The 72089-nt window shown below is 37.2% G+C and overlaps 1 protein-coding gene across 6 annotated transcripts; it reads right to left on the bottom strand.

The window, feature by feature from the left end:
- Positions 1-19649: 19649 nt before the first annotated feature.
- Positions 19650-66013, bottom strand: SF3B1 (splicing factor 3b subunit 1). Of its 6 annotated transcripts, XM_027865714.1 has the most exons (25): positions 65942-66013; positions 46450-46616; positions 45680-45784; positions 45289-45403; positions 43395-43474; positions 42784-42951; positions 41514-41751; positions 40494-40706; positions 40088-40209; positions 37135-37332; positions 36900-37001; positions 36140-36319; positions 34974-35060; positions 34247-34517; positions 33641-33786; positions 33388-33534; positions 33128-33253; positions 29387-29608; positions 28632-28814; positions 28419-28530; positions 26603-26723; positions 25265-25396; positions 22375-22647; positions 20503-20719; positions 19650-20135 (listed from the first exon to the last, which is right to left on the bottom strand). In XM_027865714.1, the coding sequence occupies exons 1-25, from the start codon at positions 65967-65969 to the stop codon at positions 19977-19979; spliced, it is 3912 nt and encodes a 1303-aa protein (XP_027721515.1). In that variant the 5' UTR covers positions 65970-66013; the 3' UTR covers positions 19650-19976. The 6 variants fall into 6 exon arrangements, with proteins under 6 accessions (XP_027721515.1, XP_027721516.1, XP_027721517.1 ...); XM_027865715.1 differs by lacking the exons at positions 45289-45403; positions 45680-45784; positions 46450-46616; positions 65942-66013 and adding an exon at positions 43789-44169; XM_027865716.1 differs by lacking the exons at positions 19650-20135; positions 20503-20719; positions 22375-22647; positions 25265-25396; positions 26603-26723 and adding an exon at positions 26899-27166.
- Between the last annotated feature and the right edge of the window lie 6076 nt (positions 66014-72089).

The raw sequence follows: 72089 nt of genomic DNA, 5'->3' as shown, positions 1-72089 counted from the left end.
GCTCAGGGCTTTATTAGAAATTGCTTGGTTTTCCTTGGGATTGATCTTTTTTTTTTGACATCTGTAAAGCATTTAGATTCCCACATTCTGGATCACTCTTTTTTTTTTGTCATAACCCTTTTATGGCTCATGTTACTGTCTTCCCACTTACCCCTCCCCCACCCTAATATATCCTCACTTTAATTAGCAAAAAAGCCATTTGGTTGTTTTCCTCCCTGTATCTTTTCTTTTTAATTGTTTTATTAGAAATAACATTAAATGTCATTACAAACAATTAAGCTTGCTTAGTAACTATTTACATTTAAATTAATTTCAATGCATAACATATTGCAACACTTTTTTTAATGCAATCTAAATCTTGTAAGTATCTTTGTTCATTCTATTTTTAAAAGAATGATATTATTGATAAAATAGTTTAATTGATTTTTCTTGGTTTTCATATAACTTAAATTCCTCCACATGTCTTTTGTCACCTAAATTTTCTATTCTGTTCAGTCATTCTATTTTTAAAAATAATTTTAATTGATTTTTTTTTGTTTTTATATTACCTAAATTTCTTCCGGTATTTCCCTTCTCCTTCCCAGAACCTCATTCAACAAAGTTTATTTTTTTAAGAAAAAAGAGGAAGGGGGAAAAAAATCAGCAAAACCAATCAACACATTGAAAAAGTCTAAAAATATATGCAATGTTCCATGCCCATGTTCCCCCCACCTCTGCAAAGACATGAAATGTGATAAAGGTGGCTCCTCTTTCTAGGGGCCATTTTATTCTCTAATTTTGCAGCATTCACTTTTGATGGTTTGGGGATTGGTCAACCTTTCCATTTACAGTATTGTTGTCATTGTATGTGTTGTTTCCTTAATTGTGATTATTTCACTGCCTCAGTTCATTGAAGTCTTTCCATGCTTCTCTGTATACATCATATGGGACATTTCCCACAGCACAGTAATGTTCATTATGTTCAAATACCACAACTTCTTTGGCCATTCCTTAATCAAAAGGTATGTACTTTGCTTCCTGTTATTTGCTACCACAAAAAAAGGGCAGTTACATATGATTTGGTGTTTAGGGGGTGTTTCTTCCCATCAATGACTTTTTTAAAGGTATATACCTCATAGCAGAATCTGTGGTATTATCCATTTATTCTTACTCATTTTTCCCTGTGTGAACATAGTTTATATGCCATTCTGGTATAAAATAATATTAAATTCAAACTCCCTTTTTTTTAAAATGAGAAAGGGAAAAGAAGGATATTTGGGCCCTTAGTCAATGGAATCACAAGTCCTAGCTTTCCATAAGGCAGTATCGCTGTTGTTTCCCTGCTCCAGATTTGTAGTATAAGGGAAGGAACATTGTACTGAGACATAGGATATTGGTACTAGCCCAGCTCTCACACTAACGATCTAGTGATCATGGGCAAAACACCTTCTCTCTTCCCGGCCTCAGTTTTCCCTTCTGTCAAATTAGGGGATTGGACTGGATGGTCTTCTAAGGTCCTTTCTAGCTCTGAGAGTCTATGAGTGTCCAAAATCTGTGCCCCAAACACTAACCTGATAATTGCCAAGGAATGGGTTAAGTTCCTATTTTTGGGGGGGGAAGTTACCTTCATCGCAGGAAAACAGCTTGCTTCTAATCTCTCAGCATGGAGTTAGGGGAATACTAGAACAAAATGGTGTATATATTGTCAACTGAGGTCTGCGTATTAGAACTTTTTTAAAACTTCTCTTTGGGGGTTGTGAGTTCGGGTTTTGGGATTTTCTTTAGTTTTTGGTTATACAGGAGGGTTCCGTTTAGAGGGGTTTGGGGCATGTTCAGAAATGACTATGATGTAAAAAGAGAAGTCATCAATAAAACTTATTTTTTAAAAACACACCAAATCATCTCCTTTCACTGTTGTAGGTTCTACCCTCTGTAACATCTACATGGCTCTAAACATTAATGATTGCAACTTGCTCAGTCTTCTTGGCATTTTTGGGATTAAGGCTTAGGAAGCTCTATTAAGTTATAACTTTGTCTAGAGAATCTATTTCTAAGTCTTTAGAGAGCTTTGAATTACAAAGAAATCCATATTTCTTTATTCTTCTATGATAGCTTTGAAGTGAAAGGATCACAGGATAATAGATTTAAATAAGGCAAAACCCATCTATTCCAACTCTCTGATTTTACAGGTAAGGAAATTGAGGTACCAAGAGCTTAAGTTACTTGCTCAATGGGATGCAAGTTGGAAATGGCAGACCCAGGTTTGAAATCCAGGACACAGGACCGTAGATTTAAAACTGGGAGGCCTTTGGTTCCAACCCACAGATGTGGAAAGTCAGGCACAGAAAGGTTAAGTAACTTGTCCAGTATCACAGAGCTGGTAAGTATCTGAGGCAAGATTTGAACCCAGGTCTTCCTGATTCCAAGTTTAGGCAGCTAGCTAGCTCAGTGGATAGAGCAATGGGCCTTCAATCAGAAAGACTTGAGTTCAAATCCAGATTCAGACACTTACTGCCTATGTGACCCTAGGCAAGTTACTTAACCTCTGTCTGCCTTAGTTCCCTCAACTGTAAAATGGAGATAATAATAGCACCTACCTCCTAGGGTTGTTGTAAGGATCAAATCAGATAATATTTGCTTTGCCTGGCATATTGTAGGTGCTTTCTTTCCTTCACAATCCCCTACACCAGTGGTGTCAAACTCAAGTACAAACAGGCTACTAAACAGTTTATAAAGAAACCTGCAGGCCACATACTGACTTAGAAAACCACATATTAACATTATCTATGTTCCACTGTATTTTCACTTATTTTGTTAAATATTTCCCAAATATATTTTAATCTGGTTTGGCCACACCAAACCAGGAGTGTTGGTTGCAATGTGGCCAGCATTCCTGCGTTTTGGCACCTCTGCTCTCTACCCTAAAGCTTCTTGATATGCCTTAATTAATGCCTTAATGATTTTTTTTTTACCAATGTTATTTAAAAAATGAAAAAGACAGGGGCAGCTAGGTGGTGCAGTGGATGGAGCACCGGCCCTGAAGTCAGGAGGACCTGAGTTCAAATCCGGCCTCAGACCAAACACTTGACCCGTACTAGCTGTGTGACCTTGGGCAAGTCACTTAACCCCATTGTCGCACCAAAAAAAAAAACAAAAACAAACAAAAAAAATTAAAAAGACAAAGACAACACTCGTCTTCACTTTCACGGAGAACTACTTCTGCTAATTCTGCTGATGAAATGGAATTTTGCTATCTATCCACTCAGCTATCTAGCCACATTTCATTTCCAAGTGTCTATTCTATTTTCCCTGTTCATTCTTTCTGATATATGTCGATCTACTGAGCTCTCGGGCTCAAATCCATATAGCCAGGGTAGCTCTCTGGACAGGTTCTCTCTTAATACTGTGGCAGTGGTGACTAGAGTGTGTTGAACATAGGAGGAGTCTGGGAAAGGACAGGAAAACGAGAGGCCCAACAGGACTTTCCTCCTTTCTTCTTCCTTAAAGGGATGGAGCACAAAACAAGTCTCCTCCAGGAGGATGACTGACACTTGTGTTGTCTTTGGGCAGGGTCTGCAGAACCTCAGCTGTCATCCCTTGGCTACCTCAGACCAACAGCTAGTGAAAGCAAGATCAAGTTCAGATAATTCTTCTTCCCCTCCTCCCCCTAGAAGATACCTAGGAATAATTTAGTCTGAGGCATGTGTTGTTTTATAGCTTTTTTTTTTAAACAATCTCTATCATGGCACCTTTTTATTACCTTATAATAACCCTTCAAAATGGCAGATAATTCATGTTGCCCAGCCAGCAGCCTCTGTGAACAAATACAAGTAGTAAAGAAAGGCAGGGAGTGCCTATTTTTTTTCTCATTGTAATCAACTAAGAACATTTTGCAGGAGATTTTTCTTTTTTCTTTGTCTGGGCAGCTTTAGTTGTCAAAATCCAAACCAACAGCCACATGGTTTTCATTTCCTGGCCTCCTCCTTGTGTCTCAGGAGCAACCCGTATGCTCAAAACAAAGGCACTATTCTCTGTCTGGGAACTGTGGACCCAGTCACCCTCAATCACAGTTTTCAAAATAGGGAATTTGAAATCTAGAAATGAATAACATGATATACTCCGTTATCAGCTAAAATAATAAGTGGCTAAAACAATAAGTCAGGCACCCTTTTCCCTTAATCAAGTCCTGCTAGAGACTTAAAAAGCAAAAAAATTAACCCCTGCCTTGGCAATTGTCACTTTTAGACAAAGGAACTATCTGTACACCCAGACCAAACCCCCCAGCCTTGGGCAATCTAAACCAGGTCTTCACAATGTGACCCACAAGAAGCTTGCAGCCCACTAAAGGACTTCAGGCGGCTGGTTGCCATGTGACCCATAGCCAGCAATCATCATCAGTCTGTCTCTAGTCTAACCTATCTGCACCCTAAGAAGTTTACAAGTTGTGAAGGTATGATCTAGACAAAGGATCTACCTCCACCCAAACTTGCTTGAATGGGGGGGAATTCACCTTAGATTAGATTCCCTGTAAGGCTGGGTGGGGTGTGACCACAATTGAGGAGTTCAACTTTCTGAGGTTGAGCTTTGAAATGAGGACTAGAAAACAGGGGAACTCTGGATCTCCTCAAATCATTGGTTATTAATAATCATTTCTCTCAATACCACAGGTATCATCAGCCCCACTTGAATAGGAGGAATCTGAGGCTTATAGAGGTGATAGGGCTTGCCCAAAATCAAAAGAGTGGCAGAGCCAGGATTAAAACTCGGGTCCTTTGACACCAAATCTAGTACTTTTTTTTTAATGTATATATGATATTTTATTTGTGTTCTTTTTCTTCTCCATTAGAATGTAAGCTCCTAAATGCCAGGGACTAATTCACTTTTTTTTTTTAATTTTAACATGTGTTTTTAAAACTTTGGGTTACAAATTTTCTCCCTTCCTCCCTCCCCACCCACCCTCATTGAAAAGGCAAGCATCTCAATACAGGTTATACATGTGCAGTCATACAAAACACTTCCATAGTAGTCCTGTTGTGAAAAACTAAATGTATTTCCCTTCTTCCTATCCTACCCCCCATTTACTCTATTCTCTCTTTTGACCCTGTCCTTCCTCAGAAGTGTTCGATTTTGATTATCCCCTCCCCCAATCTGCCCTCCACTCTATCAACACCCTGCTCTCTTGTACCCTTCCCCCCTTATTTTCCTGTAGGGTAAGACAGCAAATCTAGTACTTTTTCCACTAGTCCACAAGTCCTTCTCTTGATGCAAAATCACTATAGATCTGGCTCTACAGAGATCCATGCACTTTTACCGTGTCTGTTTTCTTACCTGCTATAGGGAAAAACTGATTTTTTCCCCCACACTTTTCCACTTCTTGCTCTGGGAATATTAAAAAAAAAAAATCGGGGCAGCTAGGTGGCACAGTGGATGCACAGTGGATAGAGCACCGGCCCTGAAGTCAGGAGGACCTGAGTTCAAATCCAGCCTCAGACAATTGACACTTACTAGCTGTGTGACCCTGGGCAAATCACTTAACCCCAAATTGCCCCCCCCAAAAAAATCAATACTATCTAACTACTAGACAGGGTGTGTCAACTTCCCTAGGGTTCTAGTCACCCTTTCTGTGACTTCTGAAACCATAACCCCTCCTTCCCTGTCTATCACTCCTTTATGGATATTGTCTTCCCTTATTAGAGTTAGACAAATCAACCCAAAAAGTAAACAATAAAGAAGTTAAGGACTTGAATAGAACTTTAGAAAAGTTACATATGATAGACTTCTGGTGGTTATTGAATGGGACTAGAAGAGGTATACATATTCTTTGCTGTGTATGGCACCTTTACAAAAACTGACCATATATTAAGGCATAAACATAAAAAGTTCATAAAAATGAAGAAAAGCGGAAATATTAAATACATCCTCTGCTGAACATAATATAATAAAAATTATATTCAATAAAGGGCTGCTGAACAAAGAACAACTCAGAGAAATGATAATTTCATTAAAATAAGGACAAAAATAAGTCAACATATCTAATTTTGGGGATGTAGCCAAAGTAGTTTTGAGAGGAAAATTTGTATCTCTAAACACTTTCTCATTAGAAAAAGAGAAACAGATCAATGAATTGAACATGCAATTAAAGAAACTAGAAAATCAATGAATTTTAAAACCCCAGTTATAATAACAAATAGAAATCCTGAAAGTCAAAGAAGAGATTACTAAAAGTGAATGATATGGCTAAGGACACACTTCTTTACTATCAGCATAGAACTCAGAATAGGAAGGGACCTCAGAGCAGCCTGTCCAACCCATGCCTAAGCAGGAACGTCCTCTTTAATATCCCAGGGGAATGATCTTCCAACCTCTGCTTGAACACTATTAATCACAGGGAACTAACTCAAGACAGCTTGTTACACTTATATGAGCTATTCTCCCTGAGGATAGAGAAAGTACTTGTGTTATCTCTTTGTATAGTCTTTTTTCCTCTGGACTTGTGATTTCCTCCAAGTGGAGAACTCTTGATGTGGAAGTTATCCTCACCTACATAGAGCAGCAGCTCATATCTATTAATCACCATCACAAGATGGCCTGGTATAGAAAAATACTGAATCAGGAGACCTTTGTTACAGGCCTGGATTTGTTAGGTAAAAAATGGCATAGTGGATAGAGCCCTGAATTTAGAGGCAAGATCTCAGTTCATATCTGCATGACTTAAGCAACTTTGGTGGTCCTTTATGACCTCTGGACCTCAATTCATAGGAGCATAGGCTCATTGATTTAGGGCTAAAAGACCTTAAAGACCTTTGAGTCCAAACCCCTCATTTTACAGTTGAGGAAACTGAGTCACAGAAAAGTTAAATAACTTACTCTGGGTCACACAGCTAGTGTGTCTCTAAACCAGCATTCATACCTAGGTCTTCCTGACTCAAAATGCTCTATTCACTCATACTCATTTGTAAAAAGTAAGCTAAACTGATCTTAAATGATCTTCACAGTTCCTACCAGCTCTAAATCCTATAATACTATGAATCTTAAACTGGGTAACTTCGATCAAAGCATCTCACTGAACTTCAGTTTCTTTATCTGTAAAATGGAGATACCACCACCTGTGCCTTGCCTGCTTCACAGGCTACTTGTGAGGTTGTAATGGAGTGAGGTCCATGAATGCTCTTTAAAAACTAAGCAGCAGCAACAGCCAGTACTGGAAAACATGGCCAAAGAGGCGATGTCATCAGGGTGAAGCCAGGTTTCAGTAAGAGCTGGTAGATGGAAGGAGTGGGAAAGGAATAGATTTCCGATGAAGAAAAGTTTCTTAGCGATGGAACAGGCAGTCCACAGGGCACGATGGAAGATCTGGGTACAGTTAGAATGAAACTTTTGGGTGGAAGAATTAAAGGAAATGAGAATAAGGAATTGGGTGGTAGGGGGTATGGAATGAGGTTTGAATGATGAACTCTAGGAGTTCAGAGTCACTGGAATATAAAAGATATTACACACACCTATACACATGTATGTGTGCATGTTTATGTGTGTGTGTACATATATATATGTTAATATTCACCCACATTTTATAAGTTATTTTGGCATATAATTGAGGAAACTAGTTTTTTATAGTTTCCTTTACATATGTAATTTTATGAAATAGCTTTTTCTTTTTTCTGATACAATGTTATCTTCTCTTTTAATTAAAAAAATGAACAAAGAAAAAAATTAAAAAATAAGTAGCACAGATGGAAAGTGGTATGATTACATAAAGGAGGCATGTTTCACCCAAGCAGTGAAGGCAGGGTTAAATCAGTTAGATAGCCATATGCCTTGAAGGTGAGATTGGGGCTGTATAGAGAAAGAGATGACCTTCTGCTAAAAGGTGAGAGCACTTTATAGTATCCCAAGCTTTTTTGGAACAGCCTGAGGACCTGTAGCATGAGGCAATCCAAATACTAGTAAATACTAGACTTAAAAAAAAAAAAAAGAATCCTCAGAGAACTTCAGAACCAACAGCAATCCTGTCTTCTCATCTTTGGGGAAGACAATCTGAACTATGAACCCAAATCATTGAGGCAGGCCCATGGGCAAGTCTGATGGATGCAGACCTTTCTGGCAGGTAAGCCACGTAACCCTAATGTAATACAGCCTCATCTCTCTCATTTCCTTTATATTGCTTTAAGTAAATCACAAGCAGAGGTCTATTTCTACCTCTTACATTTGGGATACCTAATAACCTTAAAAGAATTATCATTCAGTGGATTTTGCTGCCCTCTTTTGCCCATAGGAAATATTACAGGTAACAGAAGAATTTGAAAGCAAGCTATAAACAACCTATGAAATAATGGTCCAAATGATAAAAGAAATGCAAATTAAAACAGCTCCGAGCTTTCACCTCACACCCATGATTGGTAAGAATGCAAAACAAAAAAAAAAAAAAGAGTTGTCAGAAGGGCTGCAGGAGGACAAGCATACTAATGTAGTATTGTAGTAGAATTGTGTACTGATCCTGCCATTCTGGAAATCATTTTGGAATTATGTCCCAAAAATCACTAAACTTACATATACTTTGATCCAATGATACAACTATCATGCTTATTCGCCTGAGAGATCGAAGAGAAAGTAACTACAGGTACAAAAATATCTGTAATAACTTTTATTGTTGTTGTTGTGTTGAATTAAAAACAAAAACAATCCCCCCATAGATTGGGGAATAACTGAACAAACTCTGGTATACAAATGTAATGGAATACTATTTTGCTGTAAGAAATTATGAAAATGATGGATTCAGAGAAACCTAGGAGGTGCTGGATAAGTTGATTCAGAATGAAGTAAACAAAAGCAGTATAACAATGTACACAATGACTACAACATTGTAGAGGAAAGCAACTTTGAAAGCTTTACTGTTCAATAAACAATGAATGATCAAATGAAACTCTAGCGAACCAATGATAAAGCATTACCCAACTCCTTGATGGAGAGGTGATGTACTCAAATTGCCAAATGTCACATAAATTTTCAGACACGTCAGTATGGGGATGTTTTGCCTGACTATGTGTATCGCTTACAAGGTTTTAAATTTTTTGTTGTTGTTGTTTGTTTTCAGTTTGGGGAGATGGAAGAGTAAGCATAGAATTGCCAAAAAACAAAAAGAGAAAGTTTCAAATTGAAACATTTAAAATACACAAAAGAAAAAAGTATGTTCTGAAGAAAACAAATAGGACAGCTTTGAAAATAGTATCTTCAATGTATTGCATCCTATTTTTTTTTTAAAGCAAGCTATATATAATAGAGATTAGTGGCTTTACAAACAATCTTTTTCTGCTCTAGGAAATGTGTGTGTGGTTTATTGTTTTTAAAGCCATCATTTCCCACCTAGTTGTACTCCTTTGGATTTCTCCATCATCTTCCCCAGGAATCTCCTCACCAAGAACTTCGTTATCCTACAAGATTACATTAGCATTGGTGCTCACACCTTACCAGCACCCCTGTGCCTCTGATCGGAGTGTGGAGTGAGGAGAACTCCTCCAAGAACTTCCAATGAAGGAGAGTGCCTTGGCTAGCCATCTCTTAGTTTCCCACCTGACTGCTCTCCTTTGGACGTTTCCATCACACGCTGACACTGGGTACATTCCCTCCTCCCCTCCCCGTCTCCACCCCACTCTCATCACCTTTTCAAGCATCCTTTTATATTGTCTTCCCCAATTAGATTGTAAGCCCCTTGAGGCTAAGGATTGTCTTTTTTTTTTCATATTTGTATCCCTGACTTGCCTCAAAAGATTTACCCCTAGGACTTGAAGACTTCTTACTCCAGACTCACCATTCTATCCACCAAATTATGCAGTGAGTATGCTTTGGGTTTATTCAACAGCTAATATGAAACTTACTAATTTTATGGAAATGGATAAAAGTGGGACTCTGTCTCCCTGTCTATCTCTTACACACACACACATATATTTTTTTATACCCTTCAACAATTTCCATAGGCATGGCCTCTATCCTTTGACGACTCTTATGGAAGTGTTTCCTTTGTCATATCCTTCAGCCTGAGAAATCTGAGACATCCTGACTATCCAATAACCTCAAGGTTCTAACACCAGCTAGCAATTTTGAATAGAAATAGCACCTGCCTTATGCATAGGTGAAATAGGTAGCCACTTACTCGACAAGATTTGATTTGGTACTAAGAAGCTCCTCTTGTCCATGAGGGTAACCTACTCTTTTCTGCTGTAAACAATTGCATTTACAATTTACAATTACAAGGCAATTGAAGGAAATCAAGGATAAAAATAAATTAATTTAGCCATGTAATGATGAGGAGATTTGAAAACTGAACTTTAGGATCAGCAATCAGTTTAGAGTTGGAATGAACTTTAGGGGTTATCCAGTATAAAGGAATCAGGCTTAGAGCCCCAAGGTCATACAAACAACAAGCAGCAGAGTTTATCTCTGCAATGAGACTTAGAATTTAGAGCTAATTAAGTTGACAAGGCCTCAAAATGCTTTTTTGCATAGTAAACTTAATAGATATTAATTAAATATGCCAGTCTCAGGTTCTCAGATTAGTAAAAGTCAGGCAAGGAAGGATCCTTCCCAACTCCCATGTCAACCTCGAAGTAAAAGGTTTAGGGGTATGTTTTTAAAATTTTGCTTAACCACACAAGCCCAAAATCACTGACTGTATTTTTTATTCCTCTATTATTGCTCTGTTCCCACAATATGTCTTTATTTTAGTAACACAGGATATAACCCTTCCTTGTCACACACTTCTTCTTTATGCCCAATCTTTTACTCGAATTTTTCCATATTATTTTTCTCTCATCTATATTATTCTGTCAAACATTTCAAGTTTACTTGCTGTCTACACTGGGTTTTAAGCTTTCCTGGTCCCAAATGGCAGGTTATAGGGATGATTTCTTGGGCATCACCTGTCCTGAAGTTTTCAATAATGAAATAACAAAAACAACTTTCACATTAGAACATTACTGATAGGTTCGAAGGTCTCCAGAGGTGAATAGGTATTGTTAATGCCCAGACGCTCCTACAATTTTTTTCTGGCTCAGCTTTTGCTAAAAAAAAAATTTGAATGCTTTCATTCTTTTCTTCCTTCCACACCTAAGTTCTAACATTCCTTTAAAAAAAAAAAAAAAACTTCAACTATTTTTTAATTTGCTTTTTTTTTTTGCTTTCTCCTTCTTGGATCTGTGATTTCAGCAATGTGAGAAGCTCCATTATGGAAATTTTCCCACACAAATAAAGACTGACAACTCCTCTGTAATTTGTGGTCTTTCTTGCCCTTGAGCCCACCACTAGTATGTGTCAGTGGGACCCTCCAGCCACTACATTATACTTCCTCTATTAAACATTTTCTTTTCCTTTACCCTGGCAAAGGTTGACTTGTATTTTGGCACGTGAAAAGCTTCAAAGTTGTATTTTCCCTGCAAATACTATCAAAAATAATTTTTTCTGCCTTTAAAGAAAATAAGCTAAGACACAAGCAACTTAGTAGTCATTAGCTTTCACAATGAAGCCCCATTCTTAAGTAGGAGATTGGCTTCCTTGCAAGGCAAAAGACCAGAAGGGCCCAGATGTTAATAAAGCCAGGATGTGGTGAATAGATGTTTATAGTTGGTTTACTGTACATATCTTCACTGATTGACAGATATGCATATCACACACACAGGATAGATATATACATACATGTATGTATATCTATCTCTATGTAATGTTTTGAGAACCCTGTCTTCTCAGAAATGGAGCTGTACCCTAAACCAAGCTGCATCATCTCTTTACCCCTTAAGGGTATAGCTGATTGACATGCACTTATCTTAGAAAGGGCAAATGTACTTTTACTCTAAATAGCCACAAGCTATAAAAATTGCCCACCAAGAATCAAGCTGGAAAAATTCCTTAAGCATTTCCTAGGGACTAAGGAAAGAAAAACGGAATCCAGAAGGAATATGCTGCCAGACATTTAGCCAGTAAGAAACCTAGTCTTTGAGAATGCAGACTGTTGCATTTATATCCTCAGGTTTCAATATGCTAGGAGCACATAAAAAACAGCAAATCCTATTCATGAGCCAACACCTCACCTCCCTATGATCAAGAAATGCTACCAAGATTCCAAATCTAATCCAAGCGTGGAAAACAAGCTACTGACAAAGTTTGGCTAGTCTGATTCTTGGTTCTGGGATAGATAACACTATTCTTTGAGAAGGTTGGGGATGTATAGAAAATATCTCAAAACATTTGTGAGCTAGTTTCTTATCGGGGATTGCTCTAAATGATCTTGAAAGCCTATCCATTTACAACACCCTATATTTCAGTTAGCTGATAACAGCATTTCATTTTTATTGCCAAACCTAATCTTAGGAAGGTAGAGGTATCTGGAATGTCTTAAGTCATCATCTCAATAACTTTGAACTGAAGATGTTTAAAATTTAAACATACTTGTGTTTGGATAATCCAGTCTCTATTTAGAAGGTATAGAGGAGGGCTAGAAGGCAATGGGAAAGGGAACTTGAAGTGACATGAAGCTTGCAACTGACATGAGGCAGAAGGTAGCTTTTAAAATTAGGTTTACATACATACAACAAAACATACATATGCCACAAGCACTACATGATCAAATATCCCATGAAATACTGCTAAAGACATCACCAAAGGTCACTGTACAGATTGAAAGATAACAGTCGACATGTCATACATAGATGTCTTCAAGATATCAGCAGAGGGGAACCAAGATGGCGGAGTAAGAAGTAAGTTGCTCTTACCCTCCATTGTTAGCCTCTGAAAGCCCAGAAAATATCACCCCAGGAAAAACCCTGGAACAGCTGAACCAGAAGAAAGATGGGGTGCAACAGGCCAGTAGCCCAGGTAGCTTGAGGGATTAACAGGAAAGGCCCCTCTTGCCCTGGGGGAAGGAGAGCAGTTCAGAACAGGAGGCTCCCAACAAGCTAGCTGAAAGCACCACCTCAGCATACCAGGAGGAGATCGTGCAACACAGGTGGTAGAGCGGGCAAACACCAACACCTGGACCCCTGAGTGCCTCAGTGAGGGCGGGGGAACCGGTGGAAAACAGCCTGGAAAACCACCAGGTGCCTTAGCAACCAAGTCTCCCAGTGCCTCAGCAAAACTAAGGGAAGCAATGCTCCAATGGGCCCCAGGCAGATAAACATCCTGCAACACCCATCTGAAAGCAGCTGAAGAAAGTGAAAGGAAAGGAAAAGCAGACAACCTCCAGAGGCCAGACTACCCAATCCTACACCTAGAGTTCCAGTTGCTGATTCCAGCCCAACACCAGGTAAGCTGCCAGAACCCTACAGCCTCCAACTGCCAGCACTGGAGGTCCCAGCACACAATGCCAGTGACCAGGCCCTAGGCTCCCAACACAAGAAGCTTGGATCAACGCCCTCTGCTCCCCGGTAAGAGAACTCAATCTCTTTAAAGGAAATATGCAAACACCATGAGCAAAAAGAAACGTACGACAGATTCTTATTATGGGAAGAGTGAAGATCAAGGCAGAAATTCTGAAGAGGACAACATTGTCAACAAATCCACATCTGGAACCTCAAAAGGTAATATGAACTGGTCTGAAGCCCAAAAAGCCTTCTTAAAAGAGCTCAATTTGGAGAGTAATTTGGAACTATGCCCAAAGGGCTATAAAAATGTGCATACCCTTTGACCCAGCAATAGCATTTCTAGGGCTATATCCCAAAGAGATCATACAAACAGGAAAAGGACCCACATGTACAAAAATATTTATAGCAGCTCTTTTTGTGGTAGCAAAGAATTAGAAATCGAGAGGATGCCCATCAATTGGGGAATGGCTGAATAAGTTGTGGTATATGAATGTAATGGAATACTATTGTGTTATAAGAAATGATGAACAGGCTGACTTCAGAAAAACCTGGAAAGACTTGCATGGTCTGATGCTGAGTGAAGTGAGCAGAACCAAGAGAACTTGTACACAATAACAGTCACGATGTGTGATGACTAATATTGATAAACTTAACCCTTCCCAGCAATACAAGGATCCAAGATTTTCTCCAAAGGTCTCGTGATGGAACATGCTATCCACATCCAAAGAAAGAACTATGGGATTTGAATGCAGATTGAAGCATACTATTTGCTATTTTTTTCTCTTGAGTTTTGTTTACTCTTTCTGGTGGTTCCTCCTATTGGTTCTAATTTTTACTTACAACACTAATCTGAAAATATGTTTAATAATAATGTATATATATATATATATAAACTAATAAAAAAAAAAGAAGAGCTCAAGAAGGATTTTAAAAGTCAAATGAGAGAGGTAGAAGAAAAAATGGGAAAAGAAATGAGAGCTATGCAGGAGAGAGTCAATAGCTTGGAAAAAGGCCAAAAATTAACTATAGAAAACAAGTCCTTAAAAAATACAATTGGCCAACTGGAAAGAAAGCACACTGAAGAAAACAAGTCTCTAAAAAATACAACTGGCCAACTGGAAAAAGTACACTTAAGAAAACAAGAACCTAAAAAGTATGATTGGCCAAATGGGGAAGGAGGTACAAAATCTAATAGAAGAAAACAATTTGTTAAAAATTAGAATTGGGCAAATGGAAGCTAATGACTCTATGAGAGAGCAAGAATCAGTCAAATGAAAACAAAAGAATGAAAAAATAGATGAAAATGTAAAATACCTCATTGGTAAAACAACTGACCTGGAAAATAGATTCAGGAGAGACAATTTAAAAATTATTGGTCTACCTGAAAACCATGATGAAAAAAAAAGCCTGGACAGCATCTTTCAGGAAATCATAAAGGAAAACTGCCCGAGTTCCTAGAACCTGAGAGTAAAATAGCCATAGAAAGAATCCACTGATCACCTCCTGAAAGAGATCCCACATTGAAAACGCCAAGGACTATAGTAGCCAAATTCCAAAATTACCAGGTCAAAGAGAAAATACTGCAAGCAGCCAGAAAAAAAAAACAATTTAAATATCATGGAACCACAGTCAGGATTACACAAGACCTTGCAGTTTCTACATTAAAAGAGTGTAGGGCGTAGAATATGATATTCCGTAAGGCAAAGGAGCTTGGATTACAACCAATGATCAACTACTCAGCAAAAATGAGCATGATCTTTCAGGGGAGGAGATGGATATTCAGCGAAATAGAGGACTTCCAAACCTTTCTGATAAAAAGACCAGAGCTCAACAGAAAATTTCACCTTCAAATACAAGACTCGAGAGACATAAAAAGGTAATTGGGACAGAAACAAACATGTTATTAATAAGGGTAAATTGTTTACATCCCTACAAGGGAAGATGACACTTGTAACTCTTGAGAACTGTATTGTTATTACACCATGTTAAAGGGGTATACAGAAAGGGGGTGGGTATAATTTACTTTGATGTAATGATAAAAAAAAAATCTAATCAAGTGAGTTAAATGGATCCAAGTAAGTGGATTAATATGATCTAACTAAGAAAATGTACTGAGAGAAAAAAAAGGAGACAGACAAGGGTAAATTACATTACAGGAAAAGACACAAAAACCTATTAGAGCAGAGGTAAAGAAGGGAGGGGGATGAGCATTGTTTGAACCTTACTCTCAACAGATTTGGCTCAAGAAGGGAATAACATTATCAGTTAGGTATAGTAATCTAACATGCCCTATAGGCAGTAGGAGGGAAAAGGGGAAAGACAATGGAGGAGGAACAGAAGGGAGGTAAGAAGTAGTAAGGGTAAAGGGGAAGAAAAGGGAGGGAGCCAATAAAGGGGAGATGGGACTGAGGGAGATGGTGGTCAAAAGCAAAACACTAGTGAGGAGGGGAAAGGAGAAAGGACAAAGAAAAGCATAAACAGAGGGGAAAAAGTATGGAAAGACACAGATGGTAATCATAACTGTGAATGTGATATATGAATGTTATGGAATTTGCTATAAGAAATGATGAACAGGCAGACTTCAGAAAAACCTGGAAAGACTTGTATGGTCTGAAGCTGAGTGAAGTGAGCAGAACCAGAACGTTATACACAGTAACAGCCATGTTGTGTGCAACTTTGATAGACTTAGCCCTTGTCAGCAACGCAAGGATCTCCAAATGTCTCATGTTGAAAAATGCTATTCATATCCAGAGAAAGAACTATGGAGTTTGAATGCAGATTGAAGCATACTATTTGCTTTTTTTTCCTTCTGTTGTGTTCTGTTTCCTCTTTCTGGTGGTTCCTCCTATTGGTTCTAATTCTTACTTACAACATCACTAATGTGAAAATATGTTTAATAGGAATGTATATGTATAGCCTTTATGAGATTGTGTGCCATCTTGGAGAGGGAGGCAGGGAGGGGGAGAAAAATTTAAAACTCAAAAGCTTATGGAAGTGATTGTTGATAAATCAAAGTAAATTAATAATTAAAAAATGGAAAAAAATGAAAAAAAAGGAGAAAAAAAAGATATCAGCAGAACTCAAACAAAGTGCCCTGGTATTTTGGGTTGACCCACTGAGGCAAGATTTTCTCAAGTTGTATTTAGAGAACACCCACTTGGTTGAGAATACAGATCCCTTGGAAAATATGTAAATACATAGTCACACAGGCACATAAAGGAGACTATCTTTTAACTGGAGGTACTCCTTCTACCGAACAGATCACAACCTTTCTGTTGCTTAGTAGTCTTCCAGAGAGCTACCATGACCAAAAAAAAAAAGTTCATCACCGTAAGGCCAACCTAAAGTGCTTGAGTATAGCTAGGCTGGACCTTGGACAAGAAATACAGCCTATCACCAGGCCCTATTTAAAACTTTCCAGCTTGTACTCTAATGGCCTTTAAGAATCCAGTCATCTCCATACGAGGATGAGGATTTAAAATAGGATTATGTTGGAGTCTGTACATATACTTAGCCAGTGTTATGTCCCACCAAGCTCTTAGGGTAATTAAGGTGTGTGAATGGGTCAACTTAAGACACCTGAGATTTAAAAAAAATCTAAACACTTGCTAATTAGATTATGAAAACAACTCTCTCTCCTGGTACATGAACATCAACTTTCTTTTTATGAATAACAGACTGACCAGAGTACTTTGGTATTAGTTCCTAAATTCAAACCTTCCCAACAAACACTGCAACCAGGTCAAGGAAGCTAAAGGATGTCTACCTACACCTTGTTAATACTCCAATTTTCCTTTAGTGGAATTTATTGAGCAGCAAATCAGTTAACAACAAATCTAAGGCTGCTACTAAAAACACCAGAATTTTTGCTGGCTGACTTAACATCTAGATTATGTAAGAACTATATTATAGGTATAAAGAAAAAAATTTATCTGAAAAGGAGTTTTCTACAATTGTTTTACTCTCAAAAGAAACTTTTCTCCCAGCACTTTCTTTAGTAAGGAATAAACTCAAAGGTATGAATCTTAAGATAACAGGCCTCTGAACAACTTCTATCCTAGTTCCGACACTTCTAGTTTCCTCAAAAATTTTCCCCCTTCTAATTATTTTGCTTTTCTGACTCCACAGTGATACTAACAAACTTGAAAGCTGTTTGCAGTGTTAGAAATTTAACCAAAAAAGACCCTTTTGTGGCTGTAATGATTTTCAATTTGCTTTACCTGAGAAAGTTTTTTGGTTCTTCAGAAATTTCCTTAACCAGAACATTCTCAGTTCAAAGATCTCATATAATAATTAATCTTAAAGTGGCAGAATCAAGACAGCGTACAGTGTGATATCAATATGTTCAAACTAGCCGATTAAAAATTGGTCTACTAAATCTTTAGATATAATAAGTTTTATTTATCTGGTGGTGCCTGATGGTCACAGGGTACTGTACAACAAATCTTTAAAATACAATAAGAAAAATTTGAACAGCCAAAGAGATCAATTGAGAGGGCAAAGGCCCACAAAGGAACCAACAAAAGTGCAGAAAAGAACCCACCCACTTTCCCATTACATTAATTTCTGCCCTTGTTTAAGTTTGGCTTTAGGAACATCAAAACAAAGTGTTCAGGAAGTTTGGAAATAAGAGAATTTAACTTCACATAGCGTCTTTCACTTTCACAAAATGCTTTTCTTATTCAATAATAAGCATACAAAACGATAGTAACTAAGGAGCTCTTGAGCCTCCGTTTGGTCCAGATGTTTAAGACTGCATCCTTTAGGACTTCCCCTGTCTCTGTGCCCACAAATTCTCTGCGTTTATAAAGTCACTTATGGTGTAATAGTCTCCTGTGCTCTATTTTGCCACAACAAATGCATAGATACTTTCACGTGTGTAGCAAGGTGCTCGGCACATAGTAGGTACATGAGGAGTACTTGAATTCTATTTTCAAATTTCGCCAAGGTTGAAAAGAACATATTGCACAAAAAACCTGGCATATTCCAATTTGGCTCTAAAATCTTTCTTCAAGTCTCATGATCAGTTTTGAAGCTAACTTAACACCAGCTACTGTTAATAGCATGATTTTAATATTTATGTCACTTTTATTTACTATTATCAAAATCTGCTTTAAGAAATTATGTGAAAATGATTTTGGAACATATATAACTGAGTGTGGGGATGGAGGAGGAAGGGGAAGGAGAGCCACATAACATATTAATGAGTCACTGCTAGAAAGGTATTCCATGCACAACAGAGTTCAAATTTTACCGTCCAAATATCAATTCTTTAAAAGTAAATTGAATACTATTGCCATACTTTTCTCATCTACAGCTAACAAAAACATATTCCAAAAAGCCAGGATACTAAGTGGCCAGTATTAGACAAAGTGGGAAAAGATACTGCCTTACAGTGCCATGACCATTTTCTCTCCCACTCTATCTCATACTTACTTAAATACTAACAAAAGGGCTAAAAAAGCTGTGAGCAAAGCCAAAGCCTTAAATGAGGGATGCTGGACCATAAAAACACAAGAGCAGAGAAGCTGCAGGGGGAGGTAGAGAACAACCTTTTCTAAAATATTGCTTATTAGAGAATGGCACTTAATTAGTGCTGGTCCCTCCAAAAATGGTATATTTCAGTCCAGGCTTGAAATCTGAAAATTCATTCATTAGCTAAGTGCCTAATGCAAAACAAATGTGAAGCAGACAAAAAGTGTTAAGCTGGTATCTATTTATAATATTGAATAAAGGATAATCAAACAGACATTTGATCATGTCATGCTTGGGAGAGTTAAAACTTTCTCTTTTATTATTACTGTTATTTGAAGATTGTCTCCCTCAAAACAGATAAAAATATTTTGCAGTAGAAGATATCTTTAAAAATTTAGTCAGGTGTTCCTACAGTAAATCTGTTATTTGCTATCAAAAGTTGGATACAACTTTCAACATTTGTTTTTAACAATGCTTGTCTATAAAGCATTTTGAGATCATAAGAGATGAAAGGCGCTATGTAAGTGCAAAATACTATTCAAGACAAATCAGTAAAGGTGCTCTTTCTGTGGTGACAAAGAATGAACCTTCATGGTCGAATGATCACGCTATTTTCAAAGTCAGAATAACTCCCAAAGCACTCTCACCCTGAAATAAGAAGGAACAATGGGATTATATCACTTTTGACAAACATCTGTCACCAGTTAAGAGAATGTGCATTCTTTTTGCCTTTTTTTAAAATAAAATCTAGGTGACAAAAGTTAAATTATGCCACTCAGTCTACACAAACCAACACTTTATCGAAGTTCCTCATTTTACAAGTCTCCATGTTCAAAAAACACACACAAATTAGCATTTTGTACACAAATGTTTATTTTTCAAATAAACATCCCCTTTAAACACAAGGAATGAAATCTAAATCTTCATAAAGATGAATTCAAAATGAAATCCCTCCAGTATATTGTGTGTAATCACTGTGTCCTTGGTCACTACTGGCATTTACTGTTTAACATCAAAAACAAAGACAGGTTATTTAAAAATCATGCTACTGGATTTCTAGCTCTTTTTCTATGACCAGTTCTATACTGATCTGCAATGTTTAAAATTTTACATCACCGAATTGAAGCAAGTTTAAGGTGTGGAACAGCTGTGCATTAAACACAAAAACAAATAAATTTATAAGATATAGTCAAGTTCATAACGAATATAGGTGTTTTTTTCATCATTGTAGATTCTTGGATAATGTGCTATGAGTGCATCCTGTGAACCAATGTAGATAGAATTGTAAATCTTCCAGTAAACATCTCTGACTTTTCTGGCTGGGTGAAACAAACCCTAAAAACAAAATATAAATTAAGAATAAAATTACTTTAGTTTTTCAAGCAACATACTGATGTAATTTGCTTTTCAGAAGCCTATTTCAAATATAAAATGTCATCCAGCAGTCTGGGCATTTTTTCTTCTCAAAGGATAAATCAAATTTCTAAAGTTTAGAATCTAAACTGTTAAGCAGACAAGATCCAATTCTTTGTCATTTTCCTTAATGAAGTAACTGCTTTGTCCATATACAGTATCCTATGGATAATTAAGAACATTACCTTATTAATTTGGTAAATGACTTTCACCAAACTAATTCCATCATGATGAAAACTGATTTAAATAAGTTAAACCACAAATAAATTATTTTTCGATTTTAACATACCTGCAAACAGTACTGCAACATTCTACATGGTCCAATAGCAACTCTTAGGCCTTCCAGGGCTCCCATAACTGCTTGAATAACATGGGGAGATGTCTCAAAAACATTAGGCCATACGTAATTCAACAAATGATTAAGAGAATCTTCACAACCAAATCCATAAACACCAAGAGACATGTGCTGCACCACTGCACTGGCAGTCTGTCTGTGTACAAGATCTCTGTAACAAAACAAAATTCAGTTTTAATTTTATAGAAAACATCTAACTGCTTATTAGGAGTTTCCTTAATTCATAACACTAACAGCAGAAAATACTCCATGTATTCAACATTTATTTTAGGACAACCAAAGCATTCTGACTATCTGGAAATTTTTGTTTCATGAGAACTATTATCATTAGAACTGAATTCACCTCAAAAGCACAACTTGAAAACTGTTTGTTTCTCCCGCCAAACTTAAAATATTTCATTACAAGTCAGAAAAATGAATATCAGAAACTATTTTTCAAATCTACTAATAAAAGAGCAGGAATAATACACATAGCATGATGACTGAAATAACATACACTGAAACTTCATTAAATTTGAACTTCACAAATTTAGAACCTGAGATGATTAAAACATTATATGCTTCTGATAGACTTTCAAAAGTCAACAGCTTTCCCAAGCCAAGGGAATAAAAATTTCTTGTGTATTCATTGAATAGTTTCATATCATTAAGTTATAAAATTACCATTAATTATAATTTGTTTCAATCAAAACAAAATCTAATTTACATGGAATCTTAAGAGGAAAATGAAGTATTCCATGTAACTGCGTTTTCTATATATCAGGTTTATTATTGCAAATTTTGCATCTTGGCCATTTTTATTGTTGTTGTTCAGTCGTTTCAGTTGTGTCAGATTCTTTGAGACCCCATTTTAGGCTTTTCTTAGCAAAGATACTGAAGTGGTTTGCCATTTCCTTCTCCAGCTTATTTGAAAAATGGGGAAACAGGCAAACAAGGTTAAGTGACTTGTCCAGGGTCACACAGCTAATAAGTGTCTGAGGCTGAATTGGAACTCAGGTCTTTCTGACTCCAGGCCAAAGATCTATCCACTGCGTCACCTAACCATTTTTAGTAATACTGTAAAATCGAGGTAACAGTAGCTACCTTTCAGGGTTGTTGGAAGAATCAAATGAAATAATATTTGTAAAGCACTCAGCACAGTGCCTGAGACATATTATATGCTTAATAAACACTTATTCTCATCCTCTATTTGGATGGAATTATAGAATCTTATACTACCAAATATAGGAAACATTAATTTAACCTTCTCTTGATGACAAAGGACCACAATGATGACCATCAAATATTCTCAAAGACGCTTTTTGGGACTATCAAGGTACAAAGGGATACTCCTCTGCTAAACAATCCCAGACTATTAACTTTTTACAGACAATGACTTTCAAATTATCACCTCCTTTATCAACTATTGGCCCAGACCCCTAATCCAGCTTCCCAACACTTATTAAACTAGTAACTTCAACATTACAACTGGCTGGACGTTAGCTCCACACCCCTTCTGACAAAGGGGGAAAAAAAAAACCAAAACACTAGGACTTTTTGGTGATAAGCTTTTCTTACTGCTCAAAGGTTTTTTCTTTTACTTCTGTAAAAGTAAGTCTCCCTAATGGATGTATGTGTATAAATAAACACACAACATCTGAAAAGAAATTATCTATTAACCAATTTCACTCTCAGACTAAACTGAGGAGATGGTTATGCAGCAAGTCATATATAATTTTTATGTTTCTAACAGCAATAAAGAGAACAAAAGAGGGAAAAAAAGGGAAAGAGAAAAGACCAAAACTTATTAAGTTCAAAAAAACTAACCTGTCCATCAAAGCATCTTCAAGTAATGGTGTTACAGCATAAATATAGTCTTTTCCCATTTCTCCAATGTATTCAAACAAGAAAGAAAGTGATTTCAAAACACCATTCTGAACGTTCAGTTCAGGAACTCGATATTCATTCATCAGCGCAGGCAGAACTGTGAATGGTGAACATGTCTCTGCTACAATAGCTATGGCCACTGTTGTACATACTCGGTTTTGTCTTTCTTGAACTTTGAGGTTGTTTAGCAGTGTAGCCAATACATCATGAGGTCTGGGAAAAAATACACAGCAAACTGTCAGCATCAAAATTAAAATTAACTATATTGAAAAACAACAAAAGTAATAGAATTTCACATATAACGAAATATAAAAGATGTGATACTTTATATTTTCACAGATTCCAGTTAATATTCCACTTGTTAGAGATATGGAAGATGATATTCATGCATGAAGAAGGGACCTAGACGACCTCAAAAGTATCTTTTAAGACTAAGATTTTAGGCTTCTAAAAGCCTCTCTTCAAATACAAATACATAATTTAATACTGTTGTCTGTGTCTAAGGAAAGTTACTTTAATGTGATTGGTCCATTTTTAAAATGTACCAGAAGTTTTCACTTCTAAAGTGGAACACCAAGAAAATGTTTACAATGAATTGAGTCTATACTCAGAGCATTTGAACTAGTGGTTGGCAACATATGGCAAGAAGTCTGCATGGTCTCTAAGCAACTGGTAATGGTACCAGTACCATATCTCAGCAGAGAGAAAGCAATTCTTTCTCCTTTTCCTCTTTCTTCTACTCTCAACCAAGATATTAAGAAGGGTTACTGACTATGGTTGTCACCTCAAAGTCATCAATAGCTATTTGTTGCATGTAGGCTAATATTTTAGTGAGATAACTATGACATTGTGGAAATGCCCTTTGGGATGGATTAAAATAAAACTTGCTGAGTAAGAACTGTGTGAATGAACCATGGCCTCATATTTGTAAACATACTATGTCACTAAGACAGAGATGACCCATAGGATCTGCACTTTATCTTTGTGCAAGATCTTTCTCAGTTTATTTCTACAAAGTGAGAGCCCCCTATAACCCTGGATAAGGTATAAGTCAGGTTAAGTGAACATTAACACAGAAGAGCATGCATCTCTTTTGATCTTAGTCATATGTATAAACTGATTTACTGTCATGGTGTTTGTTAATATTTAAGAATAATTCCTGAGTTCCAGTGTTGTATCATTAACTGCCTATTAGACATTCTGAACTGCTCCACAGATTTCTTAAACTCAACACATACAAACAAAACTCACGATCCCTCCTCTAAACTCACCTTTCTTTTAAACTTCTCTATTTCCATGGAGAGCACCATTATCTTTCTAGTCACCTGGAAAGCAACTTTGCAGTCATTTTGGAGTCCTCCCTCTCTCTTACCCCGCCACATCCAATCAGTTACCATGTCCCACTGACGCCAACTCCACCATCTCCCTTCTCTTCAGTGATATGATCACTGGCCTAGTTGAAACCATTTCCACATCTTACATGTACTACTGCAATAGTTTCCTGTCTGAAGCGTCTCCCCTCTCTAACACATCCTACACACAGCTGTCAAAGTATGGTTCAGATCCATGTCATTCCCTGCCCAATAAAAACCAGTGACTCTTTCCTACCACATGGATCAAATACACACTCCTGCTTGGCATTTGAAGCTCTAGACAACTGCCTCCAACCTCTCTTTCCAGACTCATTAGATATTACACCCCCCCCCCAAGCACTCCTTGGCCAGGCAAATGGACCTGCCTGCTGTTCCTCACAAAGAACCTTGCATCTCTGACCTTTGCCCTTTAGCATGGGTTATTGCCCATCCCTGGAATACATCCTCTCCTCACTTCTGCCTTTCAGAATCCCGAGTTTCTGTCAGAGTTTCTGTCAGTTCAAGCACCACCTACATATGGCATGTCCTGATTCTTCCCCAGTTGTTTGTTCTTGCTCCCAGAAATTGCCTTACATTTACTGGGTTTTTTTTTTTTGTTTGTTTTTAGGCAATTGGGGTTAAGTGACTCGCCCAGGGTCACACAGCGTAAGTGTCAAGTGTTTGGTCTGAGGCCGAATTTGAACTCAGGTCCTCCTGACTTCAGGGCTGGTACTCTATCCACTGCGCCACCTAGCTGCCCCCTTACATTTACTCTAAATGAAGTGTTTTGCTCTGACAGAATATAAAATCTCTGAGGCGAGGGACTATCTTTGTATCCCCAGGGTCTAATACAAAACAGCACATTGTAGGTGCTAAATAAACGTTTACTGAGCAAGACCTGAAATTGTGGCACTGTTCAATATAAGTAAGACTGATACTTTGGTTGTATAAAACAAAATACCCACAAGCCTGAAATATATTTCAACTATAATTCAAGAAAAATACATTCAACGAACTGATGAACCCTGAGAGTACAGAATGAAAGATATTTTTAAAAACTTCTTCATTTTTCTAGGTTTTTTTGAGCAACACAGTTAATATGGAAATGTCTTCCATTATTTCACATGTATAGTGGGTATCATATTGCTTGCCTTCTCAATGGGTGGGGAAAGGCCTAGAGAGAGGAAGAAAATTTGGAACTCAAAATTTTAAAAATAAGTATAAAAAAATTTAAAATTCGAATGTAATTATAGACAATTAAATAAAACACCCTCCCAACTAAATGTACTTAAAATTTTAAAGTACGATATTTTAGAAAATGCCAGTGGAAAATAAAGTAAAAGTGCCTTCTCAACTGTAACTACTTAAAAATATGTTACTAAAGTATTCAGTACCTTAAATATGTAAACATATGACCAGTTTAAAATATCACAAGGAATTTATAATAAATGGGAAAAAATAAAATTAATATCACTTACCCAATGGCTTTTGCAATGTAACCAAATGTGTTGACTGTGGCTCTCCGAATAGCTTTTTTATGAGCTTTTAACAATTCTAAAAGTTCAAAGCAAATTCTCATCCATTCTCTTGCAGAGACATATTCCGCTCCCCTGATTTCAAAACATGCCATTAGATATTCTGTTGTTAAGAATAAACCTTTTTAAAAGTAGGATATAAGACATGTGACATCTAAAATCATTGTGGCCCCTTTCTTGGTGTCTTTGGGTCATGTGGTTCCTTAGGTCTTTAAAAAGACAGTGTGCAATTAATATTAATTATCTAGCCATGTGTGTCCTTAGGTCTTTCAAAAGACAGTGTGTAATTAATAATATTAATTATCTATCCATGTGTGGGTACGCGGGTAGAGTTAGGGGTAAAGGAGTACATGTATACACACAACATCTAAGTCACCCACCAGCTCCCACTCTACTGGAGCCACCAGCACAATGGAATTAGCAGAGTCTAGTTGGCACGCATACGGGACAATCATCTTAAAAGGCTGCAGTATTGCTCCCTGGATGCCAGAGGAGGCTAAGCCTGTAGATGCTTTCAATGATCCCATTTAACAATGAAGGTGTGGCTTCAAGAGATAGTACTGGCTAGGTCAACAATTAAGCTATGGCTTCTTAACATTTTTTTTTGTTTCACGTAACTCTTTGGCAACCTGATAAAGTTTAATGTTCTCAAATAATGTTTTTAAACACATAAGATAAAATACATAGGATAACAAAGGAAACCAATTCTACTGAAATACAGTTATCAAAATTAAAAACAAAAGAAAACAAAACAAAACAAACCCAAGTTCATGGATCTCAGGTGAAGAACTCCTGAACCAGTGGGTAGGAAAGACCCAGGGGACTAGATCAGTGCTTTCATTAGCACAGCAACAACTGGGTAAGGAAACTCCCTACCAATGTGGGCCAGCACACATCTCTGAAACTAGAGGTTCAAGTGACTTGTCCAAGATAATAAACATTTTCTTAAAGGTAAGCAAATGCAATTCTCTCTCGAAATGTCACATATTTTAATTAACTCAATGCCACTTAATAATCAACAAAATTATACAAACAAAAAATCTGGTTAGTTCTTGAAATTATAACTGAGTATTAGAGAAAATCTGCTAAACAATATCAATCCTTAATTGACTGATAACACAGGCTGACCTCAACAACATAAGGTTAGTTTTAAAAAATGAGTATGAGTAAACTATTTTACACATTCTAGGAAACAACAAATTATTATTTAAAGCTAACTTTTAAAAGTTTTAAAAAGAACGGTTTTGAAAAGGAAAAAAGTTTTAAGCTTTTCAGCAATACCTGTCAGCAATACGTCCAACAAGATCAATACAGTTTTCTTGTACTTTCTCATGTCTATTCTTTAAGATTGGTGTAAGCCTTGGCAATAAGTCTTTAATTGGCGGAGTCATCTTGTGCATACCTATTTAATGAAAATCAATAAACACTCAATTAATATTTGAATCATATTTTTATTTACTTCTCCCTTTATTGAACAACTTGTGTATACAACTAGGCATAAGACTTTCAACTACCTATAGAGAACTTCAGACACTGATTTTTAAATTTCATTTTTGCCATCAACTTTCAACTACGCACATTAAATGAAAGAAAATCAGTGAGATGGGCAATTCAAAGTGGTGAACAATCCCCAAAAAAGTGTATTTGGTTTTGGAATGTTTTTGTATTGACATTGAAACAATGGTCTATCTAATGATCTGGCAAAGAACACTACTACTTCAAACCAGGGGTAGAAGTTTAAATTAAAGTAAAAATTTCAGAAAGGGCCCCCTTACCCTTTAACTGCAAAACAAACAGATCTCCAGTCTCCCTGCAATGCAGGGGATACTTGGGTGGTATTTAAACCTATGGAGAGAAAAAAAGGAGGCAGCTGGCAGGGGCTCTTGCTCTCACTCAAAGGTTTTTTGCTCTGACCAATTTGCTCTCCATTGTCTTTCCCACTTTCCCCAGGCAAACCATAAGGTTTGAAAACCCCATGCACACCAGAGCCAAATGATTATCCCTCAACAAACTGAATCTTTCAAGTTTAAAGGGCTTAATTGATTTGGGGATCATATGCATATTTATCAATGCAGTGTTTTAGTTCTCTAACCTTCCATAAATATATTTTGTTAAGTTAGTAGGATGAGTAGCTGCCACAGCCCATAGCTGACTACCTTGATGGAGGTTACTTGGGGCCCCTCCAAACCCTGAATGGGTTGCTTCTGACAGTAGCTTTACTTCAAACATAATGAAGTGAAACAGTGAAAGAGATGCAGTGTAGCACAGTGGCTAGAGGGCTGGACTTGAAATAAGGAGACCTGGGTTTGAATCCCACCTTAGATGCTTATTAGCTGTGCCAAGTCACTTACCTTCTCAGAGCCTCAGTTTCCTCATCTGTAAAATGGGCATAATACTTGCACTACCTACCTCATAGGGTTGTTGTGAGGAAAGCGCTTTGAAAACCTTAAAGCATTATATAAATGTGAGTTATTATTATTATTATCGGGAAAGCTATCTTGCTTCATCATACTGCCCTCTTACTAAAAGCTCATCTTCATTCTCTACTTTCTAAAATTCATTCAATCTAAGCTTGCTACATTTATTTTTGACACTTCCTTTGGGATAGCTAACAGTATATCATTTTAAAGATCTACCAGGCAAGCTAAGGAGATGACGAAAGGTAAAGAAACAGTAACTTGTAAATTAATGGTTTTATAATCTCTTAATTAAATCAAATGAACTGGAAAGCTAACTTTATCATCATCTGTCAAATTTGAGTTGTCTTAATGCTTTTTAATATTATGTTCTAAAGCTAAAATGAGATTTTAGAAATTGATAGGATACTATTTTCTCAAGGATCTAAATTCTTTAATGCCTACCTCTTCAAATTTAGAACAGCCCCTTCCTATTCTAACATACTATACTAACCTAAAAAATCTTCTTTTTCTTCGGATATGTAATAATTTCATGGCCTCCTTATTTAGCTGGGAGCAACCATAAGTGTTCAAAACCAGAAGTGGGAATTACTGTCCCAACTACTATGCTTGAGTGCAAATTAACAATTGATAAATCAACAAGGCTAAGACACAGCTCACATTTTCCCGAAATTCCATACCTATTACGTTCACAATGGCCTTCAGTGCTCCAAGGATGCTTCCCAATACTTCAGGGTACTCTTCACCCAAGTACTCATACAGGACAACACCCAAATGTCCCATCAATTTTTCCTAAAATAAAGAAATATAATTTAGAAACAGATACTGAAATTACTTAGTATTTTATAAGTAAGAGGAAGGGGAAAGAGGGGGAAAATGTAAGAAAAAATTACCTCCTGACAAGTTTTCATAACAACAGCAGTACGAGAGATGAGGTCAGCAGCCTGTTGTCTGACTTTGGCTGATTTATTGTTCAAACGCCACAAAACTGTACCACAGATCTGAGGCAAATATGGTTTGACTCTTTTGCCAAGGGCATTGACCACTGTGCCAAAACCATTCAACATCACAGAGTCCTTAAAAAAAAGGGGGGGGACAGTTAATTTAAACAGTAATAGATTAAATGGATATTTCAGGTATTTCCTTATCATTAAAGGTTCTTCCTCATATTTACAAAGTGTTTTAAAGTTTATAAAGCGACTTCCTTACAATAACTCCAAAGCAGGAAGTATAGAGAACTCTTCAGCTCTTTTCATAGATAATGAAACTGAAACTGAGATTAAACGACACCCAAGCTCACTCAGCTACTACGAAGTGTCAAAACAAGGGTTAGCACTTAGATGAAACGTTTCCTCACCCTAGATCAAGTGCTCTTATTGGTGTGGTTCACTGTGGTTTAATGAAACAAGTAAAACTACATAATGAAAGAACTTTATTAAAAGACAGAAAAATAAAGACAAAGACAGATTCAAATTTTTAAGTTTTATCACAGGAAAACTTTAAATAAACAAGAATTTGAAGCCTTTGTTATCTTAATTTCATTCTTCTTTATATCTGCATAAAAATGTAAGACACTTAAGTGTAAACATCTATTATAAGTTTTAAAAGAGAAAGATGGTAAATTTTTCTTACAAGTTAAACGTGTTACCTCTGTGGTCTGTTCCTGAAAGGCATAAAGGATGCCATCAATAAGTTGCTCTTCAAGTTTGTGGTCAATATCTGCTGCACCCAAGTTCCCCATTATTTTCTCAATAGTTTCCATAACCATTTTCCTGTACTGTTCAGCTTCATCTTTCAGATCATCCACAATCCGGGAAATAATTTCTGCTGCACCTACTTTGTTTGCCAACTCCACTGTGGTATCCACTAACTGAAAAGAGAAAAAGCAAACTCTTAAACATTTTAATTTTAAAGGAAATGAAGGCTAAAGGCATCTTGACAATAATTCTCCTGTGGTTCCCTAAGTCCCTGAGATTTCAGACACACAGAAAAAATAAGAGGTAACAGGATATCCTGAATAGGATGTGTAAAGAATAAGAAGACACTTAGTTTAAGAATAAAAAATGAGATTTTTTTTCCCCCTTCAGTCTACTGGGTAAAGCAATATAGGTTATATAAGGATTTATCTAACTTTAGTGTCATGAAGAATGGTCCACTATGTTTTTGAAGCAATAAAAAATATTTGCTAAGTGCCTACTATGCTAAGCTCTGCACAAAGATCCAAACGTTGTTTATTCAAACATGCTTATAATCTCCTCTAAATCTTCTGCATTCTTTCCTCTCACATCATCAATCAACTGAAGCTGCTCTCTCCCAGTCACCAAGGATCTCAACTGACAAATCTAATGGTCTTCCCTCCATCCTGCAGCACCTGGCACTTCATCACTGTCTCACGCTAGATACTTTCTTCCTGTCTAGGTTTTCATGGTTCTCTTACCTGAATGACTATTCCTTCTCAATCTCCTCTGTTAATTCTTTCTCCATCTAACGCTCACTTAGCATGACTTAGCATGGGTATCCCCTCAATGTTCAGTCCTGAGATGCTTTCTCTTTGCCTTCTGTACTATCTCATTCGATCTCCTCAAAAATCATAGGTTCAATCACCCGTTATCTATGAAGATGATTCTCAGACCTATAGATTCAGCTCTAGTCTCCCTTCACTAAGCTCCAACTACCTACTGGATATCTTGAACTGATTGTCCTGGAAGCATCTCAAACTCAACATGATCAAACAGAACTCAATCTCCCTGCCCCCACCCCGTCTTATCCCACACCTCCTCAAAACTTTCCCTTCTCCCAAACTTCCCTATCAAGGGCAATATTCATCCTCCCAGTCACACAGGATCACAAAAGCAGTATTATCCTCACTCACTCACCCTACATATCCGATCCCATCGCCAAATTGTTGATCTTACCTTCACAGAATCAACTCTCAGATATGTCCCTCTTCTCTCTATTTACAAAGCTACAACCCTAGTTGTAAGCCCAGTATCGGCCTTCATCATTGCTTACTCGCACTATTGCAATGGCTTTCTTCTAACTGGTGGTCCTGCCTCAAGTCTCTGCTCACTCCCACTTATCACCCACTCAGTTGAGTGATTTTTGTAAATCATAACTGTTTCAAATTTAAAGCTCTTCACAACTTTACCCTTTCATTTCTAGTCTCTTATACTTTATTCCCCTCTACAAACTGGCAACTACACAGGCCTTCTAGCAGCTTCTTGAACCTGACATTTCATCTCCCATCTCTGTGTCCTTGCATAGGCATGTCCTCCACACTTGGAATGCTTCCCCTCTCTAGCCCTTTCTCATTTTTGTGTCTTAGATTCCTTGACTTCTTTCAAATCCTTCCTTGTGCAAGAGGCCTCAGCTTGTTCCCCTAGCTGCCCAATGCATTCTCCTCTGAGATTATTTCCTATCCATATTTTGTATGGACTTAATTATTTACATGTTGTCTCACTCATGAGAATTTGAGCTCTGTGAGGGAAGAGACTATTTACCTTTCTTTTTATCCTTTCACTTTAGCACAGTGCCCAGCACATCATAAATGCTTTCTAAGTGACCGGTCATCCCTGTTAATTAAAAATTTTTGTTTTTGCACTGTCCTTTTAGGAGAAAGCAAGATATCACAAGGGGGGGGGGGGGGAGTCTGTATTTAAGAAAGAAAACTGGCTTCCAGTATATGTACATGTTCAATGTAATTTATAACAACTTCGCAACGTCTGTGAAGGGTGCCATTGTCTCAGTTAAACAAGCTAGAAGCCTCAGTTATCTTGACTCCTCCCTCTCCCCATCCCCCCTCAACATCAGTCATTGCCTAGTCCTGACATTCTGCCTGTGCGTCATCTCATGTTCTCCATTCCTCAATATCATGACCCCAGTTCACATCATCACCTCACTTGTATTATTACTATATCATATTATTCTCTCTCAATCCTCTAGTCTATCCTATGCATTAAGATAGGAGTAATAGTCCTAATGTACAGTTCTAAAGTCTTCCCCAATACAAAAAAAAAATTCAGAGCTTTCTTCTGTCCATGTTATGCAGTCTGAATTCCTTAGCATTCCATAACCTAGTTCAAACCTGACTTCCCAACTTTTATCTCTTACTTCTGTCCCAACCCCTTCTTGCATTGTACACTGTAATAAAACCAGAGTATTCAACATTGTCTTAATTTCTGTTTTGTTTTGGTTTTTTTTGGTGAGGCAATTGGGGTTAAGTGACTTGCCCAGGGTCACAATTTCTGCTCTTTTACCACTGCTTTTATTCATGACTATCCCTATACTTAGAATGTACTATCTCCCCAACAGTGCTTTTTGAATCATTTCAATTCTTCAAGGTCAGGTCAGGTTCTACCTCCTACCAGAAACCTTCCCTTCTCCTTTCAACTAAAAATAATCAATCAATAAGCACTTAATTTCTGCAGACAAAGTGCTTGCGAGATGCTGAGGGCCACAAATACAAAGATTAGAACAATCTCTACTCTCATGGAGCTTTGATTCCCCTGTTCCTCAACCCCCTGGGTTTGCTTTGTGTTTCTCTTCATTTACCACATTATAATTTTTATTAGAGTTGTACAAAGCAGAAGCTCTGGCAGGTCTAGCCAAGCTGGAAAAATGCCAAATAGGAGGCACTGTCTATTGTCCCAGGACAAGCTAAGTTCAGAGAAGCCAATCTCTGGGTTAACCACAAATGAGGTATTTTTCAGCCATAATATGTCTACTAAGTTATACCGAACAGGGGTTGAAATCTGTATCAGTTGTGGGAGTATCTACTGCTCACAAAATCCCCAATCCCCGGAAGTGTGCCTAGGAGAACTGCTACATGTTGAAGGTACCTCATCTCTGACTCATCTGTAAAATGGCCCAGAACCTTCACTCAGCAAATATTAAATTAATGCATTTGAGGCAAAGACCCAGAACCCCAGAGACTGAACTGTATGTAGGACATTTATGAAACATCACCAAGAAGGAAAGTAAACTGATAGCTTCCATTTTTTCACATTTCAAGGGTTAGATAAACACATGTTAACAATAAAGTTTTGCTTTCAGTGAGTACAACATATTTTGAGAGTAAATACGGTTCCCCAAGTTGTAGAATTAGAAAAGGAAGCCAAAAACTATGCAGGATAAATACTGTACATGAAAACCTTGTTTAAAGTACTGCACTATGCCACATTTTTTAAATGAAGCACTAGAAAAAAAATACAACAGCTAAGAGTAAACCTTACTAACCTATTTCTTCACCTAAGAGAAAATTTTATATACTGTCTACAGATATGTAATTTTGTATTCAATTAAGTAAGTATGGCAGACTCCCTATACCCCCCAGATTCTAAATTAAGAATGACTGCAACATGTCACAATGGTTTTCATAACTAAACCTTACCTGTCTATAATTCCTTCGGTCCAACGCCATTCTATGTTGCCAAAAATGTTTGAAAAAAGGAGGAAGAATCTCTGTTTTGATATAATTTGCTTCTACACCATCTGTCCCACAACACTGCTTTACGACCTAGGAAACAACATTTAATAAATAATGGAATGAAAATGCTACTATAAAACTAATTGGCTTCTTTATTAATACTTTTGCAATTTCCTCTTTAGACTGTGACACAAACCCATTTTAGATAAATTAATATGACATACCTTCAACACAATTTTTTTCATTTCTTCATCAGGAGATTGGAATTCTCTGATAAGGATTAACATCACTTCTCTAGTATAGTAGTTTGCATATTCTGCATCCATGAGAGGAATAAGGTATCCAATAGCTTTCAAGAAGGCAGCCAAGCCCTGTTTTAATTTTAAAAAAAAAAAAGGTAAGTATAAAATTATGGCTCAAGTTATAACTTGAAAAGGAAGTAAGAAAAGGAAAGTAAGAATTAAGTTTTAGATATACCTTTCCTCTGTGCTGGCGGATACCTTTCCACAAAGGCTTTAACACAGAATCAAAAGATTCAATGCCATAAGGAGTAGCTGCTTCAGCCAGAGCAGCAATAGCCAAAGCACTAATGGTCCGGACTTTCTGTTGTTCATCCACAAGACCTGAAACGTAAGACTATCAAATTTAAAAACAAAAATCCTACACTGCTTCTAATAGTCTAATCAAAATACACAGATGGTAGGTGAAGCAGGACGTTTAACAAATAGGCCAAAAGATCACATAATAAATGTAGCCCATTAGCACATAACTTCTATGTCTTTAATACTATGACCTTGTATATCCTAGGTTAAATCATTACTTGTGTGGGTATTATATGCATACACACACATATATACACACACAGAGAGAAACATAGACAGCTCTATCAATCAGTCTCAAAAGCACATATCCCTCTTACTATCAACAACAGCAAAGAACATACCATTATATTTTCATCCTTGCAAACTTTCCTTCAATATCTTGCCCCAAAGCAACACTTGCTCCCCCCCAAAAGTTTTAAGTCAAATATCACATCTTCAAGTTCAAAACAACAGTAAGTTTAGCATATTCATTACAACTTACCATGCTCAATGATTTCAACTAAACTTCTGAGATGAGGGAGGATGGCACAACCCATAAGAATAGCAATTTGCTGTACAATCTTAATACCAGTATGCCTAGCCTGCCAGGACTTCTTGCTCTTACACACAGCTTTCAAGAAGGGCAACAGCGAAGGAATGCCCAAGGCAGATGCAACAACAGCAAAAGCTCGAGCCGTTGTGTTACGGACATATTCATCCATGTTATCAATATCAGGTCGCATAGTTGAAATCATGGTTGCCAAGCCAGCAGCCTAAATGAAAGGTTAAATCACTCAAAGTTGAACATTTACATCCCTCAAGCACTTCATTGGCACTTTACAGCTGAAGAAACAATTCCTTCACAATAACCCTGTGAAGTAGATAGTTATCTTTATTGTTTTATAGTTAAGGAAGTGGAGGTCCACAGAGATGGGTTAGCATTCCTGTGGACACAATGCTAGTGTCATGATGAGGACTTGAACCCAGGCTTTTTGATTCCAACCCCAACGCACTTTCTATTACACACTGCTGTCTCCCCTACTAGTCACCAATCTGCTTTAGTACAATTTTCTGGTGCCTAGAACAAGTGGTGGATTAATTAATTCCTTCCCTCTAATTGACATTTATATTTAAATACAAGAGCAACTACCCTCTGAAATTCACACATTTCCTATGGCCAGATTTAGCTTCTTGAAAATTTATTCAAAATCAAAAATATAAAAAAATACCTTAGCCAAATTTGAAATTATTTCCCTGCCTTCCACTCTGGCATAGTAATCTTCATCAATCAATAGTGGTTCAATAACCACAAGGATCTGTAAAGAAAAGGAGGTAGGTGTTATAGCAACAATCAGTTCATTCGATACATTATATATATAATTATATATCATTCATCAAGCTCCAGATAGAATTTAAAACATGGAATTTGGCCAGTATAGAAATGTTTGACAATACTTCACATATATAATGGGTATCATTGCTTGCCTTCTCAATGGTTAAGGGAAGAAATGAAAAGAGAGAATTTGGAACTTCAAAAAAAAAAAAGACAAAGAAAAGAAATGTTAAAAAATTAACAAACAATAAAAATGGAGATGGGAGAGGAAGAGGTAGCCAAGAAAGCAATAAAAAGCAAGTCAGAATGAAAAACCTATAGCAGAGATGGGGTTATTTATTAAACTGTCCTAATAAATTTCAACAGTCCCTAAGAACGTCAATGTATTAAAAGCACAGTGTAACTTATTTTCATAACAAGTTCTGAGTCATTAAGTTAAATCATCTGTTAATTATTCCATTTAAGAGGACACAGAATTATATGATATTTTCATCCAGAGTGATTCAAGGTAAACATAAACTGTTCACCAAAGAGTTATACTTGGAGTACAAGAGCTCAAGTACTTAGAGCATTATTCCCAGAGAATTCTGGATAATAAAAGGTTTTTATTGTACCATTTTTATAATCTGCCCCAATATCCTGTAAAGATGTTTTATCACTGATGAGAGCAAATATTTATGTAGAACTTTAAGGTTTGCAAAATATTTTGTACTTCACTTCATGTGATCCATAAGACAATCTTTAGGTGAGACAGGTATTATCTATGACCTCATTTCATAAATGAGAAAACTGAGATACAGAAAGGTTAGGTGATTTGCCTAAGGTCACACAGCAAAAAAGTAAGGCACAATTCAAACCCAGGTTTTCCTGATTCCAAGTCACTCTACTTACCCCAAAACCACAACAATATTCAAGTTAAGTCATTTTTCATCATTACAGAACACACATGAAAAATACTATTTCCCCAATTCTATTCAAAAGCTATTATCATTTTTTAAATGTGAAAATAAATCAATGAAAAAGATTCGAATTTTAAAAGCAATGAAAAAAAGAAAAACAAACCTTATGTACATATGGTCGAACCAAGTCATCTAGCTTGTACAAAATTCTATCAATAACTTTTACAAGCAAATGACGTTCTTGATCTTCAAGCGTTGGAGACATCAGTAATGGAAGAATCTGATTAAACAAAGGCCCAGCTCCAAATTCACGAGCTTTGTCAGTGATTTGACGCAATGCAGCCTACAAACAAAAAAGCAGCAAGTTAGAGAATGTCTTTATTTTTAATTAATCCTTTCTGAAAATAGGTTTTAATGATTCTTTTTCAAAAAGGAGGACAATTTATGAGCATTTTAGGCATAGCACTAGAATGAATTTACCATATATGAGCTACTCAATTGTATCCAAATAAAAGGTGAAAACCAATGATTTTCTGGTGCAACTTGTGATAAAGAATGCTAGAAAAGACTTCACAATTTCAGAAAGTTTATCTTCCTACTTTCAGAGCACAGATGACATCAACCATCTAATTCTGTTCCAATTCTTTTCTATTTTTCATATTAATAACACATATAACATTCTAAAAGGCAACTTCAGAGCTCCAGAAAATAAAAATACAAAACCTAAAGTTCATTTCAAATGTTAAAAAGTTTGACTCTTTTATCTTAAAGCTAAATCTTTCACCCTGCACAATAAATCAATTTCATCCTATTTTGTCTGCAGGAAAACATAACACAACCATTAGGTGGGACCATAGAAAGAATAATCATAAACTACTATACTTATAACATCATAATGTGATTTTTTTAAAATTAATTCTCACCTTTCTCATTGGAGGTGTGCCATTCTTGATTTTTAAAAGCAATTTCATTATTTTTCTCTCTTTCTGTTCTTCTGGACTAAGTGTTGATTCATCCACATCCACCTACAGAATAATTTTCATAAATAATTTAAAAAGTAAGATGATACAGTATGTATTATATACCATCCATTCCCTGCTCCCCACAATTAAAAGGGAAACATTTAAGCCTTTCATTAGTTCTATTATTTTTACTTACCAACAGTTTATCAAAGTACTGAATATCATCAGGTTTTAAAAATGGAAGATTTCCAGATGGTTGGTCATTAACACTTTTCATAGTCCTATCTTCAGTTTGCATGTGGAATCCAGTCATGCCACCTAAAGGTGTAGGAGTTGCCGTCAATTTCCGAGCTGGAGTACGAATAGGAACATAGCCAGCTGGAGGAGGAAGTACCTAACGAATTAGAGAGTTTAACAGTGATATATAAGTATCATCAAAATTATATAATAGCATTACATGACTTAAAATTTTAAGAATTTCTGACTGCTTAATATCAAGAATTTAATACAAATCTCAAACACATTCTCTACATTAATAAGGAATTTTAATTTACAAGAATGAATTGCCTTCACAAGAATCAGTGATTACTCTGGTATAATGAACATGTTTTGCTTTTGCTTTAAACCTGTAATTTCACTGATGTAGGGAGTGTTGCATGAGGAACTTCATCTACCAATGATGTTAGGCAACTTAACAGTTTTAGAGAGCTGCCTAAACTTCCAAGAGTCTCAGAGGCAGGATATCTAAGAGGTGAGACTTAAACACAGGTGGTATACCAGTTCCTGCTTCTCTTTTATTTGTTTCATTGTGCAGCAAGGATAGTGATTTAAGATTTTGATCACTTAATGTTTTCTAAGACACATTATGACAAGATTCCACAGTATCAAAGACAATACCTTCGAAATGATTGATAAAAAATGTGTGGCAATACTACAAAACACAAAGGAACAAAACTCAGAGCTCATATTAATTGGAACAAAAAAAGGTACTTTCAAACAATAATCTTGATCAATGTTTGCCTATAAAGGCTATACTTATGCAAGGTTTCAAAACTAGGTATCATAAAAAAAATTCCATCAATTTAAGAAATTTAAACAAAAGCAGGCATACATCTATCTTATGCTCCAAAAATTAGAACAGGAACTGCATAAATTCATGTTTTTGATGGAAATGCCATTTTCTAGTATTTTTTTTTTGGTGAGGCAATTGGGGTTAAGTGACTTGCCCAGAGTAACACAGCTAGTAAGTGTTATGTGTCTGAAGCCAGATTTGAACTCAAGTCCTCCTGACTCCAGGGCTGGTGCTCTATCCACTGTACCACCTTGCTGCCCCTCTAGTATTTTTTTTTTTTAACAAAGAATCAAAAAATAATTTCTAAAAATAAATTTTCAAACTACTTACAAAAATGACAATTAGAACTGAGAACTCTGAGGGTTTATTTTTAAAATACCATTAATTTTTACAAATTATCCCTACCAAGAGGTTCATCCACTTCCCTGCTACTTTTAAACCCATATCTTAACTATAAACATTCACTGAGATTATTTTTAGGAAAAGATAAATAAGAATAAAAAACTCAGCATGGGCTTTGAGAAGAATTTTTCTAATAAAATGCAGGGGTTAATTATAAAACCAGATACAGAATCAAATCAGATTACAAAAATAATTTTATGATTTTTTTAGTTTAAAAGATTAATTTTTCAAGCTCCTATGAAAAGGCCTAGGCATATGCAATCTAATATCATTAACTGGTTTTATAAAATGCAAAATGACATGGAGAAGCAGGTACCATAGTAAGAATGAGGTATAAAGACTGGTTCTAATGCATTGCTGCAAAATGGTGTTGGTGGACAACCTTTTGTGGGGGACACCTGATTCCATGCTTAGATGTTTCAGAAGTTCTTAAAATTAGGTAAAGATTCCTCCTAAGTCTTAACTGCTCATGTAAGAGAAAATAGCAATAAGACCCAATATGGTTAGGTAACTTAATAAATATGACCTGAGAAAGCACTGCAACTCATAAAAGAATTCTTAGACTTTTTAAGTAGCAAGCTTACTCTAAATTTCCCATAGCCAAGAAAAAAGGCTGGTATGATCAAATTATATGACTGAAGAACTCATCCTTTTCCTACAGTTCTACCTTAAAGATATTGTCCTAAAGAGTTTCCAAGCAAAGAAAGTTTTTCCAATCTTTTCTGGATAAAGACAGGGTTAAAACCCCATCTTCCTTTCTAGTATCTTGATATCACTGCAAAGAATCCCTGGGCTGTAGATGAAACCTTGAAAGCAATTGCTGTTTGCTTTTCTGACCAGTCCAACACTTTTCTGGTCACATAATGGCGGGTACTGAAAGGAATTTAAAATAAATAGCTGAATAATTGATATCATATCGCTTATTTTCTCAGTGGGTGAGAGAGGAGGACAGGAGATAAGGAGAAAATTTGGAACTCAAATTTTTTTTAGAAAGGAATGCTTAAAAAAAAACAACACTTAGGAATAAATAAATAAATGGATAATGAGCTAGCTAAAGCAAAGCTCAGTCTTATTGCTTTGATACTCTAGTAAGCAACCTTCATTTAGTTGATAATTACAACTTACAAATAACCAGGCGATCTGATCTTATTTAATATATGGCAGACCTTAAAGTGCTCACAAAATTACATGTACATCAAGTACAGGATTTAAAGTAATGTATTATGCTTTACCTCATCTTTCCCTTTAGGGTCAATTTTCAGAGAAATTTATCTTTGAGGGATTAACCTGAAACATTATGGTTACATGTGTTTCAGTAGAATGATACACAGGGATGGGGCTAAGGAGAAAAGATTAGGGAGTGTAGGCTTTAGGAGAGTTAAGGCAAATAACAGCCAATCAAAAGGTTTTATGCAGGTTTCTTTAAAAATAAAATTCAAGGGGCAGCTAGGTGGTGCAGTGAATAGAGCACGGGCCCTGCAGTCAGGAGCACCTGAGTTCAAATCTGTTTGACTTCAGATCAAACACTTGACACTTACTAGCTGTATGACCCTGGGCAAGTCACTTAACCACAATTGCCTAAAACAAACAAACAAACAAACAAATAATAAAATAAAATTCAAATCCCAAAGGAAAGAAGCTACATATAAAAAAGTTTACTATATTATCCTATTACCTTATATCCTTCTGGGAACATAGCATCCAGCTCTTCATCAGAAAGTGGACGATTTCTCTCATCAATTTCTCTCTCCCATCTCCATGCCTGAAGCTGTTCAGGGGTCATGCTCATTATGTGACCTGTATATTAAGCAAAAAGACACTTAACAAGCTGCCTAACATTAACTTTGAGACTTATTACCAAGGCTCTTAAAACAGATAGATACAATATAGAATATCAAATCCATAAATTATGGATAAATTATATTTTCAACTGCATTCATCATCAACTAAATCCACCACCAAAATTTAATCAAATATTTTGCATAGCACCAAAATTTTCTTATGAACCACATTCAGAAAAACAAAAATGCAAAGCCATAAATTAGAATTTATAATAAAACATATGTAGTTCCATTAAGTACCTGGAGTAGGTGTCGCCATGTTCATAGCCGGTGTGCCAATTGGTGTTTTACCAGGAGTCAAAACAGGAGTGCTCCCACCCATCTGACTAGCTGGTGTTTCATCCCAACGTGACTTTCTTTTGCTTGCTCCAGGAGTTGGTGTTTCACCAATTGAATCTCCACCACGATCTGTACGAGGAGTCTCAGCCCACCCACTTCCATGACCAGGAGTATCTTTTAAAAAACAAAGCCAAACACAATTTCAATTTACTTAAGCAATATAAATTTTAGAATATCTTAATGGAAACTAATCTTCAGCTCTAGCAGTAAAATGACAACTAAAAGCTAAAGAAAAATATTTCCAAGAATGGATTTCTTTCATTCTATCCCCTCAGGTTATATAGTGATAGGGCCCTGATGCTCATCCCCCCTTCCCCTACCCGAAGGGGGAGATGGAGGGAAAGAGGAAGAGGAAAATGTAAGTGCTTCACAAACGTTTCATTTTATCCTCACAACACTTGGTAGTCGGTGCTATTATATTCTGTTTTAAAGAAAAGGAAACTGAGTTAGAGAGAGGTTAAGTGACTTGCCCAGAATTGTTACTCTAACTCTCACTGAGGCTGAATTTGAACCCGGTTCTTCCTGATTCTAAGTCCAGCATCAGCCGAGTTGCTATTAAAACTTAGTAATGTCACAGAAAAATATTTCTTAGAAATTCGTAATACCAGTTTCTTAAGTTAGACTAAGGGAGATCTAGGTCACCTACACAAAAGGAAACACAGTAAAGACCCTAACATTGTTTCACAATGACCCTACTCCAACCCTCAAATTAATTTTCAGCCTACTGAAAGTAGGAAAACAAGGCCATGATGCAATCAAACTTTGTTCAACCATAAGAGTTACTTGCTACTTCTTTATGCCAGAGACCACATAATAAAAATTTCATGGTCAAAATAACTTTCCATTATTACTCAGCAAATCAATATTTCACAAGCCACCCAAATCTGCTTTCTTAATTAAAGCACTTGATCTAAAACACACCTCTCTCAGTTTTAGGGGTCTCATCCCATCTGTTTTTACGTGCACTTGAAGTTGCACCTCCATGGCCTGGTGTTGCATGACCAGGCGTATCTCCACGTCCAGGAGTAGCAGCTCCTGCAGGGGTGTGGCTAGGAGTAGGATCCCATATTTTTGAGCCAGGTGTTGCTCCAGGCGTCTCACTACCCTTTGCACGACCAGGTGTTTCATCCCACCTCAAGGAAGGTGTATGCCCAGGAGTCTAAAAAAAATTTTCAATCATATGTTAACATATAATTAGCTATGACTTCTACAAAAAAATGGTATGAGACGCATTAAAAACACACTTTTCACTCTACTGATTATATTAGAGGTTAAAGTAGAACATCAGTGGTATCTCTCTAAAAAGCAAACATGCCCATTCTCTAACCAGTAGTTACAGTTTAGACTAAGTAGAAATTCAAGACGTCAAAATAATTGCTAAAAAGCTACTCTTAACGTACCTGACAGTTTATAAAACATTTTCTTCACAGTTCTGTTCAAAAGGTAATATCTACTAATAACAAACAGAAAGTTTCCAAAGACAGGTCTTCTAGCAGCAATCCCCAACCCCCTTCCTTAAATGAAGGAGAGGTTTATAAGCAAATCTCTTTCTACAGCTAAGGGAGAAGGGTAGACAGGGGAATCAAATGACATAATATTTGTAAAAAGTACTTGGCACATAGTAGGCACTACATAAATGCTTATTCAATCCTTCTCCATCTGATGACCAGCCTAAGAGATAATGATGTTTCATAGAAAGAAACCAGTAACTGTTGCTTATTTTCATATGCATGCATATAGCACAATACAATGAAACGAAAATTTCTCCTTTTAGGTTTCAAAATTAAGTAACTGGATTTTATCAACAGGGTGGAGTCTGGTCACCCAAGAATAAGACTGAGCTTAGTAGAATAAATTCTCTTCTGTCACCCAATTACCACCAAGAAAAATTCAAATTCTACTCCACTACTAAATTTAATTTTAGGTTTGCTAAAATGTCTATGCACCAAATTACATACTAAGGACCATTTTAGAGGTTTATCTCATCCCAGAAATCTAAACTATCTCTATACAGGGGAAGGAAAGGTCTGTTTTACATGGCTATCCATTCTACCACAATGAGTAAATGAACTGTTAACTTGACGTTACTGTTAACAGCATACTCAAAATGAATAGTTACCACTCCCTAACAGAAAAAAAAAAAAGAGAAGCCACAGGAAGGATATGAAGGGTTGCAGAACTGGGGAATTACCTCTGCTTGATCCCAGTTTGAAAGCTTTTTTGGAGTTGCACCAGGAGTCTGATCAGCTGTCTGATCCCAACGCCTTTTGCGTTTTGAAGGAGGTTGGGATGATGCACCATTGACAACTTTAAGTTCTCCAGCTTTAGCTTTTTCTGCTAGCTGTTGCCTAATTTCCCTCTGAAAAATAAGATTAATGATGAAAATTTATTCCTCAAAATAACTTTAGTACTGTTCCCAAACATTATTACCCACACTTCCCACCACTTGTCCAATACATCTCAATCTTCCCTTTCTTTACCCTTCCCTTATGTTTCTTTTGGTCCACACTCTCTCTCTAGACAACAAAATAATCTCCTCCAACCATCACCACACATGTTTTGAGAGAAGCCATTCCACTTGTTGAAAAAGGTTCTTTCTGGAAGCATGCCTTCAATCAGTCTTCTCTGTCCATAAAAAGTCAATATACTTTCTTTTTTTCAGAAGGATCTTTCTTTTCAAATTTTATAAATCATAGCATAATTTTAAAGTGTAATGTTCAATATACTATAAATTATCTTAGTATCAACCTCCCTTATTAATCTCTATAACCATAAAATTATAAGAAAAAACATTTAACAGACCTCCTCTTTAGTCAAATGCTGTTCTCGCATAACATCCATGTATGTCCTAGCATTCATTTTAGGATCAGGTGTCTTGCCTCCTGCAGAAAATAACAGCAACAGGACAGGAGCACAATGAATAAAAAAAAATTAAATTCAAATAATTTATCTGCCCTGCTCTAATAATATGTTATTCCATATTCACTTAATTTTACTTTTTTTAGTTGAAAACTTTAATAATTACACATCTTACTTTTTACTGAGTTTGCTGATCAATTTAACCTGTTTGAACACAAACATAACTACTGCAGTTTAAAACAAGTACTTTAATGCAGATAAAACAATAAAATGACAAAACACAGTTAAGAGTCTTCAGAAGTGATGGGTTCCTGGGTTGCTAATCCGGAATACGTACACTTTCGTGCCTTTGTCTCCACCAGCAGTTCTGACTTCAAGCAGCAGAATAGCAGCCTAGAAAATTATCTCTTTACCATTAGTAACACTTTGGATAGATATTTATATTCAAAACATTACCTGTGCAAGCTGTTGAACTCCTGACTTTCATTAACTAAGCCTAGATCAGTGCATCACATAAAGTTCTAGAATAGTTATACTTTGGCAAATCTGATTGAAACACTTCTACATTTGTATTCAAGTGCCATGTTATAAGAGGGCTTCTTCTTTTTTTTATTTCCATGACACATTGCAGAAAATTTTTATATTTTCTTTTGCAAAAGCAAAATTACAAATTACTTGAAATATGTTACATCTACAATTACTATGTTACACACACACACACAAAAGTTGTGTACAATGAGATGTGTAATTCTATTCCTGAAATTTCATTATTTGTTCTTTAAACTTCAAAATATTTTAAAGAAGCCCAATAAGAACAAGATGCATGGAGGCACACTACTCTTAGAAATGGGAAAACGTGCTATACAAATAGTATAGCATCACAATTTGGGAGGGGAAAATGAAATCCTTAAACATTTTCTATACTGAAGACCATGCCCAATTGGCAGTGTCATTCTGACACTAGCTTTGATAAGACTTCCTTTGGAATACTTTTTCACCATAATCTACACAGGATGTGTTGAACTGCACCCTTAAGAATGCAGACAGGACTGGCATATAGCAGTACTGCTGTAGGAAAGAAATTAAGGACAGTTAGTATGGGCCTGTGAATTCTGACATACATGTTTACATCAATTACAATTAAGCAAGTAAAAAAAATCCCTACTAATTCATGCAGGCAGAAATTCTAATTTGTAAAACCTGCAACAGAATCTAATTTAAGAAACAGGCACCTTATTTTGATTGTGAAACTCACTCACCTGAGGAAAGCTTCCATCAGGCCCACTATGCCCCTTGAACTGACTTGCATACTAAAATTAGCAAAACAGACTCCAACTATTAAACGGATCCAAGTCTTTGTATATATACTTTTGAATGCTTAAAGCAAAGTAGGTGCATTACTGAGCTAGATTAGAGCAATGGGCTCTATGCTGAGAAAACAGTATTTCAAAAATAATAACTGTAAAATTCTAAGATTTGGAAATGAAAACTTTCAAAGTTTTCAAAGACTTGAAAGTATTTTGAGCAGAAACACACACATTTTGTTCAAAGTACAGTATGCGTAACCCAAAACAAAATGAAAAGAAAAACCTTTAACCCTTTGCGTTTCTATGGCATTGGCTCATTATTTTCTTGTCCTTCTACCTAGAAAGAAAACTTGTATTATAAACATGAAGAATATGGCATCTGTGACTTCAAAATCTATACAAATCTATAATATAGGGCTGTTTAAAAAGAAAAACTAAATTCATAAGCATGCCAAAAAAAATCAAAGGGCTAAAGACAACTTCATACAAATAAATTTTACAAGACTTATAGAAAAGTGGGAGTGAATTACCATCTGCAAAAGGATCAAGACGTTCTGGAGAAATTATCATAGTTCGTCTGTGCTTTTTATATTCATCTTCACGATCTGCTATCTTTGGAGGACGGTGTTCAGCAAAAGGGTCATACTACAGAAATAAAGAATCCATAATAAATCAATTTTTATATCCTTACAAATGAGTGAAATTATATATTTTTTAAAAAATAAAATGGCCATGGGGGGAGGGGGAAAGAGTTTGAATAAAGAAAAGGGTTCAAAACAAATATCCATGTTTTGTACACCTTACATCTTCACAAGAAGTTTACAAAGAAGTTCACAGTTTACAAATGTAAAAGTCTCAATTCAAGACTTTTTTTAAAATGAGGTATTTCTATTTCTTTAGCTATATAAAAGAAAATATTACCTGTTCTGTTGACTGTGGTATATCATTAAGCAATGCCACTGTGGGTTGGTATCCTGACTTCTTCTGGCCAAGCAGGCTAGTAGATGAGGAGTAGTCATCATCATCCTACCATAAAAAAAAGTTTGAAACAAAATGTCTCAACTAATTTAAAAGTAGAAGAGATGTACACAGAATTAATGAATTCAAAATATTTTCAAGCTTTTTTTCTTACTTGAACTATAATGAGGAAGCACTATTATAGTGAAAAGAGACAAGTTATATTATGCTACTAACATAATGCTGGAGGCCCTTTTCAGGAAAATTTTGTGATTTTAAATATTATAAAACTTTGATGTGCCTTACTTGTGATCTCTCAAACATTATGTTTAATGTATAACACAACTTCCTTCAGTCTCAATTACACAGAACAAGAACCTTACTGTCTCAGTATGAGAATGTAGTCACCCTAACGATCATGGAAAGCCCAAGTTCCCATTTGTGACAACTGGGAGACTAGTCATTTTTAAGTATCAATCAAAAATTTTTTCCATGAAAAATACTCAAAACTATATAAAAAGCAATTTGAACTTAAAAGAATCAGCAAGTAATTTGCAAGTATTTTTTTAAAATGAGGTGAAAAAATATAATTATACTTTCTTTGCCCCTTTCTACTTTAAAGCTTACAGAAACACTTCAAATAAAATTGAAACTCTTATGATTAAAAGCAAATAGAAGAAATTGCTTATTGTTTCTCCCAAATCAACGAAATGACATTTCTATTTTAAACTTACATCTTCTAATTCAGTTGCAGCAATTGATGTCACGTAGCCAGCAAATCTGCTATCATTACCACCATAAATTTCTTGGTCATAATAACCTGTAGAATCAAGACCAACTCCTTGATCTTCATCAAGAGCTGCCTTCTTCCCCTGGATTTCTCTAATCTGTGCTTCAATATCTGTAAAGAAATACATATTTAAATATCCAATTATATTCACTCATTCATTATTCACTCATTTATTCAATTAACATATATTTATGAATGGTTGAGGAGAGAGAACAGAACTGAGTAAGATAAGAACACTGCCTTCTGTGGATTTGTACTAAGACTGATTTCTATTACAAAGATAATCACCTGAAATGAGAAAATGTAAAATGTATCAAACAGAAAAAAAGAGTTTTTAGACACAAAGGTAAAGAGATTAGTGCTCCAGCAGTTCCATGTGTATAAGTACTGGGGTTTCTTCAACCCCAGGAAGGCATTAGCTTAAAAAGGTAGTGTTTCCTTAAGTTTGCTCTAAATCCCTTATTGGCAACTGAGAAATTACTTTGCCCATTGGAAGAACTTTACATATAATGATTTAAGCACCCAGGAGCAGCCTAGGAGAGTAGCTACAGGAGTTCTTTGTAACTGTTAGCCAAAGCTAACCTTTTAGATAATACACTCCAATTGTGTATATATCAAAGATAAGAGACTTTTCTAGCAATTACAAAATTTAGGATTATATAGAAAGTAACCTAAGAAGCAGTACAAAACTCAACACTTGTGAGGTAGGCACAGACCAAATTAAAACAAGTAACATATAACCGTGCAAAAAGCTGTGAATTAGAAATGAGATGACCTAAGTTTCAAATCCCAGCTTTGTGTGACTTTGAACAAGTCATTTACCTCTACATGCCTAGTATCCTCATCTGTAAAATGAGTTAAAAAAAAAAAAACCCAAACATTCCAATTCGAAATTCTGTAAGTACACAGAAGAAGAAATCAGATGGTGTTATTGAGCAAATGAGCTGACATCTGTTATTTTAAGTTTACATGTTTCTTTTTTTCCTTCAAAATGTAAATAGCTGCTTAGATTGTGTTATTTTACTTAAAATCTGAGTTCTTAATTGGTTTATTCAGTCCTTTTGTGTCAAGATTGTTAAATTTAAAACAAATTACTCCAAGGATGTCCAACTTTATATGGGTGGATGCTCAGATTAAAAATCTACAACACAGTTCTTGGTTTTTAAAAGTTTCCCTGAACAAAAAATTCAACACCCTGCAGTCATATTGATGCATAAGTCTGTCTAAAGTTATGCTGCTGCTCGGATAAACAGTTACTTCTTCATCTGCCTGTAAACAATTAGGAATTATAATGCATACTAGGAGGCAATTAGGTGGCCTGGAGTCAGGAAGAACACAGTTCAAACCCAGCTTCAGATACCATTTATGTGACACTGGTCAAGTCACTTTACCACCATCTGCCTCAGATGCCTCAACTGTCAAATGGGTATGTTTTGAGGATCAAATGAGATAATAGTTGTAAAGCACATTTTGCTTGGCAAATGAAAGCCCAAATTAATGGCATAGTGAACAATTAAACTGAAAGTTTTAAAACAGGGAAAAATGTCAAGAAGAATAAGATCATATGTTTAAAATTCATTAGAGGTCAAATAGTTCAACCTTCTGATTTTACAGATGAAGAATCAAAAGTTCAGAGGTTAAATGAAACTTTCCCAGGATCACACAGTTAAGTATCAGATGTGGGATCTGAATCTAGGTAATCCTGACTCTTATGATTATTATTAAATATGAAATATTTAAATGATTGATTTATGGAAGTATAGTTAAGTCTTATTCTGAAAGATAGAATGAAAACCAATGACTGACTAGAGCAGACCTGCACAATTTGGCAGTAAGTAGGGGCCAAAATTAAAATAGGCTAAACTTCTTCAGGTTTCACTCAACCAACAAATTATTTCTTGAAAATATGTGTAAGGCACTGTGACAAAGAAGAAAATATTTAAGATGATGTTCATAAATTACTTAGCCACTGCTTTCAACTGCCTCCAAAACAATTTCCCAAACATGTTCCTATTGCATTTGTTCTCATGTTAAAACATGTAGAGTACCACATCATGACAGTTGCTGTACTTTGAGGACAAATAGCCCAGCACAATTCTGAACAATATACATTTGTTTCTGGAAACAATGATATTTTCATAACAAAAAAGTACATTCTGAACCTTATTTGCATCTACTTTCTGATTTGTTCTAGTGAGAAATCAGAATTCAAAAGACAAAGAAGGATAGACAGTGACATTTATTCATTCCTGCAGAGATTAAGAACAATGACTTTACTGCTCCACTTGTTCAAAAGGGGAAAATTAAAACAACTACCTCAGAAGCATAAAATTGATGAAAATGGCAATTTCTGAAGAACATTCACACTGTTCCTATGAACTATTCATAAAGTTATGAAGTGACCCAACTATTCTGGAAAGCCAATTTGGAACTATAACCACAAAGTCAGTAACTTTGCATAAGCTATAACTAAGCAATACCACTAAGAAGGTATTGCTCAAAAGGAGGTATTTAACTCGAAACGACCCAGAAGGACAAAAACCCTTTCCAATTATCTTTTGCATGTAGTCTTCTCCCATTAAGATGTAAACTCCTCGAGGAGAGGAACAAGATAGTTGTTTTTGCTTGTATTTAGAATTCCCAATGCTAGAGTATTTGATGCTTTTTGATTGGTTGGGATTTGATTGGGATAAATGGGAGTTTTTCTTTTCTTTTTTTTTTTAGTATTTTTTTATTAATTTATTTTGATTTATCAACAATCACTTCCATAAGCTTTTGAGTTTAAAATTTTTCTCCCCTCCTTCCCCAAGATGGGGCACGCAATAAGATATAGGCTCTACATACACATTCCTATTAAATATATTTTTACATTAGTCATGTTGTAAGGACGAATTAGAACCAATAGAAGGAACCACAAGAAAGAGAAAACAAAACAAAACAGAAGAAAAAGAGAGCAAATAGTAAGCTGTGATCTGCATTCAAACTCCATAGTTCCTTCTTTGGATGTGGATAGCATTTTCCTTCATGAGACTTTTGGAGACTCTTAGATCCTTGTATTGCTGAGAAGGCTTAAGTCTATCAAACTTAGTCATCGCACAATGTGGCTGTGCTTGTGTGCAATATTCTTCTGGTTCTGCTCACTTCACTCAGCATCAGTCCATACCAGTCTTTCCAGGTTTTTCTCAAGTCCCCCTGCTCATCATTTCTTACAGCACAATAGTATTTCATCACATTCATATACCACAACTTGCTCATCCATTCCCCAATGGATGGGCATTCCCTCAATTTCCAATTCTTTGGCACCACACAAAGAGCTGCTATAAATATTTTTGTACATGTGGGTCCTTTTCCCATGTTTATGATCTCTTTGGGATACAGCCCTGGAAGTGGTATTGCTGGGTCAAAGGGTATGCACATATTTATAGCCCTTCGGGCACAGCTCCAAATGGCTCTCCAAAATGGTTGGATCATTTCACAACTCCACCAACAATGCATTAGTGTTCCAATTTTCCCACATCTTCTCCAACATTTATCATTTTCCTGTTTTGTCATGTTGGCCAATCTGATAAGTGTGATGTGGTACCTCAGAGTTGTTTTGATTTGCATTTCTCTAATCAATGGTGATTTAGAGCATTTTTTCATATGACTATAGATGGCTTTAATTTCTTCATCTGAGAACTGCCTGTTCGTATCCTTTGAAAACAGGAGTTTTTAACATGAAACTCAAAGTAACAATTCACATTTTAAACTTCTAAGCAGCAGCCCCTCCTATTAAAATAAGCATTTTCACCTTTCCCCACCTTCTTCTCCCAGGGAAGGGCTCTGTTCTTTCAGAAGGTTTTTGAAGGGGCAGCTAGGTGGCCCAGTGGATAGAGCACCAGCCTTGAAGTCTGAAGGACCTGAGTTCAAATCTGATCTCAGACTAAGCACTTGACACTTACTAGTTGTGTGACCCTGGACAAGTCACTTAACCCCAACTGCCAAAACACACACACACACACACACACACACACACACACACACACACACATGTTTTTGAGATCTTCCATTTCAGATAAGGGAGTCCCCCAAGACTGCTTTCAAAAAAAAAAAAAAAAAAAAAAAGCCAGTAGTCAAGACGGACATTTTGTGAGGTCTAATCCTGCATTCCACTTCTGAAAAAAGAACTTGCCTGTCCTCTTGCTGAATTTTTCCCTCAACTAATCTTTTCACTCAATAGTAGTGGAGTCATCCAAATCAAAACATCAAATTCAATGGAAAAGGTGCATAGTACTAGAGGTAAGCAAATTCCAGCCCATTTTTTTCAATAAAGGAAAGTAGATTCTTCAAACTATAGACCAATGATCTTGACTTACGATTTTTGGCAAAATCTTAGAAGATATTATTATGGTCATGGCTTATTAGAACAAGGAAGAGAGCACTAAAAGACTTTATGGGCTGATCAAAAACAAGTCAAACAAATAAATTATTTCACTTTTTGGCAGGTGATAGATCAGAGAAATAACACAGATATACTATACCTAGATTCTGCCCAGGAATTTGACTACATTTTTACCATTCCCCTATAGATGATTAATAACATAGTCTTTTCAGTTAGCAAAGTGCTTTACTGACCTAATCTAATTTATGCCTCATAACAATTCTACGAAGAAGATACTGTAGGTTATTATTATCCTCATCTTACTGATGAAGAAACTTAGTCAAGGAGTTTACATAACTTGCTCCTCTGGTCACATAGCTCATTAACTGTCACGTGGGTTTCAAATTCTTATCTTCCTCTAAGTGCTTACTATATCAAAATACCTCTACACAGAGAAATGTGAGTTATATGATAGGCCAGTCAGATGTATTCCAAACTTGTTAAAATGGTCAGACCCAAAGAATAGTTCAGAACAGCTCCATATCAAGTGGGGAAATATGACCTTTTTAATGGAGTGCCCCAGGGATCTGTCCTTGGTCTAGTTCTCTTGCACACTTCTATATTTTTTTTTTTGCTTACTTCTATTGATGACTTCACTGGCTCACAGGCCTAGAAACGTAAGTAAGCTTTAGGTTCATCTAGTCCATCTCCCACCATTTCATAGAACAGCAAACTGAGGCCTAGAGAGTTTAAATGACATTCACATGAAGGTCACAGAGGTACCAAGCAGCAAAAAGGGACTGAAACTCAGGTTCTCTGACTCCAAATCCAGGAATATCAAATTAGCAAAATAAAATATGAGTAGGCATTCAACAGTGGAGAGGAAATAAAAGGAATGTAAACTACTATACAGAATTAAATGGTCACAAAACTGAAGACAAACAAAATGGGTAAATTTCTAAACAAACATAAGTATCAAAATTAACAAAACAAGTAATAGATAACCTAAACAATGTGATTTCAGCAACAGAAATGAGACAAGTCAAAAATGAACCGCAGGAGCATTCAAGTGGAGCAGTGGATAGAGCAGCAGCCCTGGAGTCAGGAGGACCCGAGTTCAAACCTGACCTCAGACACATAACACTCACTAGTTGGGTGACTCTGGGCAAGTCAATTAACTTCAACTGCCTCACCAAACAAACAAACAAACAAAAAAAACCTCAATGGGTGAGGAGGAGGTGAGGGAAAGAGGAGGGGCAGGAGGGGAACTCCATAACTAGACAAGTTTATCAGTGAGTTCAATCAGAAACTTAAATAATCCTTACGCTGGATAAATTGCTTTCAAAAAGAGAAAGGTACTGCTCTAGCAAGCTTTATGATACAAACAGGGTCCTGATTCCTAAACCAGGGAGAGATAAAGAAAGAGCAATAGAATATTACTAACAAATATTAACATAAATATATCAAATACTATCAAAGAAATTATATTACGTCCAAAAAATTATTAAGACCAAGTTAGAATTATAACATGAATGGAAAAATGATTCATTAGGATCATTACCATCATAAATAATATGTTTAAATTTGGAACTATGCCCAAAGGGCTATAAAACTGTGCATACTCTCTTTAACCTCAACAATACAGCTACTAGAGATCAAAGAAAAAGGAAACGGTCCCATATGTACAAAATATTAATAGCAGCTCTTTTAGTGGTGGCAAAGAACTGGAAATTGAAAGGATGACCATCAACTGGGGAATGGCTGAACAAGTTGTGGCACGAGGATGGATTTCTATTGCTCCATATGAAATGACAAGCAGAGTGGTTTCAAAAACTGGGAAGACTTACATGAACTGATGCAAAGTGAAGTGAGCAGAACCTGATCATTGTACAGAGTAATAGCAATACTGCAGGATGATCAACTGCGAATGGCTTGGCTCTTCTCAGCAATACAATAATACAAGACAATTGTGAAGGACTTATGACGAAAAATGCTATCCACTTTTACAGAAAGAAGTGATGGAGTCTGAATGTAAATCAAAGCATACATTTTAAACTTTTTCTTTTTGGGGGGATAGATGGTATTTGGGGTAGGAGGATCTGTGTTCCCTTTTGCAACAGGGCTAATACAGAAATGTTATTTACATGCCTGCACATATATAATCTGTATTAAAGTGCTTGCCTTCTCATGGAGAGGGGGAGAGAGGGAATGTGGAACTCAAAAATTATTTAAAAAAAAAAAGAGAGAGAGAGAAGGTTAAAAATTGTTTTTACAAGTAATTAAGAAAAATGAAATTTTAAAAATTCTTAAAATAGGTAAGACATAGATAACAAAACAACAAAAACCATGGGATTATGTCAAGATAAGAGGCAGTTAGGTGGCTCAGTGAATAGAATGAAGGGCATGGAGTCATGAAGACCTGAGTTCAAATCAGGCCTCAGATATTGGCTAACTTTGTGGCACTGGGCAAGTCACTTAACCTGTTTGCCTTAATCCACTGGAGAAGAAAATGGTAAAACAATCCAGTGTCTTTGCCAAGAGAACCCCACACAACTGAACAACAACAATATATCAAGATATGAAGAAAAAAAACTTTCGATAAATGACATTTGTTCAAAAAAAACTTAAAAGCACTGATATTAAAGACTTTAGTGAGTAAAAAGCATTTATATAAAACTAAGAGTTAATATAATTTGTAATGCAGAAACACTGGAAACTTTCCCAATAAGTTTGGAACAAGGAAAATTACTCTCACCATTTTTTACATAATCCTAGAAATAGGAGCTAGAGCAATAAAACAAGAAAAAGAAATTAAGAGAATAAGCGAAGTCAAACAAGAAACTAAAATTATATCTTCTACTGGCATGGTAATGAACAAAGCAACAAAAAAGTGATATGATTGCTTTAACACAATAGCAATATTAAAAAATAAATCAACAAATCATTTGAATCTCTGTATACTACTAGTAAGAATCAGAAAAAAGTATAAAGAGAAATCTGACTTAAAATACTAAATTCACTGAACAACTGGGGCTTAATGTACCAAGAGATATACAGGGCTTATGTAAATACAACTATAAAGACCTAAAAAATTGGAGAGATAGCCAATAGAAATCTAGAGTCAATGAATAGACTAGAACACTATAAGTCATACTATCAAATTTACGTGAAGATTTTAATCAATACACGTGAATACTTTAGAGACTTAATTTTCATACCTGAATTCCTAACACAAAATGTAACACAAAGCCAGCATATTTGTGGCACAAAAGTGATGTGTAAGCATTTACACGTGATATATACTGGTTCTCTCTTAGAATGCATTGACAGCATCCCTATAAATAAAAGAATTTTAGTACAATAGGATCCAGTCCAAAAATACCATTGTTCTTCATTAAAATCCTTCACCAACCCAACTGCAAACAGACTTCACCTCTATTTACTTTAAAGGTGATTTCCCCTGCTGGATTTATTTTATCTGGTCTGCATAAAGGTAGTGGCTTAATATAAAGAGCCTTGGAAATTTTATTCTATATAAAAACATTGATCTACCAATCATAGGAAAGCATGATAGGTTTAAAAAAAAATCTTTAAAAAGGTTATCTTATTTCCCATTTAAAACCAAAATCAAAACCCTTCTGGAACCTATCTGGTCATTTTCTAAAATAAGCATATAATTTCAGGGTATCATCCTGTCTAAAAGTCAGGTTAACAAAAATATTTTCTAAGTGCCCCTTATGTTCCAGGCACTAATGATACCAAAAAAAAAAAAAAAAAGAGGCCAAAAACAGTCCCTAATCTCAAAAAGGTCACATTCTTAAGAGAGAGACAACACGAAAATGACTACATACAACAAGATATAGATAATAGAGAGAGATAGATATAAACATATTGGAGCTAATCTCAGAAGGCTTCTTACAGAAGGGATTTTAGCTGAAACTTGAAGGAAGTCAGGATTCAGGGATGAGGAGGCAGAGTATTCCAAGAATGAGGGAAAGCCAATGAATATAAAAGGAGTTGGGAGACAGATTATCTTGACAGAAGAACAGCAATGAAGCCAGTGTCACTGGATCCTCGAGTACATGGTACAGGGTAAAGTCTATGAAGATTTGGTAGAAAGGAGCCAGGTTATAAAGGACTTTAAAACCAAATGCATGGACAGTTAGGTAGCACAGCGGATAGAACACCAGCCCTGGAGTCAGGAGGACCTGAGTTCAAATCTGGTCTCATACGAGTCACTTGGCACTTACTAGCTGTGTGACCCAAGAAAAAAGAAAACGCAGAAAGTTCTTGCTTTATGTATCCCATTAAGTAAAATTCGACTTTCTATAAAGAATTCTGGAAGAAATTTGCATTCCAAAAAAACACCTATGTTAATTTTACAGTACTGTGCTCTCTCAGCTCCTGCCCCTTGGCTCAGTACTCCAAGTCTCTCACCCTTCCCACACTCCTGTGCCCTACCAAAAGACACCGTAAGAAAAATTTTTTTAAATCTTCCAAATGAAAGCAAAACAGACTCACTGAGCAGCCACCTCCACCTGGGACTTAGTTTCAGACCTCCCAGTGATGCCCTTCCTTGTGACCCTCCCTTCCCTACATCCTTCTGCAAGAGAAGACTGTTCTATCTTTTGATCTTGGAAGCTTGTGCCACAGATCTTTCAGAAGAATATTGCCTTCCCTCTTTAGACTATAAACTCATTGTGGACAGGGAATGGCATATAGTAGGCATTTAATAAATGCTTCCTAAATTGAACTGAATTACTGCAATGGTCAAATATGAGGTGACAAAGGCTTTCGCCATTGTGGTGGCAGCATCAAAGAGAAGGGAACTTACATGATAGTGTTTGGAAAAGTAGAATCAACAAGACTTGGGCAACAGACTGGATATGTGAAGGGGAGTGGGGTGACATGTAAGAGAAAGTGAATGAAGAATCATCGAAGACTACTGAGGAGGAACAGTCAGATAGGTAAGAGAACCAGAGTCGTGTCATGAAAACCCAGAGGGGAAAAAGAATCCAAGAAAGGGTGACTACATCAAAGGTTACAGAAAGGTCAAGAAGGATGAAGATTGAGAGAGATCACTGGTAATTTTGCAGACAGCAGTTTCAGTTGTATGAAACTGGAAGAAAGCCAAACTGCTGCAGGTTAAGAGAGAGGGAATGAAGGAACTAAACACAGATTTTCTTAAGGAGTTTAGCCAGTTTCAGTAAAGCAGGACAGCTAGGTGGTACAGTGGAAAGAATGCTGGGCTTGGAGTCAGGAAGACCTGAGTTCAAACACTAGCTATGTGACCCTAAGCAAGTTACTTAACCTTTGTTTGCCTCAGTTTTGTCATCTTTGAAACAAAGATAATAGTAAGAAGATCATATGAGAAAATAACCGTAAAGCCTTTAGCAACATGACTGGAGACATTGTTGTAGTTGCTGTTGTTGCTGTTCAGTCCTTCAGTCATGCCTGACTTTAAAATGTGAATTTTAATATGAATTTAATAATAAATAAACTACAATGAGTAATAAAGTGTGAATTTAAAATGTAAAATGCCTGACATTCTTTGTGACCCCGAAGACCATACTGTCTACAAGGTTTTCTTGGAAAAGATACTAGAGTGCTCTGCCATTTCCTTTTCCGATGCATTAAGGCAAACAGGTTAAGAGACTTGCCCAGGATCACACAGCTAGTAAGTACTTGTGGCTGGATTTGAATGCAGGTCTTCCAGACTCCAGGTCCAGCACTCTATCCACTGTGCCAGCTAGCTGCCCCAACTGGGACAAAAGTAAGTGCTACATAAATGTTAGCAATTGTTAGCTATTGACATATACAGGATAGGGGTCAAGTTGGATCAAGTGGGGGTTTTTTAAGTACACGGGAGACATGGATCCTGTTTGTTGGCTACAGAGAAGCAGCCAGTAAAGAGGGACAGGATGAAGATTAGTGAAAGTAAGGATGACAGAGGTGGTAATCTGCTAGAGAAGACAGATGGAATAGGATCAAGGGTTTAGGTAAAGAGGTTTGCCTTGCAAGAATGGTCATCTCTTCATGTGAGAAAGGGGTAAAGATAGTGTGGAAAGGCATCAGTGTGAGGACAGAGAAAAGATGGAGCTCTAGTAAAAGACTTCCATTTTTTCAGCAAAGTATTTAGGTAAGGTCCTCAGCTGACAAGGTGGTCCAGAGGGAGAGTTACAGAGGCTGTAGGAAGAATCAAAAGGTGAACAGATTAAGGCAACATAAAAGGATTACCCTGCTGTGGTGAAAGTGACATTAAGAGCCAGATGACTCAGCCCTAGAATTGGATCTGAGCGAGGCAGAGCTTTGCCTTTGGGGCTAGTGTACCCTATCAACATAGTTTCAAGATTTTCTCCAGCTCCAAGCAGTAGCATATGAATAGAAGCACAAGCAACAGAAGGTGGGAATAATTCAAGGCTAAAGCTTGGCAAGGCAAAAGCAGTGCCAGGATAAGGAGCAAAGGGAAGATAGAAAAGATAATGTAGAGTTGAATTGGTTAACCAAAGGGTGAGATAGGGAGGCAGGGAGGAGAGTATAGTCAGTGTAGGAGTGTCAGCCTGAGAAAGAACTGAGGAGTAAAGACATTCACTAGAGGTTATGGTGAAGATAAAAAACAGAGTTAGGGGTCATAAGCCAATGGAAAAGATGTCACTCAATGCTCAGGCTACTTACTACCTAAAATGAATAGTAATTAGTGCTTCTATAGTGCTTTAAGGTTTGCAAAGTGTTTTATATGTTAACTCATTTAATTTTCACAACACCCTATAAGGAAGGTGTTACTATCCTAATTTTATATATGAGGAAACAGAGGCACAGAGGAAATCTCATTGGAAAGTTCTCCAGACCCATGAAATAACTGGCCTCATTTGTAAAAACTGACTATGCTAAATATAAAAATACTAAAAAAGAAGTCAATTTCTGAGTAGCCGTTTCCCAAAACAATCCAACAAGCATTTAAGTGCTTGCTATGTGCAAGGAACTATGGTAGGGTGTGGGAATACAAAGACAAACCTAAAATAGCCCCTGATGGTATCAAAGAGATTACCTTATGCTAGCTAGACTTGCTGACTTGAGAAAGAGCAAATGTTCCATAATTCAACAGCACAAACTAAAAAAAAAAAACTCTCTAGATATTAAAAAAGTTTTTTCAACAAACTAGAGAGTTGAACTTTATTCAGTTGAAATACCCCAAGTCACCCTCCATTCCACTCCCATTTTAGAAACAGCACAAAGGGAAGTTTTCTGTAACACACGTTAGCCACTAAAAAATGAGAACATTTTTCCTAGAAGTTATGTCCCCAAGCTGCAAGACTGCCGTGTTTGTTGTCAGTGATTTTCCTCCCTCCGTACCTCCATCCCTCCCCCTACTCATTTGTTTTGTTCTTGTTCTGGTAGCCACTGAAGTTTATCAAGGATTGTAGTCAGACTTCTTTCTGCTTCAGGACTACCACTTTGGCAGCTTTATGGAAGATGGATTGGGGACAGAAGAGATTTGGGACAGGCCACTGAACCAATTTCAACAGTTCAGGTTTTTACCTGATGACAGCCTTTCTCACTCACCATCCCACTCACATTTAATTAACATGCCTTAAGTCCCCTCCCTACATGGCATTGTTAGGAGCTAGAACTACAAAAATGAGCTTTGACATAGTCCTTGTCTTTAGGAAGTTTATAGTCGAATTCAAGGAGTAAGATGTATTCACAAATAAATGCAATAAGGCAAAGGAGATGTCCAGACAAAGAGCCGTAAGAAATGGGGGGGGGGGGGGAGACTGCTTTCAGCTTGATGGGATTCTTTGTGGAAAATGTGGCAGCTGAGAGCCTGACCAGGAAAAGAAGAATTTCAACAGGCAGAGATGTGGAAGAATACTCCAGGCATGGGAAGAATTTCCTTTGGAGGAGGACTTGGACAGTACATGATAACAGCTGACAGTTATGCAGCCCTTTAAAGTCTACAAAGCTCTTCATACACATTATCACAGCTGAGCCTCCCAACAAGAAGGAATTATTATCTCCTATTTCACAGGTGAAGAAAAAGAGGCTCAGAGGTCAAGTCATTTAACCATGGCCACACAAGCTAGTAAAAGTGACAGGAGCAAGATTTCAAACCAGTCTTCCTGAATCCAAGTCTAACACTCAATACATTCTGCCATCCCACCTCACCAATGCTAATAATTTTTATATAGCACTTTTAAGTTTCTAAAAATGCTTTTACATATATTCTTATTTGTGCCTTGTAAAGGCTGTGAGGCAGAAGCTGGAAGTCCATTTCTGGGGGAAAAAACCCCACAATGTGTGAAAGGGAGGTCTGGGGAACAATTAAATGCCAGGCTGAGTTTGTACTTTTATCTTAAAAGTAATTCAGAGGGGCAGCTAGGTGGCACAGTGGATAGAGCACCGGCCTTGGAGCCAGGAGGACCTGAGTTCAAATCCAGCCTCAGACACATAACATTCACTAGCTGTGTGACTCTGGGCAAGTCACTTTACCCCAACTGCCTCACCAAAAAAAAACACAAAAAAGTAATTCAGAGCTACTGAAGGTTTATCAGACTTGTATATTAGAAAGCTTATTTTGACAGCAACATGATGGATAGAATAGAGTAGAAAAACTAGGAGCAAGGCTAGCTAAAAAGCTACTACAAACAATGTGGGCCTTAACCATTATGAGGGCAGTAGAAAGGAAAAGAAACAGACAGGAGAACAAAATTTGGCAACTGATTGGAATTAGGGCAACTAGATAGCACAGTGGATAGAATGCAGGGCCTGGAGTCAGGAAGACCAGAGTTCAAATTGGGCCTCAGACACTAGCTGTGTGACCCTCCACAAGTCATTTAACCCTGTTTGCCTCACTTTTCTAATCTGTCAAATGAACTGGAGAAGGAAATGGCAAACCATTCTAGTATCTTTGCCAAGAAAACCCCAAAAAGGATCACAAAGAGTCAGACAAGAATGAATACAACTAAACAACAAAAAGGTTAGAAGTCTGGCAGAATGGTGGCATCATCCAGAGGTAAGGATACTAGAAAAGCAGGAACATTTTAGAGAAAGGATGAGTTCAGTTTTCGACATTTTAAGTTTTGAGGGGCCAGTGGGACACGTAGATCTCTGGGAGGCAACTAGTTTAAGAACTAGCGCTAGTTCCCCAGAGAGAGGATAACTGAAGCCAGGGAAGTGAATGCTGCCAAGTCGGAAAACCCCAGACAGAAAAAGTGGCTTGAAGGAAAAACCTTTGGGGAAGCTTGTGGATAAGGAGCAAGCAAAGGCAGGAGGTAGAAATATTTTACTGATAACTTGCTATCAATTTTTTATTTGTGGTTAAATATAGGTTTTTTTCTACAAGATTAACATGAGAAAATTTTAACAGTTGAGCATGCTGTTAATAAAAATTTTTTTTTTATTATTTTACATAGCCTTCAGCTTAGGAGGAAACCTTTAAGTCAGAAAGTTATCTCTTACAAGAGAAAAATTGGGAGACCATTTTGCTGTATCTTCCCATTAGACAGATTCACAAACAGGGAGCTAAGTCACTGGTTGGTATACAGCTCAGGTACATAACAGGACACAGAAGGATACTTCTTGCACAGGGAAGCACAGAGAGAACAAACATCTATACTCTTAGTTCTCCATTTGTGACTCAAATATCCTTCAATAAATCTGACTCCAAATACATTAATAAATGTTACACTCTCCTAACCCAGGAAAAGTAAGGAATTAAAAACATAAAGTGCTGTTAACCACAAGTTATTCTGAGAAGTAATGTTACCCCTAGTAAGGAGTGGAAACAGGAATAAATTCAAAGAATTATAGATTTAGAATTGGAAGGAACCTTAGCGATCCTCCAGTACATCCTCCCACATTTTACAAAAGAGTAAGTCAACCAATAGGCAGAACTGAAGTAATTTGCACAAAGTCATACTAATAACAAAGCTGGAATTTTAATTTCAACTCTATTAACTTCAGTTCATCACTCTTTTCACTTTACTATGCAAGAAGGGAATAGAATGGTAAAACTATAGATTCCCAAATCCTCAGACTAATCTTCATACTTTTATTACTTTGGATTCACTGTCAAAAATTCCTAGAAAATCCAGAATACCAAATTACAGCACAAAAAACCAAAAACCCAAGTATAAAAGATTCTTAAATGATCCACTAGAAGTTCTACAATTTTGCTGACACACCCTATGTTGATCTATGTTCAGTTATAGAAGGTTTAAGGTCACATACATTAAATCTTTACACAGATAAATATACTGTGTGGGTTTACTCAACAACAGATGCTTTTTGATAAAGATGATGATAAAGACATCAAGGTGGAATAGAATATTGGTCTTCAAGTCAATCAATAAACATTTACTAAGTGTTTAGTATATGTCAGGCATTGTATTAAGCCCTGGGGGAGACAATGAAAGGAAAAAACAGGGTCTCTGCCCTCAAGGTGCCCACATTTAATAGAGGAGGCAACATGTGGATAACTAAGCACTATATATAAATATACAAATGCATATATACACAGTGTAAATGAAAAATAATCTCAAAAATAAGACATTGGCAGTAGGGAAGGAACTAGGAAAGGCCTTTTGCAGATGGCAGTATTTGAGCTGGGTCTTGAAGGAAGACAGGAATTGGAGGTGAGAAAGAAGGGAAAGCATTCTAGGCAAGGGAGACTGTCAGTGAAAAGGCAAGGAGTCAGGAAATGGAATGCCACATGTGAAGAGCGATAGGCCAGTGTCACTGGATCCTAGTGTACCGAAAGGAAAGGAAAGTACAGAAAGGGGCCATGTTATGAAGGGCTTTAAAATCAAAGAGGATTTTATATTTGATCCTGGAGGTAATAAGGAACTACTGGATTTTACCGAGTGGGATGGATCCGTATGAGAGGGGAGAGGAGGGGAAGGAAGGAGAGAAAAGGGAAAGGGAGAAGTCTTGATTGAAATGGGTGAAGAATTGAGGCAGGAAAACAAGTCAGAACACTACTGTAGCAGCACAGGCATGAAGAAGGTAGTGCACCAGGCAGAAGCTACGTGAATGGAGATAAGGAGACAACAGAAGATGTTATGAAAGCAACAGGACTTGGCAACAGATTGGGGGGTGAATTCAAGTGAGTAACTGAGAATGACATCTAGGTCACCTGGGCTGCTGGTAGGAAATGGTGCTCTTAAATAATAGGAAAGTTGGGGAGAGGGGAAGTTTGGGGAGGAAAATAAAGAGTTCTGCTTTACAGGTGTTGAGGCTGAAATGCCTACAGGGGCACCTAATTCAAAATGCCCTAAAGGCAACTGGAGATACAGGACTGGAGCTCTCAGAAGATAGACTAGGGCTATATTTATACATCTGAGAATCTTTTACATGGAGATGATAACTGAACACACGAGAGCTGATAAGATCACCACTAAAGATAATATAGAGAAGGGATTCTTAACCTGGGGTCCACAGACTCCTGTAGATAAATTTCAGAGGAACCATGACTTGGACAAGAAAAAAATGTATCTTTATTTCAACAGAATTAGTTTCCTGTGTAATCCTACTTATTTTATGCACTTAAAAACAGTATTTTGAGATGGGGTCCATAGGTTTCATTAGACTGCCAATGGAGTATGACACAAAGAACTTCTAGTATGGAGGGAGAAGAGAAGCAGGCCATTAACCCACAGTTAATGGGAATGACATGAATAAAGATCCAGCAAGGGACACTGAGGAATTGTTCAGAAAGGAGAGCAGGAGAAACTATCCAGGAAGAGGTGCTGAACAGTGTGAAATACTGCAGTGTTACAGAAGGATAAGATTGAGAAAAGGCCTTTAGATTTGGCAAGAAAGCATCTTTGACTTTGGATCAAACAGTTTCAGCTGAATGATGAAGTTGGAAGACAGAATGCAGAGGGATTAGAAAGAAAAGTGAGAAAAGAGAAGTAGAAGCATCTGGTATAGATGGCCTCATGGAATTTAGCCATAAAGAGGAGAATGACAGGATAACAGCTAGAGGGGATGGTAAGATCAAGTGAGGGTTTTTAAGGATGGGAGAAACAAAGTCCTTTTTGAAGGCAGCAGGAAAAGAGCAAGGAGAGAAGAGAGAGATTATGGAGATGACAATATAAAGGCAATCTTTTGGGAAGATAGGAGATCAGGAGCTCTTGTCCTTTTTTTTGTCAAGTACCCCTTCAGCAGTCTGGAGAAGCCTATGGACCCATTCTCAGAATGTTTTCATTAAATCTATAACTGGGGGCAGTTAGGTGTGGAAGTGGAAAGAGCACCGGCCATGGAGTCAGGAGGATTGGAGTTCAAACCTGGCCTCAGACACATAACACTCACTAGCTGTGTGACTCTGGGTAACTCATTTAACCCCAACTGCCTCACCAAAAAGTCATTTAACCCCAATTGCCTCACCAAAAAAAAAAAAATCCATAACTGATCAGTCAAGAAAATCAATAGGCATTTATAAGAGCATACTATGGCCAAGTACTGTCCTAAGTGCTAGAGATAAAAAGAAAGGCAACTAAACATAAAGGGGGGAAAAAAAAGAATTTTTCCCCCACCCAGTTTGTGGACTCTCTTTGCAAAAAGGGCCACCTCTTCATTTAAGACAGGGGAGAAGTTGATAAATCAAAATTAAAAAAAAAAAAAAGACAGAGGAGAAGGAGAAAGTGTGAGGAAACATCTGAGTGATATAAGGAAGACAGAAGAAGAGAAAGCTCTCAGAAAATGGCCTCAATTACTTTGAAGAGGTAAGGTCAAAAGGTAAGAGAATGGGGATGGGGTGCCACGGGAGGCCTGAGAAGGGATGAAAAGGTTTGGAATGATTATGGAGGAAAAAAAGGATTACCCTGCTGCCCCGAGATGCTAGTTATGATTATGTAACATAAATAAACATCAATAAAAGTGATACACTCAGATGGTGGGAATAATCCAAGGTTAGGTTGGCAAGGTGTGATCAGTGGTAGAGAAAGTGAACAAGAGTTTCGAATGGCATGGAGCTGAATTAGTTCCTCCAAGGAGTTAAGATAGGGAAAGGAGGAAAGTGTAGTCAGTGTTGGGATGATGGCCTGCTAAAAAACTGAGGTACAGAGACTGAAAGTTACTGTAAGAATAAGGCAGGGTTAGGGGTCATAAGGCATAGGAAAAATGTAATGATAAAATGTTTTTATCAGATAAAGGAATTTCAAAGTTCACAAACATGGTTGTGGAAAATGGCAAAAAGCAAGAACATCTCTGAGTGAAGCTGAGTAGACTGGAGGAACAGACTGTATGAATAGAATAAACTGAAGAACTAGAGTTAATGTACTCGAAATGATGGAAAGTGACACCAAAGACCAATGGGGGAAGGGATGTGGTTAGGGAGACACACAAGATGTGTACAAACTGCAAGTGGATCTAGTAACTTTAAGTAAAAGATGAACTAACATGTCTTCAACATGTTAGTCTTTTCACACATGTCAACTTGGTCAGGAACTTATTAGGCAATATAATCTCTGAACACTAATATCACAAAAAGCAAAAGGCCGTTTCTGATGACCTTAGTAGTATAGGGCCAGTCAAGTTATTCAAGTAGATCATGAAAATCCACTCATAAAAACTACTTTACATAAATGGTTTCAATATCCTACCCACCAAAGCGTTTTCAGGAGCTGTGAAAACTTAGCAAAACTGACGGCTTTTAATTCAATTTCTTTTTGTCCATGGCTACTTACAGTAACTATCTTAATAAGAAAGAACATTTTAAAAACCACAAAGCATAAAAAATTGCTACAAGACCAAACCATTCCACAACATTAAGAATCAAGGCCACATCTTTAAGTTTTCTAAAATAGTAAGTTTTTTTTAAATCTTATCATTATCCAGTGAGTTGGCTACCCCTTCCAGATGTGACATCTACAAATTTAATTAAAGTTCGTGTTCTTTTATTCATTCTTCTGACAAGCGATTATAATAAAATGTCTGAAAAATCTTCTAACACGACTTCTGGGTACTAATATTCAAGAAACAAAGAAGCAACACTAGTTTTCACAAGCAAGAGAAACACCACCAGTTTAGGTTTTTAAACACTATGGGAGACAGGGCTATATAAGGTTTTTTTTAAGTATACAGCTACAAGTTTTAATTGCCCACCTTCGGATTCTCAGGTTTAACATTCTTTGGAAGTCTTCTGTGCTACTAAAATTGGAAAACCAAAAATGGGGCTCCACATTCAAGTCAAGTCAAGAAGCACTTTGCTAAGCGCTTACTACGTGCCAGCCACTGTACTAAGTGCTGAGTATACAAAGAAATTCCATTTCCCTGGTCAGAAAATGAGGGGACGGGGGAATGGTTAGTAAATTAACTGCCAATTTGCTAACACAACCCTCCCCACGTTAAAATAATTTTAAAATGAAAAAACGAACACCTAAGCTTCTTATATTAATAAAGCCACCTCCCTTCTCCCCTTCCCTCACGTCTAACACCATCTATTTATTGTAAGTTAAAGCGAATAACAGGGGGGAGGGGTGGGTTAGGAAATAAGAATGTTTCCAAACAGCTGCAGCCAGACAAATCTAAATGCTAAATTAGGTCAGTATTGAAAAGCAGATGAGTCCAAAACGCTGAGCACCCTGCCTGTGGCTACACAGAAGCCAAGGAGTAACGGGCCTCGGCGGAGCCTCACTGCGGTGCCACGAACGAAAACAGCCTCTCCGAGTCCCTCCCTGTCTCGTCTGAGGCATAATAACACCTTTGCTGGGTTAGGCAAGGGCAGCGCATGGGCCCCGTTTCCCGCAGCCGATTCCGGCGATTTCACGACCCTTTTCACCGGGGCTTTATCGTCTGGCCTCCGCAGAAGCCCATCGGGCCCACAAGGAAAGTGAAGGAGAAGCTTCGCCCCGAAGCACAAGACAAAGCGCTGTCGGGGGAGGGGGAGGGCGGCTGGGACGCCATTACATTGTACCGCGGCCTGCGCCGCCGCCCAATCGACCCCGAACCCCGCGGGCGCCGGCTCGGCTCCTCCACCCCAAAGAAGAAAAAAAACAAAGGGACGAGGGGGAAATAGAACCGCAGAAACCTGAGAGAAGAGGTGATCGAGTAATGACAGGGAAACATTCCTTACCTTCGTGAGTTTTGGCGATCTTCGCCATTTTGTCCACTCGAACACACAGACGGAACTGGTACGTCCAAGAACTTCCGCTCGTGGCCGCCGCCACCGAGAAAAATAGCGGGGGAGGGGAGGAGGTGCTTCTGCGCAGGCGCCAAAGCGGAGTGCGCGCAGGAGAGTGTCACGTGACAGGGGAACCACTAAGATGGAGAGGCCCGATGCATTGTGGGTGTGGGAGGTGCGGAGAGCCCTGAGGTCAGCCCTGGTTTGGCCCGAGAAGAGCATAAAGTCAGTTGTAATGTGGGTAGAAAGGCTCTTCTGCGGAAGAAGGATCTGCTTTGTGGCGTTACGTAATCAGACACCTGGAAGAGACCTTTAGAGGTCGAAGTCCTACATAATTCTGTCACCATGCCATGGTATCTGTTCCCTTCTAAAAGTATGTAGGAAAGGAGCTTGCATGTCTTAACTGTTGGACTTAGTGCAGCGCTTAACTCAGGATCGGCAGCGTGGGATGATGGCGCAAAGACTGCTTATCCTGGCCTTAAGAAAACCGGGTGCAAATCCTGCTTCTGACGTACTGCTTGTGACTATAGGCGGGTCACTGAGCCTCTTTAAGCTTCAGTTTCCATTTTTGTTAATCAAAAAGTGTGAACTGGATAAACTTGAAGATCCAGTTCTAAATCTATTATCCTACTTGATTAAATCAGTATAACTTCTAAGTTAAATCATTAGGAGTACAACAAAAAGGTTTTCTGATCTACAACCCTCAAACTGTTAGGAAGTTCTGTGCATCTTAAACTCAGCCTTTCCACTATTTAGAAAGAAAACACTGTATCAAACTCCTTTTATGAGACATAAATCCTAATGCCTAAACTGGGGAGATAAAGCAAAAAGAACTATCAACCAGTATCACTAGTAAATATTTATATAAAAATTTTAAAGTAAAATCCTAACAAAAAGATGGTCAAGAAATGCAAAAACAAAGAACAAAAAAACTATCTATTAGTCCCAGAACTACTCTAGACAGATGTGAGGGGAACAAAGTGAGGTGACACTAATTTCCTTATTCCTAGAATTAATTCCTCAATTAATGCAGTCCGGGCACATTGCCTCTTTTGGCTGCAATATTTTGGCTGCTGTTGCATACTGAGTTTGTAGTCCACTACTCCAATTCTCAGATTCCCTCCCCCACCTCCGCAAAAAAAACTTGCTGTCTGATTCCCCCAACTTGTACTTATGTAGTTGCCTTTTTTTGTACTCAAATATAAGACTTTACATTTATCCCTATGAAGTTTTACATTATTAGATTAAACACAATGCTCTAGCCTGTCAAGGTCTTTTTTGGATCCTGACTCTATTTTCCAGTGTGTTAGTAACTCTTCCCAGCTCTATGTTATTTACAAATTGAATTAACATTTCATCAATGGCTTTATCTGAATCATTGATAAAATGTTAAATAGCACTAAGCCAAACACTGATCCCTGGGTTCTTGGCTGTAGATATCTCTTGTCATATTGACACTGAATCATTAACAACTGCTCTTCAAGTTCAGTAGGAACCAGTAGTCAAGAGCAAAACTGGTTACTGAACCAGTTGAAGATATATAAGTAGGATAAAATGCCCCTTTTGTAAAAACCCATATAGATCACTCAATCAATCAACATTTATTAACCACCTTCTATGTGGAGATTATTGTTTGTGCTTCGTTTTTTAGCAGGACCAGTGACATCACGGCTGATATCTTGACTTGTGCCTGAGTGGGATTTATGCAAGTCAGAGTTGCACAGTCTTCAGCCTCACTCTCTCTTCCAGACCAAAGTCCAGTGGCAAGATAAAAGTCAAGGCAACTATAATGGCCTGGGATGAAGTGGATGACATTGGTGTCTTTGATGTCTAACCAAGCTCTAAGTGCTCCATAGTACCTGCTTTAGCTGTCTTCATGGCCTTTGGAACAAATTGTTCTCATCTATTCATTCCTCTGGGGGAAGTATTCACATGCTTGAGGTAGATACCCTATCTAACTCACCAGTGGATTTATGGTTCTCAACCTGGTTTAGCCCATCTGCTGAGATGGTTTACAGGAGTGTGACCAATACTTGTGCTACAGCTTCTTGGAGCCACAGGGGAGAATTGAGTGCCAAGTGGACACCAAAGGTGGATGACCAGCCCTGGTGAGAGCCCAGCAAGCCCTCACACCAGAGGTGCTAGTCCTCCTTGAACACTTATACAACTCTATGTGGAGATACAAAGAAAGCAAAAGATAGTTAAGGAGCTCATAGTCATTGGGGGAAGACAACATGCAAACAACTATACACAGGATAAATTGGAAATAATCAACAGAAGGAAGGCACTAGAAATAAGGGTTACTGAGAAAGAAAAGCTCTCATGGTTTAAAATGACACCTAACTATTAACGACTACTCTTAGAGTCTGGCCATATCTAATTGTATTATAAGCTAGTATAATACATCTCTCTGCATCTTCACATGAGTAATATGAGATACTTTAACAAAAACTTTGTTAAAATCTAGGTAAAATATATCCACAGCATTCCCCTCATCTTCAAGTTTAGCAATCCTGTCCAAAAAAAAAAATGACTGAGAACAAATTAGAAATATTCAGTAGTAGGAAGGCACTAGTACTAAGGAGGAATCTGAAAGGTTTCTTACAGAAGGTCGGATTTTACCTATGACTTCAAGGAAGCCAGAAGGCAGATGGAGAGCATTCCAGGCATGAGGGACAACCAGTAAAAATGCAAGAAGTCCAGAGATGGATTGCCTTATTTAAAGAACAGCAAGGAGGCCAGGGTCCCTGGATCCCAGTGTACCTAAAGGGGAGGAAAGTATCAGAAAACTAGAAGGTTAGAAAGGGACCGGGTTAGGAAGGGGTTTAAAGGGGTTTAAAACCAGATATTATATTTGATCAAGAAGATAATGAAGAGCCACTAGAGTTTATTTAAGTAGGGGGTATATGTAACCTGGTCAGACCTGTACTTTATGATCATTTTGGCAACTGAGTAAAGGTTAAACTGGAGTGAGAGAAATTTAATGGACAGAGAACAATCAGAGGGCTACTACAATAGTCCAAGCATGAGGTGATGAAGGCCTCCACCAGGGTGGTGGCAGCATCTGGGAAGATAAGAGGCTAGATACAAGAGATGTGGAAAATGTAGAAACAATCAGATTTAACAGATGATTGGATATAGTGAGTTTAAGTGAGGAGAGATGATGGGAGGTGGGCAGGGGAGTAGTAAGTTTAAGTGAGATGTGGAAGATGATAACTGAGTTACTGATCTAGGAGACTGGGAGGATGGTAGTAAAAATTAGGCAGTAGAGAAATTAGGAAGAGGGAAGATTTGGGGGGAAAAGATATGAGTTCAGTTTTGGAAATATTGAATTTAAGATGTCTATTGGACAGCCAGTTCAAGATGTCTAATAGGCAGTTGGAAATTTGAGACTGGAAGTTGAAAGAGAGAGGTTATGAGAGTTATCTACATTAGGATGATTATTGAAACCATGGGAGATGCTGAGATCACCAAGTGAAGTAATATAAAAGGAAAAGAGAAAGGAACCCAAGACAGAGCCAAAGGCAGCCCTCGTGGTTAGCATGCACAAAAGGGACATAGATCTAGCAAAAGAGACAGAGAAGGAGCAGTCAGATAGCTAGGAGGAGAACCAAGAGAGAGCAATGTCATGAAAAAAGTGAAGAAAAGAGGTTGGGGGAATCAGAGAAGCATCTTCTTCCACATTTGCCTTGCTGCCTCAGCAAGAGACTATGTCCTAGAGTATTTAATCCTTTTAGCTCCAGAACTCCTTCCCTAAGACCTGCTGTTCTGGTTTTTGAGGACCCCACACGTGCTGTTATGTCTTGGCCAGTTCCAGCCATGTATTGCCTGTATTGCCTCTAAGTCTTCTCACCATGCACCAAGCACATGTTCCAACTATTTATCTTTCAAGATTACAGTCAAAGCTCTCAATTATTCCTATATACTCTCAATGTAAACTCAGTTATCCCAGGGAATAGGTTCTTGTTGGACTAGCAGAATTAGGATTAAGTTCTCTACATCCTGGTCTCTCATTCCTCACTCTTTATTCAGCAATTTATAAAATACCCTCAATTTGCTGTCCTATGGATTACATGGCAGTCTCCTATTAGTATTATGCTGGTGTTTTGTTTAGAACTCTTTATAAGTCTGAGTCTTATAAAGGGCTTCATATGGAACATGTACACCACCTCCTCCTTCCTCCACTGTGTATTTCACAATGAAATGCCCAGCTAGCAGCTATTCTCCTTGGGCCCTTGTGTTAGTAATGAAGTTTGTTAAATGCTATCTCAGTGTGACCTCTCACTTTTCACTTCATAGCTTTGACTAGGAGAAGAATTCTTAACCAAATGAGAAGCTGGAGAGATCACAAAACAGAATAGATAATTTTTATTATGTTTTAAGGTTTTTGTACACAAAATCAAGGCAAGTAGGAGAAGAAGGGAAATTGTCTCTCAGGAAAATAAAATCCTTGCTTCAAATATCTCTAATGAGGACTTGATCATCAAAATACATAAGGAATTAACACAAATACATAAGACCAAGAGCTGTTCCCCGTTTGATAAGTGGTCAAAGGATATAAACAAATAGTTCTCAAAAGTAGATTGAAAACTATTAACCAAGTGAAAGATTACTCCAAACCACTAATGATAAGAGAAATACAAAGTCAAACAACTCTGGAATTTCACCTGAAATCCAACAAATTGGCAAAGATAATTCTCAAATACTCAAATGGATCTGTGATCTGATTATTAGCTAGTTCCTTCCAAAAATGAAGACTTGAAGCCAAAGACATCTGACCATCCTGTATGACTCTTATGCACATCTACTAATCAGTTCTCAACAGGGGCTCTACCCAATGTGCTCGAGCCCTTGTTCCATTTCTCTTGGCATTTTGAGGGAATCAGTGGAACATTCCAGCTCTCCATCCTTTGTCCTCACCTTTGCATTGAGTCAGCCTTTTACTCCTGTACTTTTTTGAACTTCTTCCTTGGTTGTATTTTGTAGCCTGTTCACCCTAATCACTGCTGTCCATGTGATATCTCTTTTTGGAAGGATGTTGTATTTCATGTTTTGATGCCACATAACAAAACTGATAGAATGTCAGTATTAAAAAGATAAGTTTTTGTTTCCATGGGAAGCTTGGAGTTATTGAAGGAACTTTGCAAGAAGCAGCTAGATTGTGCCCTAGGTATTGTGCTGGGCCTTGAATCAGGAAGACCTGAATTCAAATCAAGGCTCGGACACTTACTATAGCTATGTGATCATGGGCAAGTCGCTTAACCTCTGTTTGCCTCAGTTTCCTCAACTGTAAAATGGGGATAATAACAATATTTACCTCCCAGGATTGCTGCGAGCATTAAATGATGAAAAGTGCTTAGCACAGTACCTGGCACAGAGTAGGTACTTAATAAATGCTTCCTTCCTTTCTTCCTTCCTTCCTTCTTTCCTTCCTTTGCAATTCCACAAAGAAAATCTAGTCGCTCTCCTTCCATTTCCTCTTTAAAATGATACAATAAATTAAATATTAATTCCAAAGCTGTACTTGTCGGTGTCTCCTTTGAACTTCCTGTTCATTTTTTTAGGTACTACACTGACTCTCTTTTCTTTCTTTGGCAGCTATCTTTACTACTTAAACTCTCCCAATTCCCCTTCACTTTAAAAAAAAAAGCAACACAACTTTGTAACTAGTAAGCCCAACAAAAGACTTTATATATATACACATATATATAAAATATACACACATATATTATGTATGTTTTACCTTTCTGCTTATTTCACTCTGCATCAGCACATGTTTTCCCAGGTTTCAGAGAATCCATTCCTTTTGTAATTTTTTACAGAGCAGAGATATTCCATTATATTCATAGACACACATTCATAGTCATTCCCCGAATGCTGGGCACCCATTTTATTTTATTTTATTTTTTGGCGAGGCAATTGGGCTTAAGTGACTCCCTCAGAGTCACACAGCTAGTAAGTGTTATGTGTCTGAGGCCGCATTTGAACTCAGGTCCTTCTGACTCCAGGGCCAGTGCTCTATCCACTGTGCCACCTAGCTGCCCCACCCATTTTATTTCCAGGTGTTTACTATGACAAAAGCATTTTAGAATTGGTTCTT

This window comes from Vombatus ursinus, unplaced genomic scaffold (genome assembly GCF_900497805.2).
Source record: "Vombatus ursinus unplaced genomic scaffold, bare-nosed wombat genome assembly UNPS02014779.1, whole genome shotgun sequence".
NCBI lineage: Eukaryota > Metazoa > Chordata > Mammalia > Diprotodontia > Vombatidae > Vombatus > Vombatus ursinus.
Note: the sequence above shows the minus strand (reverse complement) of the source record. Positions and strands in the feature narration are given on the sequence as shown.

Excerpts from the sequence above, each read along its gene's own strand:
- SF3B1 (XM_027865714.1), bottom strand. The coding sequence starts at position 65,969 with ATGGCGAAGATCGCCAAAACTCACGAAG. Across the intron at positions 35,061-36,139 it reads TTCGACCATATGTACATAAG|ATCCTTGTGGTTATTGAACC; the intron begins GTTTGTTTTTCT and ends TTTTCTTTACAG. Across the intron at positions 34,518-34,973 it reads TAATTTCAAATTTGGCTAAG|GCTGCTGGCTTGGCAACCAT; the intron begins GTATTTTTTTAT and ends CCTTTCATTTAG.